Source organism: Vipera ursinii (assembly GCF_947247035.1).
Source record: "Vipera ursinii genome assembly, chromosome: 1".
NCBI lineage: Eukaryota > Metazoa > Chordata > Lepidosauria > Squamata > Viperidae > Vipera > Vipera ursinii.
Window position 1 is genome coordinate 196803559 of NC_139512.1, and position 72089 is coordinate 196875647.

A 72089-nucleotide genomic window follows, 5' to 3' on the forward strand; every position below is an offset into this window, starting at 1 on the left:
GGGTCTATTGGGACAATACTTAAGCCAAAGCAAATGTCCCCATATTGAGTTAGAATTATTTAATGCATTAATTATATAACTTTCTTATTTTAATTTTCAGTAATCTAAGTTTGTGGGAGTCCATTGTTGGCAAAAAAAAAAAAACACAGCATGCAGGAAGAAAAGCTTAAATCTTCCCTGCCTCTTACTCTATTCTATTTGAGGTTTCATTTCTCTTTTTCCTGTTTTTTATGACCCTACATAAGGGAGAGAAATCTACTAAACAAGTAGGTGCACTGGGAAGAGTTAAACTTTCTTTTAACTCTCAGAATCAATCATCTCTACACATAAACTGCCATAGTAAAAAAATAAGGGAGCCACAAATAATACATTTAGGGGATTCGTTTGAAAGTTTACCAATCTGAAAATTGTATGTTTCCCAAAGTCCGGGGGTTGGTGTGTGGGTGAGCAAATCTGGCCTAAATGTTTTGAAAAGTGGATTTTTTAAAAAAAGAGAGCCTACATCTTGCACGTGGACCATTTAAAATAAAACAACTATTTGTCGTCTTGAAAAACAATTTGCCTTGATTCATCATCAATTCTGGACTAGCCATTCCAGTACAGTTATGAATCCTCTACTGCTTCAAATAGACCTACCACACTCACAGATGACCAGATGAGCATACACTGTGAATTTGAATATGCATCAGTAATCACTGCATGCATAGATCTCACCCACTTAACTGTTACATTTCTAACTACAGTACTTGAAAAGCTTTTTTTTTTAAGAAGCAAAGCATCTTCTGAATTTCACCCTCTGAGTTGGTTGTCCGGCCAATTTCAGAGAGGTGTTATTTGTGTCACTTTGAATGGGAGCTGCCTTTCACACCAAAATGCAAAAGCATTAGGCCCTTGGCATGTGTTGGGAATGTCCAGATTACTTGAACAGTGATTGTGCTGGCTGGGCATTGTGGGAGTAGCAGTAACAACATATCTAGTGGGCATCAGGTTAGGCAAAGTTGTGCTACTCAGCAGTTGTATTTGCCTAAAATGAGTACCCATGGTTCATTAACACATAGTTTGCTAAACTAGCCTAGATGCCTAGGTTCCCTGGACACATTGAACTATAAACTGCATGCCAACTGAGTTCACAGAGCAAAAAGGTAGCTAGTTTGCAATTCAGTACATTTGTGAATATTCAATAGTCTCTTCTTTTTTGCAAGCAAAAAGAACACTGCTTTTCTCCACAAAAAAATGCCATATCTTGTGTTTGATTGACACATCTAGAGTGAAAATGCTGGTTTCTTAACTACAGGCAACATCTAACAGATTTAATGTAGACACAAGAAATGGACAAAGTCTTCTTTGCTTTTCCACTACAGGCTTTTAGTGGACTTTTAATATTTGTTACCACCTTTATGAGCACAACATACCTAGAAAAAGACAGAAAACAATAACAAAGCTTCCTAGGAAAAAAAGATAATCCTGTTCCCATCTATAAGCTCCCACGTGCCCAAAATTTAAAAAATAATTTGTGGACTTGGGAAAGTTATCCATCCTAGATGTAATGCTTATTATTGTGTTGGGAATAAGAAAGAGTTTGCTATACAACTAGCACTGATGATGATAGTACCTAGTTTGGGTAATGAAATGTCTGCAAGAAAACAACCAAGCCCAGAGAGCCTTTATTAATAGGGCCAATTTATTTAATTTAACATTCTAGTTAAACCAGTTTCTTTAATCAATTAATTGGTAAAATTGTTCAGGTTGCGTTCAAGAACTATGCTTCTAAAGAATATACCTAATTTGCGTTCATGCCGGCATGCACAAGCCAGAGCAAGTATCTTTTTTAAAAAACAAACAAACAAGTTTTATTGGTTTTCCAATTTAAAGTCTGTATATTTAGAAAGCATCATGGTAACTGGGTAATCAAAGATTCAGTAACAGAGTTTTCAGTACATAGTTCAGGTTACATTATCACAACATCCTTCTCTATTTCCCTTAACATTCAATACAACATGTTTAAGCTAATGAATTTCTAAAAATAGCATGGTCAGTTAAAAAAAATTGTCAGTCCAATTTCAGTGAAGTATATCCATGTCCTGTTATTAAATTTTACCTAATTTTGATTTTAATTATAGTGTTCAAATTTAACCTTTAACATCCCAAATAATATTTGCATCCCAAGTTTCCCTTATTTCATTACACCAAAAACTGCAACATCTAACATACACACAATAGTTGAGTGGCTAAACTAATAAACATTGTCTATTTCACATCCTAATAAATCACACATTACTGATAGAACAACCTATATTTATCAATCTACATCTACTTATACATAGCCAAAATTTTTACATCAAATGTAGGATCCATAAGCCAAATTTCCATTATATCTGTGTACAAATTATAATGTCTGAAATAAGCCTAATAAACATGTTCTAGTTCTGTCTCGTAAACATTTTCTATTTCAGATCCTAATAGGTCACTGGTTACTAATAGAGTAGCCTTTAAGGTTCTCTAAAAGCTCATTTTTTAAATCTAACTCTAAGCAAGTATCTTCTTTGATGAGACATTTCTACATCCATATGTAAGGAATTTACTATATCTGAATAAAGCCTCAGTTGCTTTTTTAAAAAATGTTGCTTCCAGCAGATCTTCTTTGTCTTTCTGAAAGTCTTACCTATTCCTTGTTGACAAACTTACTTTTAGCCAAAGCAGGCTGATAGCCTAGATCAATTCTTTCGTAAGAGGAAGAATTTAAAAAAAATGAAACCATCTGAGGTGATAAAGTTGATGATTCAGTCTGATAATGACCATGGATTTGTTTCTTTTAGTATGAAGACAGATTCCCAACTGGCAAAGTTAGCAGAAGTACCTTAACCACAAACCAAGCTGTAGCAATTTAAAGTACTTGAAGATGATAACATATTGCTATGTTTAAGATTTCAAATGTAGATTTGGCATGCCTAGGTGTACATTTAATTCAATGGTCTATTCCTAAACCTATGAAGTATTTATAATAATTTCTCACAGTATTACAAGAAATCAGTTGACTTTTAAAATTGGTGCATTTATAATCACCAACTGCATTACAATTATATTTAATATCTTATATTTAACCAATAATTCCTGATGTTAAAACATTAATTACTTAAAGGATGTAAAATGTACACAGACACTCCTACGTTCAGTCTGAGACCATTTTTTGGGAGCGAAAACATTTTGAAGCCAAGCTAATTCTAAACTAGCTTCCAAAAGAGAACAATAGAATATACATACAGTATGCAATTTACGACACTAAGCATAAAATAGCTGTGCCATCACCTAACAACATAGTCTAAAACAACAGTAACTTATTTTTAGCAACATCCTCAGATTAGAAGAGTAGCTGCATATAATTGATCATGAAAAGTGGTTTCAAAACAAGAGGGTGGGTATTTTGCAAAATTCTCCAGCATTCCATGGAACCATTTGCAGATGAATTGGAATAGTCCTGCATAGATACATGGAGCCACCAGTGAATGGGCTCTGTTTTCATTTAGCATCCTGCCTTGGTTGAAAAGGTGGGGATTTATTTTTATTTCTAACAATTAAAAGACACATTGCCATCATCTGTGGTTTCAGCTGTTTTTCCAACCAAAAAAATTCCCTTTCTTATTTGAAATTGTATCTATTAATCCTCCTCAAACTATCACCTTTAAAAAATACCATAATATAATTTAGTGAATTTATAGTGTATTAATCAATTACAATGAGGCAGTTAATTGACTGGGACTCCTCGTTTGCGTAAGTCTTTGCATGGCTGTATTGTAATCATGTCCTTCCTCCCTTTTTGTTTTGGACACATCCTCATAGCAGATTTGTGAGAGCTTAATTACAATGGCCAGAGACTCCAATTCAATTATTGAATTCACTTAGCTTTCAAATTTTAGGAAACAGAGATCATGCTCCTTAACATTCCACATGTGTGTTATGTAAACATACCATTTTTAAAACATCCAGAACAAGAACACATGTATTCCACAATTTTTATATACTGCTAACTTTATAGTGGAACTGAACTTCCTTGTCTCTGAAACCATATCTAGATGAAGAGGAGGAAGTGTGTCCTCCAGACATTTCTGAACTTCACCTTCCAATGTTCCCCATAATTGTCCATACCACACATTCAATATATTTCTTCATAATTAACATCCACATCCTTATAAAGGCAGAGTTTAACCTTTTGTGTACTGCTAACCAAAAAGATGTACTTTTGTAACTGCACAACAGTCAGCTTTCCTCCTTTCTGGGAATAGTTTATGGTCAGGATTGCAGCAAAATATGAAAAATTAAAATCTGTTTGCTGAGATCCTGAAAATATCTGCATGTAAAATAGATATTTAAATAGATATTTAACATGATGTCTCAAATGGATTTTTAAAAAAATGCAAAGTGGAAAAAATGTGCTGCTTTTTTTTTTTACATTGGTTGAAACCAGGATGCAAACAGATGCTGAAAAACCCAAGTTAACTTGGTTAAGTCTTTGGTTGTAAGCTATCTTTGATTACTGCATATAGAGAAGCAGCTTCCTTTTGAGTAACCATTTCACAAAGTAGGCTTCTTATAGAATTCCAAATGCTGGTCAGCTACAGTTTCCAGTTTTTTAAAAAAAAACAGATAAACATTTCCCCTGTCCAGTCATGTCTTAGTCATTTCCTAATCAAGAGAGTCAAGCATTGTCTGAAGATGCTTCTACGGTCATGTGGCCAGCAGGACTATACACCAAGGTACATGGAATGTTCCCACCAATATGGCACCTATTTATCTACTTGTATTTGCCTGCTTTCAAACTGCTAGGTTGGCAGCAGCAGGGACAAGAATGGGAGACCGCCCCATCGTGCAACGTTGGGTCTTCAATTGCCAACCTTTTCAATATCACCAGTCACAAGGAATGCTAGGAGTTGTAGTCCCTGATTTAGCCCATCACATAAGTATAACATCTCTTTCAAAGAAGTTTATGAAGCTTCACTTTGCATGTATATTATTGAATTTATCTTCAGGGCAGCCTTTGGTAGTAGGTTATCCAAAGAGCTAATCAAGAATTTGGATCAAACCTTTCAAGCAGAAGTACAGCATTCTCTTTCAATGCAGTATTTTGGTTCTGCTTCTTCAGAGGAATGTTGGGGTCCTCTACAACAAATTGTCGAGATTTGTCCAGCACACAAGATGTGTGATTCAAAGGCCAATTGAACAGACACTAATACTGGGTATCTGAGTGCAAATTTATTCCATAAAGCAGGACCCTGTGTGTTTTGAACACCCGCTCAGTGTTATGAATAACAAGAATTGTTTAGCTTGTTCTGCCTTTGTGCTGGTTCCAGCTGGCAGTAGACAGAGGCTATGACACATGACACTCCAGCTGGATCCACATGTTCCTGGACTGCAGCATCCACTTAAATAATTTACTCTTTTTGATCAACAGTTGAACTGCTCAAGCAAGTGTCATTTACTTCTTAGATCACCCAGTAAACTCACAAAGTAAGTTCATCAAATTACACATGCAATGCATGCCTACTCCTTCTGCAACAATACTTATTTTGCTCTTTTCAATTTTAAAAAGAAAACAGAAAAAGCTTTTTCATTATTCTTTATAACTTGCAGTACTGCTGCAACTTCATTAAAACCAAAGCAGTAAAAAGCTACATTCCTAATTGAACAGGCCTATTGTTTTTCCACTGAATACACATAATTACAAGACAATCACTTAGTATTTAATCAAATGGGACATTAAAATAGTAAGTAACGATGACCTTTTTGCCACTGATACAGAACAGGAAACATGTATATTTTGAGCTTTATCTTCACACTAGTAAGATATCAGTATGTGGTCATTATATGTACAATGAAACTCATCTGGATAGTCTAAATGTTGGATTTTAATTTCCATCACCCAAGATGAACAGCAATGATAGTTGTAATCATTCTTGCTTGGGGAAGGACGCTGTAGTCCATTCCTATGGAAGTAATGTACCCTTGGGAATAAGTCTGATGCTATCAAAGTTTATTCTGAGATGTTTCCCATAATCCAGATGTAGACATTATTGAACTGAGTTGATCATATTCACATGAATAAGTGTAGGAACATAAGAAAAAACAGTTGGTTTCTCCACTGAGCTAAACTATGATTTATTTGACTATGTTTGATTGAACAAATCACATTTGGGTGGCTTCATACAACACAGATAACCATAAGTCATAGTATGTAAAACATGACTTATGGCTGTCTGTGTTGTATGAAGCCATCCAAATGTGATTAGTTCAATCAAACATAGTGACTGTGTTACTATACTATAGGAAGTCAAAACAAAGCAAAATATATGGCTTAGCATGTTTTGTTAATCATATTTTGGACAACCTAAGTTTGTAAATACTGATTGGCAATAACTCTCTTCAAGGAGACACCCTGCTTAGGAGACCTGCATTCAAAGAAAGCATATATTCTTCCACTTCCTCTTGGTGGAGAGCTATGACATACAGAAGTTGGACATCTGGAGCTCATCTTTCAAAATTTTGGTTCCCCAAACTTTCCAGCTTTGTGGATCAGCAGGGAGAGGGAGAAGGGATAGTTCCTCATGAGTGGCTGGCAAGCGTGGGTGCAGATGCAGCTCCATTTGCACAAGCAAAAGAGAATTGTACCCACCGTTTGCACAAATGGAAGGTGTCTGCATGTGCTCGCCTGCTGCTCACACAAGTGGGAATGAACATGTGTGCTCGCTCAGTGCTTCTGCGGCCCAGTACCAAATGGCTCATGACCCGATAGTGGGTCTGGGGGTTGGGGACCCCAGTTCTAGAGTATATTAAAAATTAAAGCCCTAAAAAGCTGCACAGTAGAACTGTAATATTTAAAACATAATAAGGTGAATGACAGCACAAAGGAAACTTGAGAAAATCAAGTACACAGATGTTACTCTGCTTCAGGAAGCTCCTTCACTACAACAAGTAGCAAAGATTTCCAACTTTGACATATTTAATCACAGGAACAGTTTCTCAACTCTTTCTCAAGAATTTCTGAAGTAACTCTGATACAGCTAGGATAGACATTTATGTAGGTGTCATGGACTCTAATCAGTAATTGATTTCACCTGCTGGGTCACCATTTTGCATCTGATTCCATTCATCATCCAGCTGTTATTTGCATTTATGTGATAAATTTTGGAAATTTTTTACTAGTAAAAAAACCCTAATAAAACATTGAAGTAGATTTAGACATATTTAGAGGAGCACATAATTTTTTTTCCTTGGTAGGAGTTATCTGACCATTTAAATTATAGGGAAAGGGAAAGAACACAGCACAATGCCTATATTTCCAGATCAGTTCCCCATTGACCTTATCTTCACAATAGATAACTTCCATGAGGCAAAATTCAGCTGAGCAGTGAGAAATAACTGATATCTTCCCACTGTGTTGCCTTGATATTTGGTGTCTCTGCTAGCAAGAATATTCAGAGGTTAATCTCAAATATGAGGGAAATGTACACTTCCTAATACCTTCATTTTATTTACTGATTGATCAGATTTATACACCACCCATCTCACTATGTAAGTGACTTACAAGTAAAAAGACCATTAAAATTCTTACAAAAAATATAGAAAGTTGAAAAGGTGACAGAATGTCCTCAAGTCACCAGCTGCCGCCAGGGCTGCACACCACTATTGGTCTACCCATCCTAGTTGGCAGAACCAGATCTTCATGTTCTTCTGGAAGGCCAGAGAGAGTGCAGGCCAGCCTTACCTACAGAGGCAAGATGTTCCATTGGACAGGAGCAACAGAAGAAAAGGGTCTCCTCTTAGGCCCCCATCAGTCCAAAATTCTTTAAAGAATGCTTTTCAAAGCTTTCCTTGGGTATTATATTCTTGGTCTGCAATTGTGACTTTAGGGTAGCATTGCTAGTGTAATTGTAACTAATTATGTGTCAAACTGAGAAGTGGCAAAGTCAAGCAACAAAACAGTCAGTGATGGTCCACTTGAAGATGCTTTCCATTAGTGAGACAGAATCCAGTACTGTCTCCATTCTCTCAAAATTCACCGTCTTACAATGAGTTCACTTGCTTACTAATGGATTTTACCCACAATTAGACTCACCAAAACTGATCTGCTACTCAGCCACTTGGTACTATTTATTTAATCATGTGTAACCACATCACATATATGATTATATGGTTACATATGATTTTGATTCCAGAGAGCTCAAGTTCACTTTAAATCAAAATGTTTTATGTTGATCTGGTCTTCTTACCATGCCAGATGGAAACCGTGGTCAATACAAATCAAATAACCCTTGGCATTCTCATCTATCAAGTTGTTTCAGATCTCTTCACTGGTTGCTAATTCATTTCCAATCTTAAATTCCACTTTTGCCTTTTAAAAAGTCCAAAATGTCTTGGAAGCTTACTTAACTAATATTTCTTCTCATATGAATTTCTGTAATATAAAAACACTGATATAAGCTCTGGTTAAGAGGACTGTGTTTCCACTGTGAAGATATAAGACTGGGTAGTATGAAAAGCAGAATTCTCCATTGGTTTTTTGAAACAGGTCTGGGAAACCTACAGCCCTCCAAATGTTGCTAATCAGTCACTTCCAGCAACTATAACCTAGTTGGCCAGGGATACAAAAAATAATGGAAGGCACCAATATTTCTGCTTCTGCTTTACTTCTCTTTATAATTACATATAGACAAGTCACCCTGGAGGGGAAAAAATTGACATTATTCACAATGGAAGAGTGGATGATAAAGATGATGGAGCTTGCAAGGATGGCTAAAGGAACAGCCTTAATTAGTGTAAAGGCACTAATTAAGTTTAATGCTGATTGGAAACTCCTTTTGGACTTATTGTATGAAACAGAAAAAAATGAAATTATATTCTATGGGTTTGATGACTAGAAATATAGTAGATAGAAAAAAATGAAAGTTATGTTGTAATCATAAGAGTATGAGTTTCAATTTATAGCTATAATGGTTATAAAAGATAATAATAATAATAATTAATAATAATAATAATAATAATAATAATAATAATAATAATAATAATAATAATAATAATAATAATAATAATAAAGTTGGAAGGGACCTTGGAGGTCATCTAGTCCAACCCCCTGCTCAGGCAAGAAACCCTACACCATTTCAGACAAATGGCTGTCCAGTCTCTTCTTAAAAACTTCCAGTGTTAGATCATTCACCACTTCTGGAGGCAGGTTGTTCCACTGATTAATTGTTCTAACTGTCAGGAAGTTCTAGGTTGCTTCTCTCCTTGATTAATTTCCATCTGTTGCTTCTTGTCCTGCCTTCAGGTGCTTTGGAGAATAGCTTGACTCCCTCTTCTTTGTGGCAGCCCCTGAGATATTGGAAGACTGCTATCATGTCCCCCCTCATCCTTCTCTTCATTATACTAGACATACCCAATTCCAGCAACCATTCCTTATATGTTTTAGCCTCTAATCATCTTTGTTGCTCTTCTCTGTACTCTTTCTAGAGTCCTGACATCTTTTTTACATCGTGGTGACCAAAACTGGATGCAGTATTCCAAGTGTGGCCTTACCAAGGCATTGTAAAGTGGTATTAATACTTAATGTGATCTCGATTCTATCCCTCTGTTAATGCAGCCTAGCACTGTGTTGGCTTTTTTGGCAGCTGCAGCACACTGCTGGCTCATATCTAAGTGATTGTCCACTAGGACTCCGAGATCCCTCTCGCAGTTACTACTATTGAGCAAGGTACCCCCTATATTATACCTGTACATTTGGTTTTTCTTGCCTAAGTGTAGAACCTTACTTTTGTTACCATTGAGTTTCATTTTGTTAGATAGCGCCCAGTGTTCCAGTTTGTTCAGGCCCTCCTGTATCTTAAGCCTGTCTTCTGGAGTGTTGGCTATTCCTGCCAGCTTGGCGTCATCTACAAATTTGATGAGTTCCCCATCTATTCCCTGGTCCAAATCGTTGATGAAGATGTTGAAGAGCACTGGGCCTAGAACAGAGCCCTGGGGCACCCCACTACACACTTCCTTCCATGTAGATGCAGTTCCATTGAGGACCACATGCTGAGTACGGTCAGTCAGCCAGCTATGAATCCATCTGGTGGTGATGCTGTCTAACCTTTACTATTTCTTCTCTATTTCTTTACATTTCTTCTGCACTTTAGTTCCTTTCCTTTCCTAAAATATCAGTTTCTGTTAGTTTTTATCTTTCTTGCTTAAAACTTTAATAAATTTATTATAAAACAAAACATCTCAAATCCATTGGGACTGATTTTTTGTAATGAACATAAGATTATGCAGATAGACTGCAAAAAAAATGGATGCTTACCAGAAAATAAATCTCACTACATTTAATGAGCTAACTTTTAGGTCGAAGTGTGTAAGACTGCATTGTGTATGTACATTTACCTATTTTATATGGCTGTAGCATTATTATTATTATCCTTCTTATCTTCCTTACTACCCCCTCTTATGGGTATTATTATTGTGATTATTATTACTCTGTTGCTTTGCATGTACACTGAGAGCTTCTGCACCAGAGACAAATTCCTTGTGTGTCTAATCACACTTGGCCAATAAACTCTTCTCTTCTCTTCTCTTCTCTTCTCTTCTCTTCTCTTCTCTTCTCTTCTCTTCTCTTCTCTTCTCTTCTCTTCTCTTTTCCTTCTCCTTCTCCTTCTCCTTCTCCTTCTCCTTCTCCTTCTCCTTTCCCTCTACTCTCTATTTCTATTATTTCTATTTCTATTCTGAAATGCTTCTGTTCTGTTGTATTTGCTCATTTTTATACTTGCTTACTGTTTTCCATTTAATCTTAAAATTCTTCAGCATTTTTGTAAATATATTTTTCTAAAACATGTAACCATGTCAACAAATATCAGAAACGAAGTGCAAAAAGGCATGGCATGAAAGCTAAACAGAATTCAATAAGGAGAAGATTGTTCTTGCATTGTACATTTTCACCTGAACAACAACAACAACAACAAAAATACAAACTGTCTTATGTCCCCTGCTCTGTTCTTTGCTGAAATTAGTAGTAGGTACATGCAAGTACATGATGTCAAAACAAAGACGCAGACAGTAGAGAACAAATCACTGATCAGTGGATGAGAATGAGGCTTCATTAAGCATCTGCCTCATTTATGATTGCCAAAATGGAACAAAGGGGCAAAAGGGCTCCCAGCACTACCGATGAAATCTTATTTTTAATTTTTAACTTTGTCAATCTCATTAGAAAGACAAAAAAGAAAAGAAAAACCTTTAGTACAAGTTTTACTAAAATAGAAAAGGGTGGGGGAAGTGTTCGCCCTTAGGGAAAAGAGTCTGTGTCGTTGTAGATGACATTTGACTGATAACCCTAATTGGCATCATTGGGAAGCACCCGGGTTCTTTAGAATACCAAAACATAATATATTCTTCTTGAGATAATTCCCTGTACCGAAAACCAGATCAGAGGTACTAGCCTAAAAGCAGGAGACCATGAGTTCTAGTCTCAGCTGGTGACTTTGAGCCAATCACTCTCTCTCAGCCCAACTCAACTCAAGCTTTTGTTGTGGTGGGGAAGCTAGGAGGAGGAAAGCATCCTGAGTTATTTATAGAAATAATAAGATGGCATGCAAATAAATAAATAAATTAGGCCTATGATATCCAAATGGCAAACATCTGGATAATTGGATGAAGGTAAAGAGTTAGATGTTTCTGTATGTCTCTGTTGTTGTCTTGTCATCAGCTGGATTTCTGCAACTCGGATATGATAGCCCCTATGGAAACCAATCAGACTATCCAAGCTGTACTGTGTATGCAATGTTTCCTGAATGAAAATATTTCCAGGCACTTTTTAATTGTTGTATTGTTGTTTTCATCCATTTTTTTATTTTAAAAAAGTGCAAAGAGCCTTGGTGGAGCAGTGGGCTAAAGCCTCCTTAAGTAACACCAGCTGCCTGCAATTAGTGCAGGTTCGCATCCCACCAGGCTCAGGGTTGACTCAGCCTTCCATCCTTCCCAGGTAGGTAAAATGAGGACCCAGATTGTTGGGGGCAATTAAGCTGACTTTGTAATAATGCCGCTTGGGGTGTGTGTGAAAGCCCTAATAAGCAGGCATATACATAGAATGAAGGCTACTGCTAAGCTTGTAAGCCGCCCTGAGTCTTCGGAGAAAGGCGGGATATAAATGGAATAAAAAAAAAAGTTCATTCAGAACAAATGCTGCTGATACCTTTTGGCTAATATTAAAATAATAAAACATTTTACACTTTTTCAACCAAATCTGTCATTACGAAGAACAGTTTTACAGCATTACAAAAGTTCATTATTTAAACAAAGAAGTACCTTTCATGTTTAAGTTTTAGACTCAATTTGCATATTTCATTTATCTCTTTTTCTATCTACTCACGCATGGTTTTTCTGAGCAAGAAAAGTTTTAAAATGTTTGGCTTTTTCCCATGATCTGGTCTCTTTCTACTAACACTCCGAGATTTGGAGTTTGGGATCATGTCTGTTGGCACAGATTCACACCTGTTTCCTAATGCTTGCAGTGGAACTAAGTGTTGGCTGGGCTTCAAAAGATGACTGGTCTCAAGGACTTCTGTTTCTCTTTTCTATATTAGGCTGTATCCATGAGTCAAAATATTAAATGAATATGAGATTGTTTTTTTTCAAGCTGGGTCAGCAACAGAAAAAGAAATTCTATCTGTAGTTGGCTTCACAATGCTTAGTGCCTTGACCTGGATGCTGTTGCATATGTTATCTGGAGTAGCTAAAATTAAATGAGATAAACTCCCTCTGAAAACAGCAACTTTGAAACTGGCGCCAACTAACGCTGTACTCCAAATTTGCTCCTGGACTTGCTTTATGGAAAAGAGATTGTCTGGGGAATCTAGTTTTTAATGTTTTATTCCTATTTTTGCAAAGTAACAAAACTCTTAAGTAAAGTTTTTACACTTAATTTGGTGTAAAAAAACAATGCGCGAAAACTTTACTCGGGAGTTTTGCTACTTTGCGAAAATGATGATGAAATACACTAAAAACTACCCTCCCCAAAAAATGCATAATTGTTTTTCCAATGGCTTTCATTCTCCATGACTTCCAGATTTCTTTCCTTTTCTCAAAGTTTTATTTAATTAGTTAAGACAGTCCATTTTCATACAAATACAGCAAAATAAAAATAAACTCACCCCTCAAAAGAAAGCAACACATAGAACCACAGAAAAAGACGGAAAAGCCTGCAGTTATGTGAATTGCAGTTCACCTGATTTTATAAATCTTTGAAGGAGCAGGCTAAGCTTTCTATATTCACCAGGTTGTTTGTTCAAGCATTCTTCTTTCCTAAGTAAAAGATAGTGTGACATTCGGCTTCTTATAATGTGACATTTCAATTAAATCCCAAGTAAAGATATTAGGGAAAATCCTTCCCATCTACCTTTTTCAGACCAGGAGATGTGAGCAAGAGGTTACGCTGCAGAAAGATGCAGCAGTGTGTCACAGCATCCTACCCTGCCTTTCACCAACGAGATAAGTTCACAAGCACCATGAAAATCAATTCTAAAGACTTTTGAAAGCACCGTGAGAATGAAATAGAAAAACAGAAGCCTCCTTTCCATAAGTGGAGAACTCACAGCATGCTCGAGACATAGTTTGGCCCAGTTTTAATTGCAGTTAACTGTTCTGCTCTATTTTGACAGGATTGAATGAACATGAACATTTGTTGGATTGTGGCCGTTGCATTCCAGCCACCAGTAACTCACAAACAAACTGGGTAAAAACCTAAAGCACACAGAAACATGCTGCATGCATTTACTTTTAGCAAGTCACTCTCAATGCCATAGTCCTTACATTTTGGCCATTTGCTAGAACTGATAAATAAAACATTTAGAAATTGAAATTTCAGATTCAGAATGTAAAGAAATCTTTCTGAGAAATAAACAGGTTGGACTCCCCTGGGGGAGAGCGTTCTCTGTGGGCGCGCCAGACCTATGGAACCGCTTGCCGGTTGAGCTCCGGATGGCCCCCGACCTTCGCTCCTTCCGGCGCGATCTAAAAACGTATCTATTTGAGCAGTCTGACCTGGTCTGATGGGTTAGGGTTGGGTTTTAAATACGTCTTAATTATTGTTTTAACCTTCAGCATTTATTTAATCGCTTTTAACTTTTGTATCCTGTTTTGTATTTATTGCCCTGTACACTGCCCTGAGTCCTTCGGGAGAAGGGTGGTATAAAAATATAATAAATAAATAAATAAATAAATAAATAAATAAATAAATAAATAAATAAATAAATAACATAATCATAATGCCGGTTATAATAACAAATTGGTTTACTCAGCCTTCCATCCTTCCGAGGTAGGTAAAATGAGGATCCAGATTGTTGGGGGCAATTAAGCTGACTTTGTAATAATGCCGCTTGGGGTGTGTGTGTGTGAAAGCCCTAATAAGCAGGCATATACATAGAATGAAGGCTACTGCTAAGCTTGTAAGCCGCCCTGAGTCTTCGGAGAAGGGCGGGATATAAATGGAATTTTTTTAAAAAAATCCATTTTGAGCTAGCAGTTCTGGCCTTCTTATTGTATCCTTTAGATTATTCACCGTTTTTGAAGGAAAAAAAAGAAAAAAAGAAGAGCATACTGACACTTGGCAAATCCATGATAAGACCCAGTAGGACCTGTTTATATATTCCAGGCTCACTTTGGTTGGATTTTAATTCTACACCGGGCTGCTTCTGGAATAAAAATAGGCGTATTCCTTGGCTTCTGCGTATTTGATTTTTTTTAATTAAATCTTTTCTGTCCGTGGTCTTTTCAAAAAGTTGAAATCAGAACCCCTTCCTTTCCCTTGGTGCCCGGCCCCTCTTTCATCAATTTCACAAGCCGGTTTTCTTAGACAACCATATTTTATTCTTTCTAATTAGGTTTCTAATATCTGTAGTGAATTTCCAGAGGTGGTTCTCCCACTTCCCATCCGTAGCAAACATCTTCCCCAACAGCATCCCAGAAGTAACGCTGATAATTCTACAACTTTGTAATACATTGTACTTGGCAGCACCAAAAGAGCCATCAAAAAAGCAGTCAAGGAAAGAAAAAGGAATATAGAGGGAAAACAATGATGGTCGGACGGGTTTGAGCAGGCTTTGTATATTGCGTGAGTGAGGCAATCAGGAGACGGACGGTACAGATCTGTACTGCTTGTACAGATCTACCTTTTGTTCTTACGAAGGAGTAGGAGGATTAAGATACCTGCACTTACTATTCTTATAAAAATATGTACGTTTTATTTCCTGGTAGCTAGGCCATTTTTCCTTTGCTGCTGCTGATTAAATACAGTGGAATGAAAAGCGGGGGGGGGAAGCTTTCCTTGATAACAAATACATAAGTAATGGGTGGGATTTTCTGGCTCGGCACCTCATGCTTCACAAAAGTTTCCATAACTAGATTATAATGCTCAGAGTGCTAATAATGTCTGCTAGGCAGCCTTCCCTACTGTTCAGAAAATTTCGCTCCTGCAGTGCTTTGGCTTGTAGGAAGAAATCGCTGTTGAGGTTATGGAGCTTTTTTCTTTTCTTTTTTTCCCGGTCCGCTGGTATTTTAACTGTGGTCAGACAGTTATAAAGAAAGGTTAGTTCTCCAAAGGATATTCTTTCTGCTTAGCCAATTCTCTTCCCCTGGCTGGAATCAAATTGGCTTGCAATGCAAGTTTTTTTTTAACATATCTTAAAGAAAATAGGGCCCTTTAATTGAAAAAGAGCTACTTAAAACAATGCTGGGATTTTGTTCCAGAGAAATATTTGGGCACTTTCACTGAGAAAAAGAGGTTAAAAGGTTGTCACTGCTTTCTCCAGGGGCTGAGTCTGACAGTGAACATGTGTTTCCTCCCTTTAATCGGCTCGCCAGTAGCCAGAAAGCTGCTTGTTTTCTGCAGAGGTTGTCAAAAATGATTTCAGTTTGGAGACGATGAATGATAAAAGAGGTTTTCAAACACAGTTTTGCACCGTAGCATTCACAGTCCCAGAGAGGATGGATTGTATTACAATCGCAGTGTAAAGGGCCATGTTCTTGCAGTAGGAAAACAGTCCCTCCCTCAACCTGTTTGATCCTTCCACTTATCTTTCTCCCAAATTGTAACCGAAAAGGAAAAGCTGGGGCATAAGAAGCAGAGGGCTGGCTTCAGATGAGAGTACAAGATCTGCTCATTCTTGGAAGAGGTGCCCACTCCCCCACCCCACCCCCCACTCCAATCTTTATAAGGAAGTCTGTAGAACTTTAATACAGCGAGATGCAGTTCAGAGGCAGATGCTTAATATCAAAGTAAAGAAGTACCATCAAGGCATTTGATAGCCACTGAAAGACATGTACCAGCTCTATTTCTGGCTGGTAGACTATCAGTCATGACCTCATCTCCCTATGGAACAGCTATGATGGTTGATATCATCATATTTCCTATTCCTTCACTGTAGCCTTCCCTAATCCTTGGTGCCTTCCAGAAGTGCAAATTTCATTTCTCAGAATTATCCGTTGCCTAACTCATGAGGAACAAAATTAAGTGGAGGAAGGGAAGGTAGCTTTGTGTATATACAAGTTCTAATAAGACACAAAACAAACTAATCAATGCAAACAACAACAAATGACCTTTTAGAGCATTTTAGTGTCAGACTGCCAGCCCGCGGGCCAGATGTGTCATCCGGAAGCTGCGCCCACCCCATTGCCGGCAATGGTAAAACAGTCCCAATACGTCTTGTGATGTCACGTGACGTCGCAGGTTTGACATGTCTGTTTTAGAGGAAGATGACCAGATTGGGAAGAAAAGGGAAATAGAGCCTGGAGTAAACACTGGATTGAAGAACAAGGATTGGTTAGATGCATATGAACAGAAAATGTGCAGCAAGCCCTCATGTAAGACTTGAGATCTTTCCCCAAAAACATTGTGTCTGGCCAGCCCATGTGAAACTGTTCCTTGTGATTCTAAACAAAACCAGTTGTTCCATTCTTTTCGCCCCTACCCTGTTGTTCTCCATCGGTACAAAAGAGAAAAATTAACATCCTTCCAGAAGTATGGTCAGCTTTTCCGCAGCCATCCAAAGCTCAGAGAGCAACAAAATCATCCATCAGCTACCTGACATGTACCAAGATTGTGGTACACCCCAACTTTCTAGTCAAGGAACCTGAATGGAGAAGCGGATTCCACCTCCCCCCCATCTGATTCTAATTACCGTTTAAACTATAGCATGATCCTTCAACATGTGTGACCAACAAAGAAATGTTCTCTTCTGAATGCCAAAGAAAGCTTTTCTATAAGCGTACAGAGCATGTGACAATATCTTTCACACAGCTTTTCCCCCAACCCTCGCTATAAATAAAGCCCACGGACCTAAAATTTCATGAGCCTAGGCAGATTTTGAGAAGAACTGCGATTTTTGCTTTTCTGACACTTCATATTCAGAAAGCTAACCACAACAACAAACATTTAAAAATCAAAGCACACAGATTCAACAGAGCTGAAATCTTCCCCTGTTCTTCCTGCTGTCTGAAATATTTAGCTAGTATCACAGAGATTTGGCTAAGTGGGGTCAATCAGCTGTTCGATCTATTAGAGTTCGTGATCTGTATTCAAGATACTGCAGCCTAATGAATGTGGTAATGGAATCCTTGTGTATGTATTTCCATAGCAGGGCACAGATTTGCATAAATGTCATCTTCTGTTGGCTTGCTTGCTACAGGAGCTGAAGTACTGAATTCTTTTTTTTCCCATCCAGTCAAGAAGAAAAAAAGAAACCTAATAAAATGAGGATGGAATACACAGAAACATTGACACAAGTTTTAGAATATTTAATAGGTCTCATCTGGTAGGGCATCATAGCACATAGCTGGATTTGGCTCTAAAAGAGGAAGTTAACTATAACTGCATAGTAATGAAAATCCAAAAGAATTAGGTTTCATCGCAGGCACGACTGACTAAAAAATAAAAATGCTGTCATCACAATACAGGGAGTGCAGAATTATTAGGCAAGTTGTATTTTTGAGGATTAATTTTATTATTGAACAACAACCATGTTCTCAATGAACCCAAAAAACTCATTAATATCAAAGCTGAATATTTTTGGAAGTAGTTTTTAGTTTGTTTTTAGTTATAGCTATTTTAGGGGGATATCTGTGTGTGCAGGTGACTATTACTGTGCATAATTATTAGGCAACTTAACAAAAAACAAATATATACCCATTTCAATTATTTATTTTTACCAGTGAAACCAATATAACATCTCAACATTCACAAATATACATTTCTGACATTCAAAAACATAACAAAAACAAATCAGTGACCAATATAGCCACCTTTCTTTGCAAGGACACTCAAAAGCCTGCCATCCATGGATTCTGTCAGTGTTTTGATCTGTTCACCATCAACATTGCGTGCAGCAGCAACCACAGCCTCCCAGACACTGTTCAGAGAGGTGTACTGTTTTCCCTCCTTGTAAATCTCACATTTGATGATGGACCACAGGTTCTCAATGGGGTTCAGATCAGGTGAACAAGGAGGCCATGTCATTAGATTTCCTGCTTTTATACCCTTTCTTGCCAGCCACGCTGTGGAGTACTTGGACACGTGTGATGGAGCATTGTCCTGCATGAAAATCATGTTTTTCTTGAAGGATGCAGACTTCTTCCTGTACCACTGCTTGAAGAAGGTGTCTTCCAGAAACTGGCAGTAGGACTGGGAGTTGAGCTTGACTCCATCCTCAACCCGAAAAGGCCCCACAAGCTCATCTTTGATGATACCAGCCCAAACCAGTACTCCACCTCCACCTTGCTGGCGTCTGAGTCGGACTGGAGCTCTCTGCCCTTTACCAATCCAGCCACGGGCCCATCCATCTGGCCCATCAAGACTCACTCTCATTTCATCAGTCCATAAAACCTTAGAAAAATCAGTCTTGAGATATTTCTTGGCCCAGTCTTGACGTTTCAGCTTGTGTGTCTTGTTCAGTGGTGGTCGTCTTTCAGCCTTTCTTACCTTGGCCATGTCTCTGAGTATTGCACACCTTGTGCTTTTGGGCACTCCAGTGATGTTGCAGCTCTGAAATATGGCCAAACTGGTGGCAAGTGGCATCTTGGCAGCTGCACGCTTGACTTTTCTCAGTTCATGGGCAGTTATTTTGCGCCTTGGTTTCTCCACACGCTTCTTGCGACCCTGTTGACTATTTTGAATGAAACGCTTGATTGTTCGATGATCACGCTTCAGAAGCTTTGCAATTTTAAGAGTGCTGCATCCCTCTGCAAGATATCTCACTATTTTTGACTTTTCTGAGCCTGTCAAGTCCTTCTTTTGACCCATTTTGCCAAAGGAAAGGAAGTTGCCTAATAATTATGCACACCTGATACAGGGTGTTGATGTCATTAGACCACACCCCTTCTCATTACAGAGATGCACATCACCTAATATGCTTAATTGGTAGTAGGCTTTCGAGCCTATACAGCTTGGAGTAAGACAACATGCATAAAGAGGATGATGTGGTCAAAATACTCATTTGCCTAATAATTCTGCACTCCCTGTACTGTAAAGTAGTTTGAAGAATGATACCCTACAGATTTCTGTAGTTTTGCCCATTCATTATCCTGCTCTTCCATGCTCAGCTTACATTTCAACAGAGAGAATGAGATTTCAATTTTAAAGAATGACACACAGAAAAAAATGTAAATAAAAATAACTCTGGCTGCACAAGACCAAATCTTAAGAACAAGCCAGAGCTGAGAAGAAAGCAACAGACAGCAAATGCTGCCTTTGCAAAAAAGCTGAAGAAACACTGGACTGCCTAGTTAGTTGCTGCAAGAAGATTGCACCGTCAATGACATGACAAAGGAGCAACAATGATGCATTGGAATATCTGCAAGAAATACCATTTGCCTGCACGCAAGGACTGCTGGGACCATAAAATACAGAAAATAATAGAAAATGAAGAAGCTAAAGTGCTCTGGGACTTTAGAATTCAAATAGGCAAGCACCTGCCACAGACTTAATAATTGTTAATAAAAAAGACAAAAAAGTTTGGATATTGTATGTTCCAGGTCCTGGAAACAGGAAAAGAGAAGAGAAAGAATTGGAAGAAAAGAAGAAAATAGAAATAGAATGATTGTCACAACAGAAAGCAAAGATAATCCAATAGCAATAGGCACCATGGTACAATTCAAAAACATCTGGAACACCCCTTAACACCTTCGGCATTGACAAAAAAAACACCATCAGTCAATTGCAAAAAGCAGCTTTACTTGGAACACCTTACATCCTGCAACAATACTTTTAATAATAAGAACAACAACAACAACAACTCTATTGCCACTTTGAATGTACAGCAATCGTCATACATCAAAATGAAATTTCATTGCATACAGCTCTCAAAGGGTCACCACCTCCGATATACACGCCTTGTTTGTGGCCAGCTCAAGTTTCAGATCATCCATTTTAGTCTCTAGAGAGCAAACGATGGCAAACAGGACAGATGGAAATGGGGATCCATGTGGATTAGCCCTCAAATTAGCTTGTATTCCTGCATGACAACCTCGCCTCCTTTCCTTCTTCTGATCCTGTCTCTTCCACCTTTTCCTTAAAGGGGCCTTGTTCCATTTCTCACCTGGAGAATGCTGCCACCACCACCAACTCCTCCAAAAGCCTGTCTTCCATCCTCGGGGCCTGCCTTTGCCATCCAATTCTGAATTGTCTTCACAAAGACGAGAGGAGACCATAGGCAAAGTTCAACGATTTATTCGGTTCAGCTCCGGGCAGCTGACTGTCAACACAAACCCGGCTTTTATAGAAAAACTGTCAAACGTTATAACCAATCAACAACCAGTGTTTTTCCCGCCGCTAGGGCGGCGACCAATCAACGGGCGGCCATCTGACAGCTCGGCGGCTGCTAGGGGATTTCCCTCAGCTGAGCGATGGGCTCGGCTGGAGGACCAGATTGAGGACCGCCGTTTTGACAGCTCCGGCGGCTGTCAAACCCGGCGCGTGCGCAATAGTCGTTCTTTTGACAGCTGTCAACTTTAATGGCTGCCGATGGGCTTGCGCGCCTGCGTTGTTTCTTCCGGCAGCCTTTTGACAGCTGTCAACTGTCAACGGCTGCCGGGTCGGGCCTTCCTTTGGATGTTTGAAGGCTCCGGGGGTTTTAGTATATATCAAGTTCCTTTGCTCCATAAGCCCTGAGACCTCTCCTCCTCTGCCTCCTTTGGAAACAGCCCTGATTGCAATAGAATCCATCACTGGGCCAGCAGTCAGATCTTGCTGCCAGCAGAATAATTTCAAACAGCCCCAATGTCAAGTTTCCAGCGTATGGGCTTTTCAATGTCAATGCTGCTAACATCGAATGTTATTGCTTGACATCCAACAACTTTTAATGGTCTTACCAACAGTTCCAAAACAGCTAGAAACTCACCATGCCAGCAAAGATTGGTCATATGTCATATGTTACCTTAGTTCCACAACGTTGCTCAAACACATTAAAACCTTCCTGATCAGGTGGCCTATATTCCTTATATCCCTTCCAAAACCTTTCACCTTCCACAGCCAATTCAGCCACAGCAGATGCAGGCGCCGCCATCTTAGAACTCCCATCAAATACCATCAAATGACAATACTATATCTATCTATCTGTGTCCTTGGGAAGGACTTGATAAATGGATAAAAATTTCCAATCCAGCCTAAACATCTTTCTTACTATGTGGCCAACCACAATCATAATTATTATTACTTAAGAACAGAACAAAATAACTTATGTGGTGCATCCTGGTTTGGCTGATAAAGCAGAGAGTAAGGGAAGCATGGGATTCCTTCATTTTTTTAGCAGAACTTCATGAACAAAGTATAAGACCACAAAACAAGAACCTAGGAAAAGTTAATGTAGATCTCAGAATCCATATTATGATCCTGTGAATTGAACTTTAGGTATGAGAGCAATTTGTCTTTAATTACTGTACTCAGGTGCTTTATAAGGTTGGAGACAAATCCTAATGAATTCCTTTAGGCACACAGAGAAAAGATACCACTTGTGATTAATCTCAGAATGTACTATTTGATTATGAAAATGCGAGTCTGAGAAAAATGCCTACTTCTTAACTGTGTTTTGGTGTGGCTAATCAAAGAAGGCTTTTTCGACACACAGCACTGGCTGAGAACAATGTATCTTTATGCTTTTCCTCACAGTAGCAAGGTAATGGTACAAGCATTTTAATCACTCCACAATAAGTGCAATCTCTAGATCATGTTTTAATCTGCTTCTCTTTACTGTATTAAATGAAATTATTAGAGTGATAGTGTTTGCCAAGTTGCAAAAAAAAAAAAACAATCAGACCAGATATTGGAATTGTACAAGAACTGATAACCTAATTTTCCCTCTTGAACCCAACATTTCAATGTCCTAATGCCAACTATTACAGGTAATCAGAACTAAATCAAGTCCAATACTGTTGGGCTGATTCTGGATTACATTTTATGGTGCATAATTTGACATTTAACTGTAATAGAAACAATTGTTCACATAGATTCTTTCCATATGGGACAATTATTTGCATGACAAAGCCATGGAGCTTGAATTACTTTTAACAGTGAAACCCTGTTATATAGAGTCCCACTAACGATGGAGGTCAGATCCACCTTAATTATAAGCCCCCATCAATTTGCCATATAGTCAGGCTTCTAAATAATCTCTAGTGACAACAAACATTTGCAATATTTATAATACCTGAACCTGAACGTTTCCAAAGGAAACTCTGATTTCTATATGGCACATTGTCTTTCGCTGTTGTGAGATCTTAAGTGCAGTTAGTTGGAAAGAACAGTGCAACCAAGCTATAATATATGTACATATTATGATTTCATGGGACCTAGGAACTTGCAATCAGATAAAATTGCTATGGCTTTTTAAAGAAAACAACAAATATTCTCCACCTTGAAAGTGTGTGTCTGTGTTTGTAGAAAGTGTTTTGGTAATATCTAGGGGTTGCACTTAATTTGGAAGGGTGGGCACTTGGCCCCAGTGAGTCCAGTGAAAATACAAAGTAAGTATAGGTAGAACTAGGATTATCCTCTCTTCACTTCTCCTGGTTCTTTTTGTGGTGGTGTTTCTTTGTAACCTAGAAGATATTTAGGGCTCTGCAAAAATTCAAAAGGGTGATCCAGTGACGCTTCTGAAACCTCCTCTGTCCACCCCAATAGTACAAGGGAGGTTTGATGCAAATCCTGCTCCTTCCCTGTGGCTTTTCTTGACCTTTCCCATTGCTGTCTGTAGCTCTGAAGCAACACAATGTGTCTTAGTGAGTCAGGGGCATTGTTGACTCTGCTCCTCAATAGAGAAACCATATCATCTCCCCAACGCAAAGCATTTTATAGTGCAAACAGCCTAAAACAAGCCAAATGATATTTTACCATTTATACTCCAAATGATATTTCCTACCTTTAAATGTTGTCAGGACTTAACCACCACCACCGCCACCGCCATGAAGTTTAAGAATTAGGAATGATGTTTTGGACACACACACAGGAAGAGAGAGAAAGAGAGAGGTCTCATGGGTCTTGGGACAGGCTAACGTTTTTGCTTTAAACCATCCTTGTACTTTCAGTTCAAATCAATGCAACATTCTAATAAAGAAGTTGAATATTATAGCACCAGGCCCATCTTGTCCACATATCCCACATTTTAATGAAAACAAAACTTCCTAGCAGCTCTAGAGAACACATTACTCCCCCCTCTCCAAATCTCTTTAAAACTCTGCAGCATTGAAATACCATTAAGTTCAAACATCCCTTTAAAGTATCATTTCCTAATTCTTAGCATATAGCAAGAGCAACTGGGTGGCAAGCATGTTTGAGACTCTGAGGAAAAGGGCTGTTCAGTTGACCTTGGTAACTTAACTGAAACAGTATATGTGTAAATCCATCACAAATCCCAGGCCTTTTACAACTTTCGTCCCTATGGAAATCAGATCACAAGACTGTTTACAAGAGACTACAATTCATTGGGCTAAAGAGCCATGATAGCAGAGCCTTTGGTATCATTTGGAATTGCAGTAACTTAATCTTATACAAATAGGCTGAAAGAAAAAGAGTGAGGATTAGGCAATTGTTGCAAACAAATCAGTTTTAATATTACACATTTTTTTTAAAAGGACACCCTTTCCACTGTAAATGTCATATTTTGGCGCTTTGGCTATCCATTGCAATTTTTAAGTAGTTTTCCAAAATGTCAACTTTTCCACCCTTATTCGCCTTTCAGATTCTAAGATCCTAAACTGCACTCTTTTAAACCATGGGAAATAGATTCATAAAAAGATTTTATTGCACAGCCTAATATATAAAGCTACTCCAAAAATGGTCAGGGTGGGCCAGCCTATTTTGGAAAGAAAATGGAGGGATTTTCAATGACATCCTGTATTCAGAAATAATCTACCTCTTCCAACTGGAGCAGCAGTAGATTCCTTACAATTCTAGTACTAAAGGCCCACATTCTTGGCACAGAGAACAAATACATTTTGATCAGCACTTCGATTAATCTTCCCCAGATAATCATATATAGTCATATGCTAGGGAACAGCATTGACAATGGGCACATTATATCTTTTTTTTTCAGCCAGAAGCTTCTTAGAAATATTTACTACAAACAGATGGAAGTAAAATATTGGCCTGAAGGATTTGTCTTAAAAATTCTTGTCTTCTTAAAATACCAACATTTTACTACTTACAATAACTATTATCTAGTTGTTGCACTCTGTAAAGTATAGGGCATTTTTAAAATTAAAACAATAACACCAAGAAAATCCTAAATTACTCAAATCTTCCAGATTCTTTGAATTTAGCATTTATAGTTTAACTTCATGCCAATTTGCAAAGCTTTGTTTAGAACAAGGAGGGTTGTGTTTTGTATTTAATTTTTTGCCTTTTGTGTGTAATAGCACATGACTTCCAAGATATTTGAAATGTAAAAACTGGTTATTTGATTTTTTTTCCCTCAGAAATGTAGCCTTGATGCAGTAACAACAACAACAACAAAACTTGTGGCAATGCTAACAGAACTGATATAAGCTATTTTTATACAGTACAGCTGACTTCCTACTTTGCATATACATGAACCACATTATACATTTATAATATATGTGACAGGGAAAAATAAAGTCAAAAACAAATGCAGTGCTGAAAGGGCAGACAATGATAGTGATTAAGGCTATGCAATACACTTTCACATAGCATCTGTCTGCAACTCTTACAAAAAAAGGAGGGGATGCACTTGATTTAAGGAATTGGAGACTGGTGTCCTTGCATGCTTCTTTTGGCCTTCAAATCTGAAGCATTACTCAGTCCTAATACTGACATTATTAATAACCACCAGTGAAAAAATATGATGGGAGATAACCCAATTGTTTTGTAATGGTGAGCTCTACAAATTTCAATCTGAAAGAGCAGTAGTACAGTTCAACAAGAGATCTCCCGTGGTCTAAAAGGCAACAAAGATATTTTAGCACACTCCACACATTAATCAACTCACAAGTGCTGCCAACCTCTAAGAATGAACAGCCCTGAACAGGAGCTTTGCAACCATCTTTGCAGCTGGTTAGAAAAGAGGAGAAGTTTGGCAGAAAAAGCAGAAGAAAAATCCTTTTCTCTCAACCTGCCAGAAAAAAAATGCTATTATCTACTGTATGTTTCAGAGCTATTCCTGGCCTCTTCTGCACTGCATATTTTGGGAGTTGGAGTTTTCTTGTGACAGGAAAGAGGAAAATGTGTTTTTCCCCATTCTATCTTTTTTTTTAATGTCCCTGGCAGGGAAGGGGGAAAAAATCAACAACAATCTCACAGCATGTATTTCATTCATTCTTCCAATTTTGAGGCCCTTCTTAAATTCTAATATAATTGGGCTTGGGGTTGAGTGAAAGTTCATAATCCATACGTTTGCAGGAAAGCTTGGCAGTGTCTGATTTGGACTATTGCTTTCACTGTGCTCGTGATAGAACATAATAATATTTAGCTCCAGTACAGCATGATCTCTCTGCAAAATAAGGCAGTCCCACTATCATATGGCTTCACCTTACCTGAAACACTTTAAGGAAGCAATTGCTCCTAACCAGCCAACTTTCTCCTCTATTCTTCCAGACTAATGTCCTGCTTTTCTCCAAATTGACTGTGTGGCCTGCATGTGAAGGAAGAAAACAATCACATTGTGTTTTTTCCCTATTTCTCATTCTCATAACTTTTACTTATACAGTACGTCTATGTCAGGCATAAGCTACGTGTACTATAATGGTATGTGGAAATGACCTTGAGAGACAGTCTCCTTTTTAAAGCCTACAGTGATAGAGCACCCACAACTTCTGAAGGCAAGCTGTTTCATTGGTTTATTAGGAAATTTCTCCTTAGTTCTAGGTTGCTTCTCCCCTTGATTAGTTTCCATCCATTCCTTCTTATCTTGCCTTCGGGTGCTTTGGAGAATAGCTTGACTCCCTCTTCTTTGTGGGGCAGCCCCTCAAATATTGGAACACTGCTATCATGTCACTCCTAGTCCTCCTTTTCACTAGACTAGACATACCCAATTCCAGCAACTGTTCTTCGAAAGATAAAGAAGGTGTGGAAGCATTTCAGAAGGGACCCTCCCTAATTTTCTGAGAGTAAAAGGAATGGGGGGGGGAGTCTTGCAACATTCTGTTAATAAAACATTACAGCAAAGGTAGAGTTAGTACCCATGATTGTGTGCACTACTTTGAAGGGCTAAATTACATCAATGTTGCTCCTAAATGGAATGTCTCTCCTGGTGATATTAATGGGAAGCCTGGTGATTTTATGGAAAGCCCATGTTGTTTGCTTAACAATAGTATGGCACTATCATGGCCTTCTTTTAGAATGCTTTGTCAACCTTCCACTCTAGCCTACAACCTATTACATTTCATACTTTCACTTATAGTTCAATTAAAGCCATTGGGCTACTTGGATAGTATTTCCCAATTCTCTTATTAAGAATAGCAACATTTGAAGAAGAAAGCTTTGTGCTGAACTTTTCCTATATTTGCTTCCTACCAGCTCTGATTCCCACTTGTGGGCCATTAGATGTACAGCTGGCCAAATTGTCCTTCCCTCACAGATTAAATTTGGGTCTTTTCAACTAAAACATTAACATTCCATAGATTAACTGTGCTCTCATGGCTAATAAGTGCTGGAAGATCACAGGTTCTTGTTGTATTTTAGTGGCTTTTAATTTTCATTTTATTTATCAGTGGAAGATTCTTCTGCAGTTAGGGGATCTCAGAGTCGACCAACCTTATGAAATTATTTTGAGATAATCCTGTTTCATACCTGAGCTGAGAGATGCAAAATGACTCTAATTCAACACTAATTGAAATGACAGATTTCTGAGTATTGTAAATAAGTGGAAAATTTCTAGCGGGATGTATTTGTTGTCCATTGCAATTTAATGCTCTCCTTTGTGTTGTTACCCCTCATATATGTTCCATGGATAAATTATTGCATGTGAAAAGAAACAGTATGACTTCATGAGCATTTATGTATCTGTGGGCAGGACCAAACCAAGGCTTTGTCATAAGGACTAAGTGAAAAGCCTCTAAAGCAGACATGTCAAACACAAGGCCCGGGGGCCGGATCCGGCCCGCGAAATGGTTTCATGTGGCCCGCGAAGCCATCCTGGAAACAGTGAGGGAACGGCCCCCACTGCCTTGGCCCTGGCCCAGAGACCCTCCTTCTGCCAGAGACCCTCAGATCTGTCCCACTCCTGCCCAGGCCCCCATAGGCACCCTTGATGTGAACGATGTAGAGCTGGCCACGCCCACCCAGTAGGCCATACGCACTCTAGCCATGCCCACCCAGTAGGCCACGCCCACCCAGGCCATACCCACCCGGCCCCTTGAGGGCAACCGCAATACTGATGCGGCCCTCAATGAAATTGAGTTTGACACCCCTGCTCTAAAGAGTGAAAAAGAATTGAAGGAGGAATCATTCAAACAGATGGTTATGGTTTATTTAGATAGATCAAGATCCTAACTTGAAAGTTGCAGGACATCTCTCCAAATATTAACATGTGCTACAGACTACCACTTCAGTGGAAGAGACAAAAAAAACAACAACAGTGCTGTGAAATCAGAATTTGATTTCTATGATAGTCTTTTTCTAAGCTGTTGTCTGACCACTCACTCCATTCAAAACAAAAGGAAAGCTTCTTTATGCCATTCCACTGATAGATTTTCTAATAATCTAAATTAATGTCTATGGAGATTCTCTCAGTTATCCGGGTCATGGTTGTCCCAAAGGTGCTTTTTCCAGAGGCAACTGGACTTTCTTGGGGTTTTTTTTTCCCCTTGGGAATGTTTCACTTCTTCAGAACAGAACTTCAGGAAGTTCTGAAGAAGCTTCTTGGATGAGAAGTGAAATGTTTTCAAGGGGAAAAAACACCCAAGAAATCCAGGTTGCCTTTTGAAAAGCCCCTTTGAAATAAAATATAGAAGTTTAGATTCCAGTTTAGAGAGTTGTACAGTACATTAGTTGAAAACTTGAGTGATGGGCAAATATTTGTACTTGCAAGAAGCATGATCTATAATGGCAATCGCTCCATTTCTTGGTTGCTCAAAGAACATGGAATAGGTCATATTCAGGAAGAAGGGTTTGGACCATCCAATAAATCTCCACTCTCACATCTGCAGTCAAGATGCTTCGCTTCTCATCCAAGAAGCTTCTTCAGCTTTGACTGAAGAAATCCTTCCATTCCCCAACATCCAGTCCAGGGGTATCGAAGTTGCAACATCACATGACGTGTCACGACGTATGGCGACTTTTTTTTTTTTGCATTGCCGGCAATGGGGTGGGCGCAGTTTCGCTATGATGCATCCAGCCCATGGGCTGGCAGTTTGACACCCCTGATCCAGTCAGAGCTGGAGAAGCTTCTTGGATGAGAAGTGAAACATCTTCCAAAAAAAAAAGTCCAGTCTAAACAAATGTTTGCATCACTGAGGAAGTTTTACATTTTTCTCCAGAGGGGCAAGGTTTTTTTCAGATGCACTGAAGATCAAGAAATAAATGGCTTGGGAATTGTGCCTGAACCCACCCACCCCTGGGACACCTTTAATTACCCCCAGTATTCCTGCAGAGGTACTTTAAACTTCAATCATTCACATCTCACCAAATTTGGGCCTTTGTAAAAGACAACGTCGTATTTGTAGATTTCCATTCCAACGAAGGGTGCAGGAACAAGTTCTTTATATTCATCACTTACTGTCTGGGGTTTTGGATGGGTGCAGTGTTGTTAACAACAAGAAACCAGAAACCCAAATTCTGTTCTGCTAGCATCAACAGTACATGTTTAATGAACATTTGTTTTAGTTTGAGTACATAGTGTATAGGCTAAGCATTTTGGCAGAATGCCCCATGCCTGTAAAAAAAAAAATCTGTTTCTGTAACTCCATTACAATTTACAGTTTAATTTTGTAAATGGTCGGTTTAGTGTACCCTTCAGCAGGAGTGATTGCCAGTGTTTTCAATCACTAGACCAATCATGAGGCTGGATCTTCTCTTCCACATTTTTATAAATATTTACCATTCAGGAGCTTGGCCCTTAAACTGGACACAATTATTAAGCGGCATTGTCACGTTCCTGGAGAGAAGCTGAACTCCTCCTGGTTGCGGAGCAACATTTTACAGACACACTTTTCTCTCTTGTTCTTCTCAGGCTGTTCTTAGCCTCCGATTATAAACCCATTCCCCAAACTAGAAATCCTGCCAATTAATAGAATTTGAAGTATATGCACTAATGTTAGAAAATGCATATTCCAAGAAACCAATACGCATGAAGGCACAGAGTGCATAGGGAACTATAGGTTAATTGCTAGATATGTTCCTACCACTGAATGATTTGTGCTTAACGAGTAACAGTTTAGTGTTAAATTATCACTACAAACCATAATTCACTGCTGTTTCTCTTGGGATGCTTGAAAGGGACACTGAAAGAGACTGAGAATTGCAAAGTAACTCATTTTGCCTTCTTAAATAGAAAAAGTTGGTTTCTGAGGCTGCTTTCTGACTGTTGCCAATTCTTCCTTTTGTAGTAAAGGTAAAGGTAAAGGTTCCCCCGCACATGCGTGCTAGTCGTTTCCAACTCTAGGGGCCAGTGCTCATCTCCGTTTCAAAGCCGAAGAGCCAGCGCTTGTCCGAGGATGTCTCCGTGGTCATGTGGGCGGCATGACTAGACACCAAAGGCGCACGGAACACTGTTACCTTCCCACCGTAGTGGTCCCTATTTTTCTACTTGCATTTTTATGTGCTTTCCAACTGCTAGGTTGGCAGAAGCTGGGATGAGTAACAGGCGCTCACTCTGTTTTTTTTTTTTTTATTGAAAAGTTTTATAAAATACAATTTTCCTTTAAAAAAAAAAACCCCCTTCCCCCTCCCTCCTCCCCTCCCTACCTCCCCCCTATCTCCCCCCCTCCCCCTCCCCCTCCTCCCTCCCCTACCTCCCCCCCTCCACTTCCCCTCCTCCCCCCTCCCCCCCCCCCGACTTCCCAGAGCAAAATACAAGGTATATATCTAAAAGGCAATCATAAACAATCATATACTAACAATTATAAACTCTAAAATCCATCACTCTCTAGCTTGTATATAGTAAACCAATCCTTAATAATACTAAATATATATAAAAAACTAAAATAAAAAAAAACTAGCATCATTCCCATCTATGTTCTTCCACAATTCACTATTACCTTAACATATTCTCATTTGCACATTAATAAATAGTTCTTACACAAATTAACCCACATTAACCCACAGAACTTTCTTCCTCTTCCTCTGTAGTAAGTTGTCCATTAATTCCAAATTAAAAAAAAAAAATCTATTACCATACATAGCATCCCAAAACTTTTTTTTTTTTAAAAAAAACACAACTACCACTTAACTATAAATATTTTGTGGAAGTTCCATAGATTTCTACTGGTCTTATTTTTTTTTCTTTTTTGAGCGTTTTAAGGCAGCACGCGTCACCCTCTGTTCTCTAAGATCATCCAAAAGAGTTGCAGCTTGAACTCCTCCTGTACCCTTCTCGTCTATCTGTGCATCTTCATCCTCTTGATGTTCTCCTTCTCCAGATCCCTCTGCAGCTTCCAGAAGTGTTGATGGGGTTACTTCCAAGACATTATTATAAAAATCATGCGCTTGCTTCACATTACTCAAACAGTATCTTTTGCCATCATACATGAAGCTCAACCCAGCTGGGATCTCCCATCTGAACCTTATATCTCTTTGCTTGAGCTCTTGCACAAGAAATATAAAATCCTTCCTTCTCTTTAAAATCTTTGGAGGAATTTCTTTTAAAACCAAAACTTGTTGACCAGCAATCACAACTTTGGTATCGTAGGCAGCTTGTATAACTTCATCTCTAATTTCCCTTTTTACAAAATAAACCACCACATCTCTAGGCAACTTTCTCTGTTTAGCAATCCACGAATTCACACGGAACACTTTGTCCATACCTTGTTTTAATTCAGATGCTGGATGGTTCAATACTCCCTCAAAAGCCTCAGAAACCAGCTGCTTTAAATCTTCCTTAATATTCTCTTTTAGGCCTCTAATTCTCACAGCAAACTGCATCTGGTAAAATTGGGCCAAGCTCTGTTCACTGTCAATTTTGTCTTTTAAATCTTCAATTTCCAATACTTTTGCTTCTAATAAAGCATTCTTTTGAATCAAGTCTTGCACTTGATCATCCAGCACCTCCACACATTTAGCAACTTTTTGCACTGAGGACAAAATGTCTACCTTCATTTCTCTAAGTTTCTGTTCCATCCTTTCTTCCATTCTCTGCTCCAATTTCTCCAATTTCTCCTCCATCTGTAGAAATTTAACACCCATTGACTCCAAAATTAACTGGGTATGTTTTTCAAGATCCTTCGATGTCAATACATCAGGAGAATGCAACGCCTGCAGCAATGATTGTTGTTGCACCGGAGAATTTCCAGCACTCCGAAAAGTTCTAGGGGGAGGTTTCGCCGCCATCTTTTACTTACAATTGTGACGCACTTTCACTTTAAGTTTTAAGCAAAGTCCATCAAGCTTGAGAGTAAAATAAAATCTTCATCATCTCTTCATCTTTCCCTCTTGTACTGCTCTGCCTGCTCTTTCCCTTTCATAGTCTCTCCTTCAAGCAGGGATGGTCGCAGACGCCTGGCTCTGCTCCATAAAGTCCGGAGCAGAGACGCTGGTCAGCTGGGAGCAGCCCAGGCTACGGGGGAGTTCAATCCTTCGGCCGCCCAAGCTCCAAGCTCAGGCGGCCCCGGCGAACTCAACCCCCACCTGGGGGCTCACCCCCTCCTCTTCTCCCGAGGAGGGGGCTTCAGATTCGCCCGAACAGCTGATCGGCGCTGTTTCGGGCGAAAAAACACCAGCTGAGCCGCGGGCAGCCCGGGAAGGCTCCCTCCGTCGCCGCGGAGCCACCGGAAGTCCCCAGGCGCTCACTCTGTTATGCAGCACTTGGGATTCGACCCGCCAAACTGCTGACCTTCTGATTGACAAGCTCAGCGTCCTAACCCACTGAGCCACCGTGTCCCTTCCTTTTGTAGACACAACAGCAATAGCACTTAGACTTATATACCGCTTCACAGTGCTTTACAGCGCTCTCTACGAGGTTTACAGAGTCAGCATATTGCCCACAATAATCTGGGACCTCATTTTAGAGCCTCGGAAGTATGGATGGCTGAGTTAACCTTGAGCCCTATCAGGATTGAATTCCTGACAAAATATAAACTAAAATGTAAAATTTCCGGCCCTTATAACATTTAATTATTTTTATTTGCAACTATCTGCCAAAACTTGTTTTCTCTGTGTGTCAGCCAATAATCGTTTTCTTCTTCTCATCAGTTGATAGGAGGTCATGCACCAGTCAGGGCACTGCAGCTTCAGTATGTCTGAAATGATTGTGCAATTCTATCATTTTATAGAGCCTTGGTGGAGCAGTGGGCTAATGCCTCCTTAAGTAACACCAGCTGCCTGCAATTAGTGCAGGTTCGCATCCCACCAAGCTCAAGGTTGACTCAGCCTTCCATCCTTCCGAGGTAGGTAAAATGAGGACCCAGATTGTTGGGGGCAATAAGCTGACTTTGTAATAATGCCGCTTGGGGGGTGTATGAAAGCCCTAATAAGCAGGCATATACATAGAATGAAGGCTACTGCTAAGCTTGTAAGCCGCCCTGAGTCTTCGGAGAAGGGCAGGATATAAATGGAATTAAAATAAAAAAAATAAAAAATAAAAATTTTAAGATCCCACCTTGGAATCTCTGGGGTGTTTCGTCCGCTCCTCCTCGAACAACCCATTTGACTCTCTGCAAGTTTTAAATAACACTCAAGGAAAAAAATAGAATATGGATCTCAATTATAAACATCTACCTGTATCTACAAAAAAATTAACCAAGCAAGGCCAAGCAGATTTTAAAATGAGCAGAAAAAGTTAATGCACCGAAAGAGACACCAGGCATAAGTAACTCCAGAGATGATAGAAACATACCCTGTTATGAATATAGAGCTAGCCAGGTCTGGATAATTAAAATAAACAAATACAGGGAAACTGCTAAATAATTTACAAAGAACTAGCCTGAAATCCCTCATTCTGTTCAGAATACTGTACAGAGTAAACATGAAGCTGCGAAACCTAAGGGTAAGGAATACCCACTCATATCAAATGTGCCTTTTTCCCTTCCCTATGTAAAATAGTGGAGGCAGGACCTCTTTATCTGTACTTGCTAGGAAGTTTGGTGAGAAGTTGGTGTCAGAACTAGGTGGGGACTATGGCTAATACCTAGGAAAGAAACTCAGGAAATGGAGTGCTAACTGAGAGGATAAATACTGAGGGAGAAATACTGGAGATCCCTGATCCTGGCCAAAAGCCTACACCTCCCAAGCTTCCAACCCCACAAAACATGTGGCTAGTCATTTCCAGACGTGTCACTTCATCTTCCTTTCAAGATCGTGGGATGTAAAATGTAAAATACACATTGGACTTTGGTGGAATAGTGGCAGCTTAAGGGGAATACGTTTGGTACACAAAATACTACCCTAAAAATACATCAAGGACTATGAACAAAATGTTGCCATCAAGAGGAAAGTTTGGGTTCTCGGGGTATTATGGTTGGTTTATAAATTGCAAACTGAGATTGGGACTGAGTTCTCTTTTGGAAGTTAGTTTCGTTTAGTCTTAGTTTAGAACACTAGGTAAGTCATTGTTCTTCTTCCCAATTTACAATAAAAGTGGCAATGACAATGTGATGGGTGTGAAGCACTTCTGAAATTTCTGCTGGACTAAACTAACATTGCTAGAAAAGAGTGGAACAAATATATTCATAGATCCATGTAAGGAAAAGTAATTTCAACAGTGGACGTTTTTAAGAGGAGATTGGACAATCATTTGCCTGAAATGGTATAGGGCAGGGGTAGGCAACCTTGGCTCTTTTATGACTCGTGGACTTCAACTCCCAGAATTCCTGAGCCAGCCGGCTGCTTGAAATCCACAAGTCATAAAAGAGACAAGGTTGCCTACCCCTGGTAAAGGGTTTCCTGCTTGAGCAGAGGGGTTGGATTAGAAGATCTCCAAGGTCCCTTCCCACTCTGTTATTCTGTTATAATGAATGAATGAATGAATGAATGAATGAATGAATGAATGAATGAATGAATGAATGCTCTTCAAGCAAAAACCTTTCAAGTAGAAATTCAGACCGGAGCCCAGTGTGGTTGGAAAAGTTTAGCAGAGTTTATTGAAGTTGCTGCTGGCACTGCTGCCAACCTTTTCAGCTGTAAAAGAGAGAGAGTGAAAACATCTCTTGTCTTTCTTCTCTCTCTCTTTTCTGCCCTTAGCTCTGTCATTACAAGCTGAAAATTATGAGACCAATTAGCAGTTTGTTTGCTGAAACACCTGCCTAGAGATTTCCAGTTCAACATTAAACCAGTTTATTAATAGAACATAGTCTCTATGATTTGACCATGTTATAAAGTGGGTGAATCAAGAAACAGGGGCTTATGCCCCTAGAAATGAGGAAAATGTATGAACTATGGCAGGGATCTCCAACCCCCGATCCATGGCATGCCAGCAACTGGTCAGGGCAAACAAGCGAAGCCCCATCTGCAGGGTGCAGGCAGCATGTGAAACCATGCTCCTTCTGGTCCATGGAAATATCTGGTGCCCAAAAGGTTGGGGGCTGCTGAACTATGGTATATATGGCAGGCCTGATCATCAGCCTGAGGATATCAATGGCACCTGCCCATGATCAATACTTGACAGAGACACTGGCACAGATAATAAGATGTTGAACTAATAAAGACTAAGGAAAATCTAGGTTTATATACAGTATCCAGCTCTACTATGGTATATTATTTCCTGCTAGATATTTTCCTGCCCTTGGAATAATACTTTTTTTTTTCCAAAGTAGAATCTTTATGATAGATCCTCAAAGAATCAAGTGGGCATTCCTATGGCTGTTCTGAAATTTCCACAAGATTATTCTCAGAAAATGCTTAGGAAATTGTATTGTGAGGGAAAAGATCTAGAGATCTTCATAAGGTCCAGGCTAAGGAGCTTATGGATGAGTTCAACTGAGGCTTCCCTGAGAATGTGTTTGGTTCTCCAATGTGTATTGGTCCAATGATATTTTGTAGAATCTCTTTTTGACTTTTCAGAAAGAGGATTTTATGGATAGGGCTGGTTCTAACAACACTCTTCCAAATGCATGGCATTATTTTTTTCTTCTAGGCATGTAAGGTAAAGGTAAATGTTCCCCCGCACATGTGTTGGTAGTCATTTCTGACTCTAGGGGCCGGTGCTCATCACCGTTTCAAAGCCGAAGAGCCAGCGCTTGTCCGAGGACGTCTCCATGGTCATGTGGCCAGCATGACTAGATGCCAAAGGCGCATGGAACGCTGTTACCTTCCCACTGTAGTGGTCCCTATTTTTGTACTTGCATTTTTATGTGCTTTCGAATTGCTAGGTTGGCAGAAGCTGGGACGAGTAACAGGTGCTCACTCTGTTACGTGGCACTCGGGATTCGACCCGCCAAACTGCCAACCTTCTGATCGACAAGCTCAGCGTCCTAACCCACTGAGCCACCATGTCCCTTCGTAGGCATGTAGTATTCCATATTATGAAACGCATTGTTAAAGGAAAAAATATTTTTTAAAAAAATTAGATATAGATATCACCTATCTTCTGTACTGTAGAAATTATCTTCCTTTCCTCTGCCAACCCCAAGATGCTCAAACAAGTGGATACATAATTTTTCTTCAATAATTTGAATAGAGATCTCTGGACCGTGACTATTTAGCATTTTCACTTCCATAATATTACAGAAATAATAGGAATGCTTTCAACATGCTTATTACACAATGCACATTTTCACTAAACTATATGTGTGTGAAAGTGTTGCAGGAATATCAAAAAAGAAATTATTCTAGTTTTGCATTCTCCTCTTTGAAGCTCAAGCAAATTACAATTATCTTCAGAGATAAAAGATGTGAGCAGTAAATCCTTTCCCCATATTTCCATTGTTGTGGTTACTTTGACCTCACTTAATATTTATTTGTGTTGAGTCCTATGCAGAATGTGGCCATAAGCATCCATTGGGGGCAGGTAGTGGGGGAGGGGGGCAAATAGCATAACATATGTCAATGCTCCGTAATGTAATTTACATATTTAAATTATGAAAAACCCTCAGAAGCAGAAAAGATCCAAACTGCAAAATCCTGTTGGCCAATAGATGACAATTTAGAATTACAGATTTCTGTTTTTAATACTGCAAAGTAACGGTCATCTGGAATTTTGTACCCCTAAGAAAGTACTATCATTGCGATTTTTTACATTATTTTTTTGTCATTAGAAAGCTCTTTCCCTGTGCTTCCCCAGATAGGAAAACTGTGTTTATAAATGTATTTTGCATTCTATTTTTTTAAATCCACTTCTGAATTCCAATGAAGTAATTATAAGTTTCCCAGGTAGCACTTTTCCCACATGAACTTGTGCAAAAGATAGCCCAAGGATAAATAAAACATGCTATTTAGAGAACATTTCCAAGTGCATATAGTACATTTCTTTCCGGCTATATCCCTAGACTTTCGTGACAGGTTTAACTTTATGCATGAAAGATCTGAAGGCACACCAATTCTTCAGAGGTGGAACTTGTGGGTATATCTGACCAGTGGGGCTTGAGAGAATGGGATGCACTTAGCACAACTGATTTCTACAAGCCACACAGACACACAGAGACAAGACAAGCACACTGAGTTTAGGCCACACTGATGTTAACTCTGCCTGCTTAGCAGATGAAAATCCAAGCAGGCCCAGAGCAAGAAACTCCAGGAAAATCACTAAGATTCAATCTATGTGTTTAAAAACAACACACAGTATAGCCGTCCTGGGACTACTGTTTCGGTCTGGCAATGGAGAAAAGCATGACTGAACACTCCACATCTGGGGAAAATTGGTTGCTGTGGCTCACCGCTGAGGCGAAATCATAATCTCGTCTTATTTCAAAGTACTAGTTTCTGAGAAGTGAGTGAGTGAAGGAGTTAATAGAGGAGGATACTTTTTTTTCTCCTTCTGCAAGCTGCTACCTTTTATAATTTTACTTTTCAAGTATTTTTATTAGTCTTTCAAAATATGAAACACAGAAATAAGAAAGAAAAAGGAAGACAATGAGAAAATAGGGGAGGAAATGGGGAAGAGGAAAAAGTGTAGGCGAAAGGGGAAAAGAAAAAGAAAAGCATTGACATCTGTTTCCCTTTGGCGCAGTAGAATAAGGCAATAACATACAACCTCAACTTGCTATTTTTACATAATAATATACACTAGCCATTTCTATAACCAGAAACCTATCTAGCAATGCCACATAGACTTGTACACTGCTTTACAGCCCTCTCTAAGTGGTTTACAGAGTCAGCCTATTGCCCCCAACAATCTGAGTCCTCATTTTACCCATCTCAGAAAGATGGAAAGCTGAATCAACCTTGAGCTGGTGAGAATCGAACTGCTGGCAATCAGCAGAATTAGCCTGCAATATTCCGTTCTAACCACTGCGCCACCACTGCTCTAATCAACAAAAGCCAAAATCAAAGTTTCTTTTTCTTTTTTTTACCTCAAGCACAAAGTCCAAAAGTAGTTTCCAAGTAGAAATAAAATTTCTACAAAATTAAGTATATTATTTTCTTTAATCAAAGCAGTCTGCTAATTCCATCAATTTTTGCAGTCATTCATCCATTGTGGGAATCAATGTGTCCTTCCATTTTATATTTTCAAAGCTATTGCAATTTTTTTTCTTAAAATAGAAATAATTTAAACTAAGATATGCTAAAACCACAACTAATAATTTAAAAAAGGAAGAGTAGAGAAGGGGAGCTTGCAGTCCCACAAACATGTCACATGTGAAGTAGAACTTCATGCCTGATTCTGAAGTAAACCCATCATCCTTACTTTTCCTAGAGCTACAGCAAACACTATTGGAAGGAAGGAAGCAACTTCAGTTTGGTGAGTTTTTGGAGATAATCCCAGTGTTATTACTAAGTAAGTATTTAATGGTGGCAAGAAAATTCATCAAGTTAGATCTGTTTAAGAAGAGAATGGATTCAAGATTTCTTGGGATTAGGCACCATTGCACGTTGCAGAAAAGCAAATTTAAGTGTACAAATAGAAGCGGAAGGTTAGTCCTCAAAAGCCAAAACCAAAATAAAAGTAATTACAATGCTTATCTGTTTTCTTGACAAAATATTATACACAGGGTTTTTCTATTTATTTGTTTAATTGGACACACCACACACGTACACACAAATTAGGCTTCAAATGGATCACAGTGCCTTCAAGAACAATTTACTGCAAATGTACAAACTATATTCAAACAAGATAAATAGATGATTATCCAAAATAATGGATCAAGACAAGCAGTAGAAGATTAAGACTCTTAATGTCAATAGATTAAATGCATGTACTTATATAATCCATTGCATCACACTGACATGCTTAGGGATTGAATCTGCAGTCTTATACACACTTAACAGAACATTTCATACAAGACAAATTTTGAAATAAATAAATAATGCACACATGCATATCTGGAAGTGCTGCTGAACACAATGGGTTTTACCTTTTAGTAGATAGGATTGCACTACTGTTACTTATTCAGACAATATTTGGGGGGGGGACTGAAAATCACCTCCCACACAACTTGAATCCAAAAGCTTGAGCATCATCCCAAGAGTAATTTCATACTTTTTCTTTAGGCACAGGGTCTTGATATCAAATTGCAAACCACTAGTCCAATTTCCCTTAGTTTCAGAAGGAACATGCCATGAGGTATGGAGAGATATTAGGCAAAAGAAAGTCATATACATTCATTAATTCAGACTTTCCAAATTTGATGCCCTCCGGTTGCACTTAATTCAACTTCCATCACTCCTAGCCCAAGTTCAACACATCTGGAGGGCAGCAGTTTGAAAATGGCTGCTCCACCGCAGGGTTCAGGAACCCCCATCATGCAGATCTCACAATACTATTGTGTGGCTTGCAGATCCACCTCCCCTAGCTACTTCGAAAATTTGGCAGCAAATTGCCATTTTAATAATTACCATTTTAAGTATGTCTGGCTGTATGCATTAAGCTTGGAGGGGATAACATTGAGTGCTTTGGTTTAGAGCTTTCTGCATTTTATTTTTAATTTTCCTTCCTGGCTTCATTATTCTTTTTTTCACTCCCTGTTTTTTTTAATTCTATCCCCCTCCCTTTTTTCCGCTTTATATTTGCCATTCAAAATCAAACTGCCGTCCTCACCATTTACGGAGATTCTCAGTCATCCAGGTCATGGCTGTCTTAAAGGTGCTATTCTGCAAAGCACCTGAAAGCAGGACAAGAAGCAACAGATGGAAACTAGTCAAGGAGAGAAGCAACCTAGAACTAAGGAGAAACTTCCTGACAGTTAGAACAATTAACCAGTGGAACAACCTGCCTCCAGAGGTGGTGAATGCTCCAACACTGGAGGTTTTTAAGAAGAGACTGGACAGCCATTTGCCTGAAATGGTATAGGGTTTCCTGCCTGAGCAGGGGGTTGGACTAGATGACCTCCAAGGTCCCTTCCAACTTCTTCTTCTTCTTCTTCTTCTTCTTCTTCTTCTTCTTCTTCTTCTTCTTCTTCTTCTTCTTCTTCTTCTTCTTCTTCTTCTTCTTCTTCTTTCTCTTCTTCTTCTTCTTTCTCTTCTTCTTCTTCTTGGCTGTCATGGCTGTGTTAAAGGTGCTTTTCTTTTTCAAAAAAGAAAAGAAAAGAATTTTTTGGACTATGTTTTTTTCTTAAGGAAGATTTTTTTTTCTCCTTGAAAAAGATGTTTCACTTCTCATCCAAGAAGCTTCATCAGTTCTGACAGGATGGGGGGTGGAATGGAAGGATCATATTTCTTTGCAGTCATCTGATCATTAGCACTCTTTCTAAGAGACATTGAGGCCCCTTGGGGGGTTTATCTGTGCCCTCAGGGTGACCTGAATCAAAGTGCAAATGGGTGTGGAATCTTCTTGGAACTGCTAAAAGGACTGTGTGGTAGACAGGAAATAAGTGTGTCTTATCCCTCCCCCTCTGTTGAGAGACATCTGCTCAGTTTTAACATAGATGGCCTCTTTTGCCCCTTTTTCAAACCAATGTTTCTCGACCTATCCAGAGTGTGGACTTTGCAGTCTTCAAAAGAGTGATCTTTGTCTTTCAAAGGCAGATGGACCACTGAATCTTGTCCTAATGTCCTATGTTGTACCCTGCACTTGTGAAGTGTTTGATTTGTTTCTCCAATAAACAGATCTGCACATGTCTCTCAACTGGTTTGCAACATGCACAGTCTATAGCAGAAGCCAGATTAATTTAACAAGTCATGGTTTGTTTAATGACACAATTATTTGCTGATTGACCTTGATAAAAATGGTCATAAAATTGGGTCCAGTCACAGAATGACTCACTTAAAACAACATACTTTAGTGACTGAACTTCTGGTCCCAGTTATGATCATAAGTGAAGGACTATCTGTAATGTAAAGAACGTATTCCATACCCCCGTCTGTGGTCTTACCGTCTACCAGTGATCTGGTCTGTATCTAACTGACTCCATGTCCAAAAAAAAAATTAAAAGGACAAGAATGGGGAAAGTTTCATTTTGGGACAGAAATACATTCTTCCATAGGTGAAAAAAAAAACAATTCTTGACTTTTAAACATTGCTATATTGCATTGCCAGTTCTAGCTCTAAGAATCTAAATCTGAGTTTGGTATCTGAAAAAGAAATCTACCTTAACATTCTTAAACTTAAAGGAATAAGATTCTCTCTTTTTTTTCTTTTAAAGCAATGCTACATTTCACTGTCAGTTCCAATTAGTATGAAAATCTCAATTTGGTACCTGCAAGAGACATCTATTTTCACGCAAGCACTGCTGTCATTTCTTTTTACTTTTCTTTTTGCTGCTCTTCATTCACAGTCAGCTGCAATGCCCACCTCAGTTTTAGCTAATAATAGCTGAATCAAAACACTGGCCTCCACGCCCTCCATAGCATCCCTGTATGCAGGGCCAACATTATTTGAAATGGATGGGCCTCATCTTTTGCTCCCTTCAGCTGGTTTGGGATCAAACTCATGGCACAAAAGGAAACAGTAACTTCTAAATGGGCATTTCTAGCAATGAAACTTCATTTTTAAGTAGACAAGGTATAAGGGTATCACTGTAACTGTAGGAGCCAATGTGGGAAGCTTGTATCCAAGGCTGTGCTTGACAGGAAGTTTTATAAAGAAAGCAACCACACTTCCTGAGGTTTCAGATTTGTATCATATGATCCAAAATGACACAATGGAGTAAGATCCTTGGCACTGAGTTCCACCTCTGTGAACAGTTTGTGGAAATGCTTGAAATGCTTCTTTCAACAGCTAAAAAGCTATGGTAGATAGCAACTGATGATAATGAAAATATATGAAATAATTACTTTTACTATTGGGGTTTGCCTGTCTAATGATGTTTTCCAATGTAGTGAATCATGCTCACCTGCTTCTTTTAATCATGGTGTAATAATGATTTAAAATGTTGCCTCCGGGATCCTAAAGAGCCACTTCTCATGCACTACTCAAGAACAGCCCCACTAGTTCTTGATTTGCACAACCCGATTCATCTACATTATGGAGATTAACAGAGGAAGACATGAAATCCTGTTTATGTAATCCTATCTTCTCTGGGGAGAAAAAGGTCTTTAGAGCTTTAATCTAAAATTCAAATTAGAAATTGGATTGTTTCAATCTATTCTGTTCAAGTGCATGGTTCAATGGTAACACCATAACTTCATTAAAAATCTATCTAAGCCAGACATGTCAAACTCCCGATGTCACGTGACATCGCACGACATATTGGAGCTTTTTCCCCATTGCCGGCAATGGGTTGGGCATGGTTTCCCCGTGATGCATCTGGCCCGTGGGCCAGCAGTTTGACACCCGTGATCTAAGCTAACACCAACACTGTGTCAAATTGTTGTTGTTGTTAGTTGCGAAGTCGTGTCCGACCCATCGCAACCCTATGGACAACGTTCCTCCAGGCCTTCCTGTCCTCTACCATCTTCTGGAGTCCATTTAAGCTCACGCCTACTGCTTCAGTGACTCCATCCAGCCACCTCATTCTCTGTCGTCCCCTTCTTCTATTGCCCTCAATCTTTCCCAGCGTTAGGCTCTTCTCCAGTGAGTCCTTCCTTCTCGTTAGGTGGCCAAAGTATTTGAGTTTTAGCTTCAGAATCTGGCCTTCTAAAGAACAGTCAGGGTTGATCTCCTCTACGACTGACCAGTTTGATCGCCTTGCAGTCCAAGGGACTCGCAGGAGTCTTCTCCAGCACCACAGTTCAAAGGGCTCAATTCTTTGGCGCTCAGCCTTTTTTATGGTCCACCTTTCACTGCCATACATTGCAACTGGGAAGACCATAGCCTTGACTATACGCACTTTTGTTGACAGGGTGATGTCTCTGCTTTTTAGTGTGCTGTCTAGATTTGCCATGGCTTTCCTCCCGAGGAGCAGGCGTCTTTTAATTTCTTGGCTACAGTCCCCATCTGCAGTGATCTTGGAGCCCAGGAAAATAAAATCTGTCACTACCTCCATTTCTTCCCCATCTATTTGCCAGGAATTGAGAGGGCCAGATGCCATGATCTTGGTTTTCTCAATGTTTAGTTTCAACCCAACTTTTGCAGTCTCCTTCTTCACTCACAACAAGAGACTCTTCAGTTCCTCTTCACTTTCTGCCATTAGAGTGGTATCATCTGTCAAATTCCACCCCCCCAAACCTTATGAAATTATTAAGTTCATTATTAAAATTATTATTGTGAGTAAAAAAAAATCATACCAATAACTAAGAACGTATCAATGGTAAATAAGTAACCCTCACTTACTGTGTGCAACTGGGACCAGCAACTTTGTAGCTAAGCATTATGGGCATAAAATGAAATGTCATGTGACCACACCAACTTATAACATCAGTTCTGGCTGATTGTTGAACAAATCATTTGTGGTCATTAAGAAAGATATGTGACTGCAACTTGCAAATTTCTGCTGGCTTCTCCATTGACTTTGTTCATCAGAAATCGGCAGTGGACATTGCAAATGACAACCATGTGACCATGGGATGATGCAACCATCATAAATTTCCAGAATTGGCCATATATCTCCATTTTCAGGTCTATCAAAGCTTTGTCCAGAATACAACACTTCGACTAGTTATAGGCACAGCTGATTATATCCATATCATACCACTATTCCATGAGCTGCACTGACTCCCAATGAGTTTTTTGGTATGATTCATTATGTTACTTATCACCTTTGAACTTCTACAAATCATAGGATTAGTTTACTTGTGGGTCTGCCTTCTCCCAAGAACTGTCCCGTGTGCTTCCAGTTCCTTCTTTTAAACATTGCTGCCTTATGGGATCTAGAAAGCAGGACTTCTCAGTGGCTGCCTCTATCCCTGGAACAATCTCTTCCCTCCTGATATACAATAGACCCTAACTCTGCCTGTCTTTAATGAAGCCATAAAGACCTGGCTTCTCTTCCATGCATTTGGGTCCAGTTGATCCCAGTCCTTTTTGGTTGTTTGGCGGTCATTTTCCATTTTATATACATTTTTTTAATGTTGAATGGTCATCTTGTTTGTTGACAGGTAGTGCTCGATCCACAGTTATTCAGTCAAGTTACAAGGGTGCTGAACACATAGCGATGTCAATCCTCCTGGGTGAACCAGCCAAGAAACATGACTGGGTGATCTTAATTTACTTTATTATAAGACTACATGAACAGACTCATGCAAGGATAAAATTACAAATTTCCTGCTGCCATTATTAACCATTTGATTAATTAGGGTGGGTCCTTCCTAAGCTTGTTTCTATGATGATTAAGTCCTTGTGGGCTCCTCCCTCTCTTGTCTGATTATTTCCTAGGCAGTATATCTTTCTTCCTCCAAGATCATCCACACTTCCCATTACAGATGGTTGTGACCAGTCCTTGGAGTTTCAGCTATCTCCGTACCACTAAGGTCAAGTGACCATGATCTGGATGTTTGGCAACCTATTCACACTTATGAACAGTTGCAACCTTCTCTGCTGGCTTCCCCAGAAAGACAATGGGGTTGCTGGGATGTCTCCCTTATCTGCACACCCTCTACCAGCTCCTCTGTGCTCATGCTGTGCCAGCCACTCACACACTCTTTCACACACACCCTCACCCCACACACCCCCTCCTACTCTTACATCCTCATGAACCCTCCCCAACCTTGCCCTGTTCCCTCTCCTTCTCCCATCTGGTAGCAACCACTTAGCTGCCTGTGAGCTTATGACTTGCACCCTCCTGCTAACCATGATGGGATTCAGTTAATGACAACACCCTGAGATTGCAAGGATTGCCGTTACTAAGCGATGCAGTAATGTTTTGCAAAATCATTTACTGATTAAAATTCCAGTCATAATTGTTGTCATAAATTGAGGACTATCCATATTGTTTTTTGTGTACACCATTCAGACTCTCATTGTTTTAGTTTAGTGGCCCTGTAAATCCATTAAATAAACAAACAAATAACAGGTACAATTTTCATATGGGAGATTGTAATATCTCCTGGTTGGTGCTCTGATGATTAATATAGCAATAGGGGGCAGAGGAAAAAGCCTTTTATATGGGGAGTGCATGATTTTGAGAGAAAAAATAGTAAGAAATAATTCTAGGAAGGGAGAATGATTCTATTAGAATAAAATGGGAACATTTAGCCCTATTTACCTGAATGTTTTAGCTCCCATATCCTCTGCTTAAATTTTGCTATGATTTTATTGGAGCTTAGAATACTGTAAGTAAAGCTGCTTTTAACAATCCAGAATATATCAGATCTTGGTCAATTTATCTTCACAGAATGGATTCAGATCAGTAAGATGGACCAAAGAAGTCTCCCAAAGGCTTTGCTTTTTCCCAAGATTTTGGACAGCATAATTTTGCATGAGGTGCAATCTAATTCTAATTGTATTAGAGCAATAAAAATCAAATTGGAGGCGTATATTGTATTGTTTTCAGAAATTTAGACTGTGTGGAGTCCAAACTGCCAGATGCACAACTTAATTCCATATAACGTACCAAGAACAATGCACTAAAACAATCACAAGAATTCTATCTCAGATTAGACAATTACAAACTGTACATGTCTGTGTGTGAATTTGCTACCTCTGACTTGGCCAGGGACAGGTTATGGTTCATTTTAGTGGGAAAGACAATCATCCACATGCTTTTTCAGGTTGCAGTTGATGAACATTTTCAAAGCTTGTTTGTTCCCCTCTTCTCTGGTTCTTCAGTTTTAAATGTAGACTTGGACTGAAAAGCTCTTAAAATGCAAGTTTGTTTTCAGACAGTTATCATTTCCCTTGATTAGAGTATTGTAGTGCACTCTACAGGGGGTTGTCCTTAAAGGCCCTTTAGAAACTATTAGTCCAAAATGCAGCTGTGAACTGGAAGTGAGCGGTTTCGGTTGCTCCTATTTTAAGGCTGGTTAATGGCTAATGGTTCTTTCTGAGCTCAATTCAAGATGGTTTGGGATCAAAGTCCATAAACAACAACCCCAGTCTCCATGAATTTATCAGATTCTTAAGAATTGCTACAGAGGCTCCACTTTAAATTATCCTTCTTCTAAAGTGAAACTAGTGGTCTCAAGGAACTTAGGGAGGATCCCTCCTGAGCCTCTTGCTCCTCCTACTGTGTAGTTTCAGCCTAGGTTGTCTCTGAGAATTCTGAGTCTAGACCAGGGGTAGGCAACCTTGGCTCTTTTATAACTTGTGGACTTCAACTCCTAGAATTCCTGAGCCAGCCATGCTGAGGGGAAAGGGAGAGGTTTCCAAGCTGAGCCATGCTGGCTCAGGAATTCTGGGAACTGAAGTCCATGAGTCATAAAAGAGCCAAGGTTACCTACCCTTGGTCTAAGCAGTATTTCTTCACCCATCTCCAGAAGTTCTTCCCACATACCATTATAGGAGGAGAAAAAGCTGCATTGTTTTGATTGTCAGAGATATGTTTTTGGAACACAAAAAAAGTATTTTTGGTAATTGCTCCCAGCTTTTGAATTCTCTGTCAAGGCAAATGTAGGGGAAGGAGAGGAAGAACTTGGGGGCAAAGAGGGATCAGCCTATAATCTCTATGTAGCTTGAATTCTGTTGACCCTTATCTAACTCCTAGCAGGTGCTAACTGTTAGTTGAGAATATTCCTCTGCATAGGCATGAATACCAATAAATCAGTTTAATTGGACCTTCAAGTGCACACCAGATCTTTTGCACCTGATAACGAGTCAAGCTACCCCTCTTGTTATTCTTCTACAAGCAGGCAACAAATATTTTCATTCTGGCAGTTCTTTATTAGATACGCTTGGTGGTTGCTGCTGCAGAGAGGTCACTCTGGGTTGAGTCTGATCACTTTACTGATAACAGTTCAGGAAATGCTTGCAACACTGTTGAAAGTATGCTTTGGGTTGTCTTTAAATAATTCAGGATTTGTGGTGGTGGTGGTGGTATTCTAGGCTACTATTTACAGTTAGCCATCTTGGGCACCATCTTTTTATGGAAAGATGAGTAATGAATTTGCCAAATAAATAGTAAATACACAACACCATTTACAACAGCTGCGACTGCTACCTATTAAGTGACCTTCTGGCAGTGCAAATGTACCACTCTCCTTTCTTGAAGCTTGGTTCCTGTGGAACAGGGGTCTTCAAACTTGGCCCTTTTATGACTTGTGGACTTCAATTCCCAGAATTGTTGGCTGAGGAATTTGAAGACCCCTGCTGTGGAGGAATCAAATGTTCAGAATTTAAAAGCTAAAGCCCAGTGGAGATGAACAAATGCCTATCAAAAGCATTAAGCTCTTGCCCTGTAATGTATTTGATTTCACATGGACTGATAATATTGCCCCTGAATGGATTACAGCAGGGGGCTGCCATTGTCACATTCAACCACCCAGGTGAAAGAATACTTTTGAGTCCAAAGCTGCTCTAGGAGCATGTTGACTAACAGATGAAACAAATACTCAACTTTTCTCTGCAAGTTACATCAAAGAAATACAGGACAAGATCTGATTTACAGTGCAAAGTTCATTTATGCAGAGAGGAGCATTCGGTTCTCTCCTTGCACTTGCTTTTTGCAATATAGAATGGTGCTTCTGACTTTCAAAAATAAGGAATTGCTGCTTTTGACTCTAGCACAATTTAACAGTTGTTGGCATGGCTCTTCTCCAAGACTAGGCTGAACCTTTGTAAACTTATGATTCTTTTCTGGGGAGAAAAGTGAACTAAAAGACAACTCTTTAGCAGAAAATTAAATAGTATTAACAGTTAAGCCTATTTATCTGATTCTGCTTATTTCTAAACAGTTATTTAAAATCAAATATCCACAGATTTTCAAAGAATGATGCTGAAAAACATTATTTTAAAAATGTCCTTCCTATGTTCCTATGGTATTCTTTGAATTTGAATTTCTCTTCTTGATTGTCCAATTACATTATGTTGTAAAACCATATCTTCTTCTAACTTTTGCACTTGTCTACTTTACTTCAGAATCATTATACATTTGCATGTGCGCGCACACACACACATGTATATTCAGTATATTGTTATTTTGTCCCATCTTTAAATCCATTAAGCCAAAATAGATTAACACAATGGAATACTGGTACTGTTCTGAAACAACCTCTTTCTGCTTCAAAATAAATTAAGGCCAGCATTACTGCTCATAAATGTATAGCAGCTTTTCCATGATGCTGTTGACTAGATGGTTTCGGATAATGGAAGAGTTGAAATAACATTTGTGTTCATGATCTAACATGATGTAGAAATGTGACTCCAAATGTTTCCATAAACAGATATTTTAGTACCCATTCATGGGGTGACCTCCAGAAATTATGAACAGTTTTTAAAATAAACCTTAGATGCTGATGGTCAGTCAAATTCTCACAAAAGCTTTTGAAAAAAAGACAATACAATCACAAAATACTCTGTCAGCAACAGCAATAGTTTTATTTTGAGTACCTTACTACTAGCAGTGAAGTCAACTATTGAGACAATGTATTTTAGATCAAAATGCAAATAATTAAAGCAATTAATGAAAGAGGCTTACTACTGGAGAGTTTCTATTTTAGGTGACAGATTATTGGACCCTAAGCTTGAGTGTGAAATCCCTCCACAACCACCTTCGGCCTTCAATCTTCATATACATGACCTCTACATATTTTCACAGTCAAGGAATTCTGAAAAATGGCTGATTACATCCAGAAATGTATCCACAGTAATTCCTCAAGCTATGCTTTATTCTTCATTCAAAAACTAATAATTCCAGATTCCTAAACAGAGAGCTACAAGCAATTATAGACAGCAGCTACCTGGAGCACATAACTAAAAGTAATCCAAGCACTCTTCCACACAATTGGAAAAGAGCCTTGGTGGAACAGTGGGCTAATGCCTCCTTAGGTAACACCAGCTGCCTGCAATTAGTGCAGGTTCGAGTCCCACCAGGCTCAAGGTTGACTCAGCCTTCCATCCTTCCGAGGTAGGTAAAATGAGGACCCAGACTGTTGGGGGCAATTAAGCTGACTTTGTAATAATGCCGCTTGGGGGGGAAGCCCTAATAAGCAGGCATATACATAGAATGAAGGCTATTGCTAAGCACATTGATTTGTGCTTCTTAGATTGTAAGCCGCCCTGAGTCTTCAGAGAAGGGCGGGATATAAATGGGATTTTTTAAAAAAATTGATAAAAAATAAGAAATTGAGTTTTGGTGCAAATGAATTTTCAAATCCAGCAGATGATATATACCTGCCTCCAGAAGTGGTGAATGCTCCAACACTGGAAGTTTTTAAGAAGAGGTTGGACAACCTTTTGTCTGAAATGGTATAGGGTTTCCTGCCTGAGCAGGGGATTGGACTAGAAGACCTCCAAGTTCCCTTCCAATTCTGTTTATTCTATTCTATTTTGTTCTGTTCTGTTCTGTTCTGTTCTGTTCTATTCTATTCATCATATTTACCCCTAAAGAAAAGTCCATCAAGCCTTTGATCAAATTCCAAACAATATTCTTCCAGTCTATGAATTAGCTATTTAATTAATCTTTTCAAATCTCACTTCTTTAACAGGCAACCTTAAATAAAACCCTGTTTATTTAATTTGGGCCACTAACTGCATTTATATGATGTGGCTGAGATGCAGTGCTTCAGATTCAGTCTGAAAAATGGGCTTCTGAACAGGTGGAAGCCCAAACACAGTGCCTGTCTAAAGCAGAAGCATCTCATTTCAGCTTTGTGTGACTACAGCTAGAGCCTCCCCAGAGCAGCCATACAGGTCTGGAAGAGACAATGGAGCTTTAATTAGCAAACAACAATTTCTGTCTTTCAAAGCATATTTTTCACAAAGCATCACTAGCCTTAACATACGATGGATAACAATGCCCTTGTTGGGAAGATTCTTGAAAAGGTTTGCTAAAATGAAAGATATGATGCTTCCTGGGAAAATCAAATATAGTAATTTTAAGTTTGGTAACGATAGCAGAAGTGCATATTTCCCAGACATCCAAACTATGGATCAAGGTTTGAACTGATTAAATAGAGGGAGGCTTTTCAGTGTATCAAAACATATGTCTTAAAATCTAATCCCCAAACTTTTTCAATAGTTGGGCTTTCCCAAAATAAAGATGCATTGTTTTTAAAGGACAAAAAAAAGATTATATAATTGAAGCAGCAAAACTCTGTTGGAGAATTCTTTCCTTAACTTCTCAAAGTTTTAAACATCGCCCTTGGATAAATGTTCGATTCCATTATAGTTAGGATTTTCTCCCGAAACACATGCTTTTTCTGGCCCTGCTAGCAAGTGTGTAGCTCTCTCTTTTGGAATGGACTGTAGGTCACCTTGAAATGTGCTGCAGCACAGGGCAAGCTTTATCATTTAAAGGCTTTTGTAGTGCCCCTTTGTCTTAAAAAGCCTATCTCAGTGAGAAGTTGAAAACTCTTTTCTCTCTCTTTTAAATCACTATGGAAAAGGTTAAGGAAGTGGCAAAGCTTTGCAGGTTGCCTAGCCCACCTCCAGCCCCACTTCAGCTTCAGAGGCCAAGAAGAATATTGGAACTCATCAGAGGCCTGGTTGGAATAGAGAGTGTTAATTCTTCCATATCTAAGCCTCTTTGTAGAAATTCCCTTTGTCTCTTGCCCCAAGTCATTAAGCGCTAATCCCATCACTCTTCCTAATCCGTTGCAGTGCAGCCAGAGTTCAGTTTCCGAAAGTGTCTTTGTTGCATCCCTAATAGACAGCTTGCTCTGGATTTCAGTGGATTCACTCACGTTACAGCTTCCTTTTGCTGCTCTTTAATGAAGTGCCATTAATGAATCTTTTCCTCCTTCACGCGGTGCGGTGTCCGGGGGGGCATCACTTGGTTTCGCATTAAAGAGGGGTAGGTGCCTAGTCCTCTTAGCAGCCATTTAGCCCAAGAAGGTGGGGGAGAGGAGGGAGAGGAAAGGACCGTCAAAGGCAAAACCTAGGCAACAGGCCCATTGAAGGCCGATGCCACTGAAGTAGTCGTTTAATTACAGCAGATTTACAAAAGAAAATCTCTCTTTTGTGACTGACAAAAGACAACAAACTAAGAAGTGATAGCGAAGGGTTCTCCAACAAATCACAGAAGAGGAAACGTGGCTGAGGAAAGCCATCTCCAATAATGTTGTAAACTCTTTATAATTTGATGTGAGGGGTAGCGTTCTAAATATTAAGTAAGCACTCAATTGTTGAAATACCTAATTTTTGGTATTGGCAAGTGAGATAAGCAAGGCAGCTGCTTCTGAGGAAAGTCAAACCCACCTTCAGGGAAAGTAATATAAGAGGTAGTGTGCAATGCAAAATTACTTACTAGCTATTAAATATCTTCTGCCTAAAATGTTGTTTTTTGGGGTGGGAGTAAATTTACCTTTGCTTTAATGTAATTGCCTGCAGGCAGTTTTTTTTCTTATTCACTTTGTTTCAGGGAATACTGACGAGTATTTCATTCATCTGATCTCAATCAGATCGGAAACATTGACAGACCTAGATTCAAGTAATAGATAAAAAAGTATTGAAATATGTTAATTGAGACACTTTCAGCACCATCTTCTTGGTTTGCTGAAAGTAGAAACATGACATTGTTAAACCCAGAAAGTGACTATGTTCCTAATTTATGCTGTGGTTTGGTTTATACTATGTTGTCCAATTCCCCCCCCCAAAAAAAATATTATTTCAAGGTTAGATGGAAGACAGTCAACCACTATCTATAACTATGATTTATTCTTTGCAACCAACATTGATTGTGGCATGGTATGATATCCAATCCTAGAATGTTAGCTTATGTTAAGCCTCATTAGACCTCCAGGAAATTAATGTCAAGTACAATCATTTCTGCAGTTGTATCTCTATTATTCTATTTTAGTCTTTCTTCTCCTGTGGGTGCATCAAAGTTTTGTTCTGTAAATAAGGGCCAAGAGGAATGATTAGCCTTTGACCACTCTGTGCACAATAATTCTGACACTGATCTCACAAGGGAGGGCTTTCCTTTGTTACAGTTTTTTAAAATTAACCAGCACAAGTGCCAGATAGTACAAAAGAGGCTGGGATATGAACTTGAAAGGAATGGGGCTGGCAAAACACGGCCCACTATATCACTTGTTGTTGTTGTTGTTGTTTGTCCACTTCCACCACCACTACCCCACATACACACTTTAAAAAAATAAGATTTAAAATTCCAGTGAGGTAAACTGGGTTCCATTATCGGAGATTAATTGGTTAACAAATAAAAACAATGGGAAGAAATTAACAGCAGCAGAGTTAATTTCTGATATAAAAGCTAATTTAAAAATCAATTAAACTAATTCCATAAGAGCAGCAACAAAAGGCCTGTAAGTAGCAATTGCTACTTTTTCCTGTGCGGAATCTTGAGGTGAAACAACTGCAGTGATGAGTCATGTCCTACCCTTTATCTTCTAATTAACACATAATATAATATATGCTTCAGAAATGATATCATATAATATAATAAAAGGTAAAGGTTCCCCTGCACATGCGTGCTAGTCGTTTCCAACTCTAGGGGCCGGTGCTCATCTCCGTTTCAAAGCCGAAGAGCCAGCGCTTGTCCGAGGACGTCTCCGTGGTCATGTGGCCGGCATGACTAGACGCCAAAGGCGCACGGAACGCTGTTACCTTCCCACCGTAGTGGTCCCTATTTTTCTACTTGCATTTTTACGTGCTTTCGAACTGCTAGGTTGGCATATAATATAATGTAATATGATAATATAATATAATATAATATAATATAATAATATAATATAATATAATATAATATAATATAATATAATATAATATAATATAATATAATATAATATAATAATATAATAATATAATATAATATAATATAATATAATAATATAATACAATATAATAATATAATATAATATAATATAATATAATATAATATAATATAATATAATATAATATAATATAATATAATATAATATAATATAATATAATATAATATAATATAATATAATATAATAATATAATATAATATAATATAATATAATATAATATAATATAATAATATAATATAATATAATATAATATAATATAATATAATATAATATAATATAATTAATATAATTAATATAATATAATATAATATAATATAATATAATATAATATAATATAATATAATATAATAAATAATATATATAATATAATACATAACATAACCTTCAAAGCCACCTTCTACTTAGATTACAGGTGGTGGGGTACAAAGTCACAGAAAGATTATACAATAAACCATAGCAAAACAATAATAATCCTTTATTCAATTTATATGCCTCCTGGCTTCCAGCAACTCTGGGCAGTAACATTGAAAATGGCAGTATTAAATGGTAAAACCAAGGGGAAACCATTGCCAACCATCAGATAAATGGAATTTTGAAGGCTCTTGAAAATCCACAATTCTTTGCCTGGGATTTAGACAGCTGATGGTTGCCCAAAAAAAGCCTCTCTGGGAAAAGCCTTTCCTATATTGTACGTCTTCAGTTGATAGAATGACATGAAGAAGTAAGTATCTGTGATGATTCACATAACATTCCATCAGGATTTGGATGAAAATAAAGCATTCTCAATGGACATTTGCTAATAGTGGTAGAAATGTATGAGGAAGAGGACTGAAGGGTGGTATTTTTTATGTGCTGCTAAATGAAGTAATTGTCAGCTTATAAATCTCATTTATATTTTTAATTTACTTTTGGGCAAGCAAGACAAAGTTCAACATTATGAATAAGGATCTAATAAATAATCATTACCACAGTGAGTTTCTATTTTTTTTCACCAGCCCTCCTAATAATGGTTTATTAAAACTGCCACTTTATATATGTATTTTATTGTACAATGCAAATATTTTAATGCAAGCTGGTTAAACATTGCTTATAGTGAAAAGCAATATATAAAATCCATAAATAATCAATACATGTGATCACTTACAACAGGATGGGCATCTGATGATCTACAAACTGTATATTCTATAACATTTTGGGAAAGTCTCAAGCCCATTGCCCCCCCTCCCCCGCACCGTTACTGCCATCAAAGAACTGCGAACTAACTTGGTTTGGATGGCAAGCAGCTGTTTCTGGTTTGATACTGAATCTTTGCTTTTAACTATTGGGGCAAAAATAAGCTACTTATTATCCAAGGAAAAGAATAAAACCTTATTAAAATTAAATCACTAAACAGAATCTCTGTTTCAGTAAAATAACTCAGAGAACAATAGCAAAATAATATCTTAATACCAGCACAACTGTACAATTCTTGATGCAATTTCCCTTCTTGGATTGAACGATGATGTACCAGCAAATCATTTTCAATTCCTAATTTCATTTTCTCCATGATGATCTGTCCTATAACTCAGATACCAGTTTTGATACAATTTCCCTTCTAATCTTCCTTAATTCTGTCTGTACAAACAGATACCAATAAACTGTTATGACATATGGCATATGGCAAATGAACATCCAGTTTAATTTTCATTAAGCATTTTACTCTAGTTTTCATTCCTTTCCCTTCCCATTCAACTGTATCTCTTGCCTGAATTAAAATCTTTCAACCTTCCAATGAAAATAAAAAGGAGTTCCATTTACAAATTGAATGTAGCAGAACAAAGCAACTCATTTCCAAATTGAAGGGACAATTCTTTGTTGTTGTTGTTGTTGTTGTTGTTGTTGTTTTTAAAAAAAGCAGCCCTGCCATTTGGCAGCTATGGTTCCTTACAAATTTGTATGCAGATTCACATCTGTGATGCCTGCAAATTGTTTTAAAAATGCTTACAACCTTTGTTCTTCTATTTCTTTTGCAGCTAACTTTTGTTACATCTTTCTTTGGGGATCTGAAAAGCTTTCAAATGCAATAAGAATGTCTTTAAAAGACCTCTTGTAAAGAACACATACTCCAGCACTACCACCCAAAAAAAACCCACTTCTGTTTTAAAGGCACCATGCCCATGCTCTAAGATCCACTTGTCCTTGTCTATGGGTCCTCCTGCCTTAAGTGAAGCAAGTGGCAGCTCAAATATGGCATGCCTTCTTTTCACTGATGGTTTTGCTTGCATTCCTTTCTTGTAGGATAAATCCTTGAACAGAACAGATTTATCTGCATTTGAAGGTGGGTGGAGAGGATATCCACTGATGGAGAACAGCTAGAGTTGCTATTTCATATAGCTAGAAGGAGGAGTCACTTCATTCATTCATTTATTCATTCATTCACTCACTCACTTATTCAATCGTTTGTTCAATCATTCAGACTTATTGCAGTAGGAAATAAGGCATAATTGTAGATCTATGTCTGGTCCAGAATCCTGGGAGTTACGTGTTCAGCCCAGGCACATCTCCCCCTGGGTGGTCAAGAAAAGCAAGATAACGACGACTTGGAATTGAAGTCCTGCCCTTTTTTTTAATTTGTCATACTTCCATCATAGGATTGTGGCCATCTTCTTGACTTTATTGGACACTCCTGGAGATCGTGACATCACTCCATCTGTTGATCCATGATCCCTACATTTCTCCTTTCCCTCTGTACTCCACTAGCTGCTTACTGTCAGTGGAACACTGGTGGCAAGGATTTCAGAGTGTATCTGTTATCTCTTTGAACAATGCCACTTCTGACTTCTAGCTAAAATTGGGCTGAATCCTTATTGGTTTGGACATTTCATGCTACATGTTCTTCTTTTGTGAGATACTTAGTCAAAAATGAAAATTGACTATAGAAACTGTTTCATTGTTCTCTAATCCCATTGCATTTTTTATGATTGGCCAGAGAAGAAACACAACGAGGTTTCTTAAATCTGTGCCAGATGATATTCCATTTAGTACAGGAATTTTGAGATTATGAACACGGTTCTGTGAAATAGCAAAGAAAGGGAGCAGGGAACTGAGCAAAAACCCTGGCCCCAGATGTTTAAAGGATATTGTTCTAAATATGAATTCCGAAAGCACCAGTGTGAATGTTACAATGATTTTGAACAAACTTAAAAAAAACTTATGAATTTACCTACGGCAACACCTGTGGCCGGCGTCAACTTCCCTCTGTCCAATGCGCTCCCACAGAGAGGGCCTCCTCAGGGTGCCTCCGATCAAAGAATGCTGATTGGTGGCCCCCAGGCGGAGAGCGTTCTCTGTGGGCGTGCCAGACCTATGGAACCGCTTACCGGTCGAGCTCCGGATGGCCCCCGACCTTCGCTCCTTCCGGCGCGATCTCAAAACCTTCTTTTTTGAACAAGCTGGCCTGGTCTGACGGGATGGGGTTGAGTTTTTTATAATTAGTTTTAATTTTTAATATGTATCAATTACTACGGGCATAGTTGTTTAATCACTTTTTAATTTTTGTATCCTGTTTTTTATTATGTATTGCCCTGTTCACCGCCCTGAGTCCTTCGGGAGAAGGGCAGTATACAAATTAAATTATTACATTATTAAATTAAATTAAACACAAAAGAAAAAAAGGGTAAAAAATGATGGTCTTAATCCAAATAGTGTATTTTTCCAACATAGTTTTAAAATGGTTATCTAGCACTCTAGATATGAATTGGTTGTTGTTGTCTTTTATTTAGCTCTAACAGCTCCCATTGTGATTCTTAGACTCTCTTGCCATAAAGCAGTTCATTTCTGTCCCTAGTGGAAGCTGTTATAATTCTGGGCATTCTAATGGCGATGCTCAATATGTTGCTACGTGTCTGTTTATGAACTGTCTCTCTGTTCTGGAATCAGTGCCTATGATATATAACTTTGTGCATCATTAATATTAGAAGTCCAGCACCAAGCATCATAATAAGGGTGGCAAACATCCATTAGATAAGCCCCAAAGATTGATTTTCAGCTCTGCATGTTAATTCCAAATACAGGTAACCTTGACTTACAATAGTTTCTTTAGTGACAGTTCGAAGTTACGGTGACACTGAAAAAAGTGAACATTACGAAAAAATTTCACACTTACAACCATTCATACTATAACCAAGAGCCCTGGTGATGCAGTGGTTAGAATGCAGTACTGCGGGCTATTTCTGCTGATTGCCAACTACCAGCAGTTTGGCAGTTCGAGTCTCAAGGTTGACTCAACCTTCCATCCTTCCGAGGTTGGTAAAATGAGGACTCAGATTGTTGGGGACAATGGGCTGACTCATGGGCTGACTCTCAATATAAATATTTTATATAAAAGTGATAATGATATTACTATGATATTGGTACTTCTGAGAATTTATGGAGTTACAGATAATCCTCCATTTACAACCATTTGTTTAATGACCGAAGTTGCAACAGTACTGAAAAAAGTGACATGATTATTTTTCACATTTACAACCATTGAGGAATTCCCATGGTGACATAAATTCAGACCCCTGGCAAAAGTCATAAAATGCAGCAAAACTCTATTAACAGATGTCTCACTTAAGCAAAAGAAATTTTGGGTTCAATCATGGTCATAAGTCAAGGACTACCTGTAATTATCTTATTGAGTTAAACTGGAATTATTTCCAGTTATGTGTATACCACAGCTTCAATATTTTACAGTAATGAACTTAAATTGTATTTGTTACCTCAAAAAGATTTAGCAAGAACTTAATCTTTACCAATGTATTTTTCTTTCCCCCATTCTCCCATTATTATTTTTTTCAGTCACACTGTCTCCTACTTATAAAATATAGTATGTACATATGTGAGCACCTGCATAAATGCCTGAAGTTTCCAAGGGAATTCACAAAACTTGAGTTTAATTACTTAAGATCCTGACATATTTCTTTGGAAATAAAGTTGAAGATTTGCGATTAAATTTGTCACAGAAGAACAGTTCCTTAAGTTTGGCTTTTCTGAAGATTGTAAAAGCAACACGATTTAAAAAGAAATATTAAATATTATGATGTATGAAAAGATAGGCATTTGCACCTGTGTGAGTAGAGATCTATTAGGGACTATAAATCTTTGCCATGGCAGATTTTCTTATGTTGGTTCAACTGTACGAATAATTTCTTAAGATGGTAATTCAGTTAAGTTCATGTCTACAGTAGTGTGGGAAAATATGATAGAATTTTGGAGATGAGACAGTCTTCCACAAATATTTCCTGTAAAAAAATAGTCCTAAATTGTTTCCCTATGTATATATGCTGACACCCATGAAGAATGGTCTTTTTGGAGATGGGGAGGAAGGCAATTCTGCACACATGCCAGAGATAATTGAAGATTTACTAAATCTATCTAGCTTCTGGATGTTTAAAAACATATAGATGAAAGTATGAAGAATGCCCATTGGATGATTTAAGACACAAATACAACAAACTATTATTCTGATTTTGCTGCATGCACATTAAGACAAATACACACAAAAAGGTTTTGCATAATGTTGGAGAGGGTGATTCCTTCACATTCCTGTTCAAAATTTTGCCTGCTTTCTGATGCAACTTGTTGCCCAACATCTGGACTCCACTCAGCATCCCAGAAATAGCTGCATTTCATTGGTGAGATGATTCTGGTATGTACACTGTGGCTCTTGGAGAATCAATTGAATGTAACTTGTCAGGAATGTTCTGAACTGTCGGAGGAAAAAAAATATGGTTTTATTAAATTGCTAACTGTTTTCTGCAGAATCCTATTGAAATGAATTTTTCATTGTCTATGTTATAACGATAAATTTCCTGTATTCTGCACAGTTAAATTCTTGGAAAGAAGATATCAGAATCCAGGTAAATAGAGAATTCAAACAAGTGTCTACAGTCTTTGTAAGTAAAACATCATCATTAACATAAGTAAGTCAAGTTTATTAAGTAGATATTTCTAATGCAGGATCATAGTGGTCTAATGGAAACAGTCTAATGTCCTTTATGCCTGTGTGGTTCTAGTGAAAAGGGTTTGCAAATTCTTGGAGGACCAGAAAAACATCCATCATTGAGACAAAAATCCAATATCTGCCATAAATACATTTGTGTGCACAGTTGTGAATATGAAAAATATGAAAAGGTAGAGCTCATGTCGTGATGTCACGATGCACAATGCATCATTGCAATGACTACCTACTACCCCACTGGTGTGCAAAACTCTGCTGAGAATAATCACTGCAATTTATTCTAGTAGTATCAGAAATTCAGTATCATACATTGAATCAATAGTAGGGGGGTGTCTTGTCCACCTTGTGAAAATAGTTTGATCCTGTAGTGAAAAATCTCTTCCTGTGGGTCAGATCTCAATCATACTGTACATAAGACATTATATGGGCAGTAGTGGGATTCAGCCAGTTCACACAACTTTGGCAGAATTGGTAGCTAATTTTTTGTTGCCCAGGCCCAGAATGGCCTTCCGGAAGCAGCATCCACACAGAGAACTGGTTGTTCACATATTTGAATCCCACCACTGTATATGGGGTTGTGTTGTGTTACAGATTGAACAATATACACTGTTTCTCAGTCCCCACTTGAAGTGATTACTGAGGATCAGAGTGCGTGTTTCACAGCAAAATATTAATGTTACAGGCTTTTTTTACAGCACCTGATGAGCTTAATTTCTATTTCTTCAGTCTATCAAATAGTGAATGTCCAGACTTAGGAAAAGTCATGAGATGTTCTTTTGAAGACAGAACAGCTACTTCTTTAGTGCAAACTTGATGCTAAGGGTCTAGTGTTCCAAGAAAGTAAAATAAATAATACACAACAATTAGCAAGCTTTGATACCACCTACTAGTTTCAAAGTTCTGAGCCTTAATTTTCAATTTATTTCTACAGTATACCAGTATACAGTACAGTATGCATAATCTTACACAATTCAGAGCACAACTGGGAGAAGCTGAGGAAGTTGTTACATTCTCTGTGTTGGATTTCTTTTTTCTGTATTATGTGGAAAGGTGTGCATGCATGTTCCATATGTGGGGGGTTTTTGGAATTGACTTCAAAAAGTTCTAACAAGGTTTGCACACAGAAAAAAAAAACCAATGGGAAACACCTGCTTCAAAGCACTTTGCCAAAAAAATTTCAGAGGTCTTAGTCCACACAGATTCTGGACTGAGCTGTTAACAGGGAAACTCCCGACATAGCATGTATCTATCTAGGGATCTGCCTTAGCTCCCATTATTAAATGCAGCTACCAGTACAGTACATAATAGCATCCCTTGTCTTAAAAAAGCTGGTATTTAGTATTGTTTAATGATTTTTTTTTCTTTTCCAAGGGTCTCCTGACATCTAGATTATAATGCACATGCTTAAAAGCAAAAAAATGCAAACATTTTGAAGAATATGTTGTGATTCAGGGTCAGCCTGTGGGTTCGGCAGTTGGGTCGGATGACTCAGAGGAGGAGGGGGGTGTTGAAGACCTTGCTGAGGGGGTTGAAGATCTTGCTGATGATAGCCCTCAGCCAGGCCCCTCCCACTTGGTTACCACGGAGACCCAGCTGTGTGAGCCTGACAGTGTGGATGAAGATGACCCACAGCTGGCCCTGTTCAAGGACGCCCGACGCAGGAGGCAGTCAATCAGGAGTAAGCAGAGGAAGGCAATGGGGCTTCTCAGAAGGAGGCAGAGAGAAGCCACGCCCTGAACTCTATATAAGGGGAATGTGTGGGGAGGGCTGGTTTGCTGAAGGCAACCGCTCGGATAGTGTTTCAAAGCTCCTGTATCTTGGTTCGTGTCTTGTTTGTTTTTGTAGTAATAAATTTGGCAGGCGTATTCCAGCCTCTTGCCATTTGTAAAGGGGTTGCCTTTTCTGCAGGGCCGGTAGCAGGCTGGTACAGAACAGAATATAGGTGAAGAACGTATGGACTTCGACCGCTAGAATGAAAAATGAAAATGAAAATCCATCATCATAGGCATCCCTTGCGTACTTGTACCTGATCTGGCCAAGAATTTGAAAGTGATTTGCTCTGCAGAATTAGGACTCACTTAAAATGCAACATTGCCTAAAAGGATAGAAGAATGCCATCTTTAACTCCACAGAAGGCCGCTGTTTGAAAATTATGGGATCTCTGCCTTTGCCTAATCCCATGAGTAAAGTAAGAGCTGCTGGGGATTTTCAACATCCCAAACAAGCTGCTGAATCTAGCTCAAAACCCAGCTTTTCAATAGTGATTGACAATGCTTGCTCTCTCTGTTTCCTATTGGAAAGGAAAGATATGGCATGTGTTTCTAGAAGCCCTGTCTGCCCTCACTTTGCCTTTCTAAAGCTGGATGGAACAAAGCAAGAATAAAGCAGCTAGAAGAAAAGTTAGATTTTATTTCATTAAAGGCATAGGGGTGGAATTTATTCCATTCACATTTTAATGCAAACATATTTTATTCACACTCTGTAAACCCATACACAAGCTGGAACACAGTAGCATGCTAATACATACAGTTTACTAAATTTTGTAATGCAGCCCATAGCATTATATTATACATCATCTATATATACATATATTATTGTACATACATATAGTCAATCCACTCTTATTAGAAGCAGCTCGTATAAATATTACAGAAATAGGGATAAAAAATTATTTTGGGAGGTATATGCACGGAAATGTACATATTTTCATACTAATCTTTTAAATAAACAGAACTTAAAGCTGGAAAAATGAGAAACTGAATAGGATTTCCAATTCTTTAATGGAGGAAAAAAATGTGGGAAAATTATAAAAAATACTTTTAGAACTCCAAAGTTTAAATCAGAAGAAATGTGGTTTTGAGCTATACCTCAATAGCTTATGTCTGTTTGCTTCCTTGGTACTGATCTCTAGCTGGATTAGGCAAAGTATATCTGTGGTTTATAACAGCAGTACTGGATGACAGTACTGGAATAAAAAAATACCCTGAAATAAATTTAGTCTTTAGAGTGGCTTGTCAAAGAGTGTCTTCTTTCAGCACAGGGGTATTAAAAAGAGACTGTGTATAGCTTTTTGGATTCAGATCTATAGCATGTCTGTTCTCATATGGGTCTTTCGTTAATATAAGCAAAAGCTAACAAATGCTTGAACTATTTGAATTAATGAGATCATCTAACTATATTCATAAAGCTCTTTGGAGTAATTAGACTAAATTCTATGGAAGACTGATGCGCTATTATTACATCTTTAGTCTTACGCATAATCTTATGACTTGCGTGCGATACTAAATAAGTGACAGATTTGTCCAATCCTGATGAAGTTTAGAGGTTACGAAGATACATACATTTCCATCCAAGCCTATAAAATGCATGGACTGGTTATGGACTATAATATGATTCTTGTCTTGACTTATAAAAATATATGATATGCAATAATTCTCTGCAGTCTGTAAGAAGGAATATACTTGTACAATATACTGGTAGTGAAATCCTACTTTGTAAAAGAGGCTGATGTGGCAGACAAAGAGCGCTATCCAACTGGTGTGGTCCTGTTCAGTAAAACTAGTCGTTAAATGGTTGCACATACTACAACTAAGCCAAATTTCACATTTTTCCTGCTTATTCAGACAAAGCAGGAAGGAAAGTCTGGAGACAAATCAATCTTTCCATCCAGAGCCCTAACAAAAATCACATTCTAGGCTTTTTGAAAAGAAAAAAAAGAATTTATGTCTTAGTGATGATTGTACCGAAAACATTGGGACCTGAAGAGTTAGTGAAGGATTTAACTTCTACTGTTTTTTTAAAATAGAATTTAATGTAAGGTTGAAAGTTTCTCCTAAATGTATACAGGTAGTATGCGACCACAATTGAAGCCAAAATTTCTGTTGTTAAGTGAGACATTTGTTAAATGGGTTTTGCCTCCCAAATATGACGTCTCTGTCCACAGTTGTTAAGTGAATTATCACAGTTGATAAATTAGACACATGGTTGTTAAGTGAATCTGTCTATTGATTTTGCTTTTCAGAAGGTCGCTAAAGGCGATCAGATGACCTTGGGACACAGCAACTGTCATAAATATGAACCAGTTGCCAAGCATCTAAATTTGGATCAAATGATCATGGGGAGGCTACAAAGGTGAAAAATGGTCATAAGTCACGTTTTTTCACTGCCATTGTAACTTTGAATGGTTACTAAATGAACTGTTGTAAGTCAAGGACTACATTTATATATGTACAGGTGCCAGTTCAGTTCCATAGGAATATGGGCACAAAACTGGATTACATCAACTCAGTTCTAAACAGAAGTGTGGCCATTTTTTTTTAGGATTGCAACTTAACCAGCAATATTTTGAAACAATATTTTAAAACAGAAGGGAAAAAATCAGAAAGAAAATATCATTTAAGCACTTATATTGTCACTAGTAAAGGTAAAGATTCCCCCGCACATGCGTGCTAGTCGTTTCCAACTCTAGGGGCCGGTGCTCATCTCTGTTTCAAAGCCAAAGAGCCAGTGCTTGTCCGAGGACGACTCCGAGGTCATGTGGCCGGCATGACTAGACACCAAAGCCGCACGGAACGCTGTTACCTTCCCACCGTAGTGGTCCCTATTTTTCTACTTGCATTTTTATGTGCTTTCGAACTTCTAGATTGGCAGAAGCTGGGACGAGTAACAGGCGCTCACTCTGTTACGCGGCACTTGGGATTTGACCCGCCAAGCTGCTGACCATCTGATCAACAAGGCCAGCATCCTAACCCACTGAGCCACCACGTCCCTGAATATTTTCACTATCCACATTCAAAAATATTAAGCTTTTTCTCCTTATGTCTTCAATATTTAAGTTAAAAAAAAGAGGGCCAAGTTAAAAACAGGGTGCCAAATTCTTGAACTTTTTATTATCAAGAAATGCGTTTTGTTCCATTCTTTATACTGAAGATTTTTTTCCTGTCAATCTTACATTCCAAAATCTCAGCATTTCTCAAGAGTTTCAATATAACTACAGTTAAATTGTATTATTTAGATAGGACTCCTGAATTTATGATAAGAACATAAGGAAAAGAGTCACTCAATGTAATTTGGAATATTAGTGCTTCATAGCAGCCCAGAACCTGCCTGCAAATCCCTATCTTATGGGCATTGCTGCTTTATTTTTAGTTATTTCACTAGCTATATTTTACTTTTAGTTATTTCACTTGAAATAATACTGTTATGTACTGGGCTCATAGTAATACCACATGGGTTGCTGAAGCAGCTAACGGCTCTCCAGCAACCCAGACTACAAGTCTCCAGCGCTATAATTGGCTATCCCTAGGCGGCAATGGTTGCTTCAAAGCTATTGGCTGTCACCTAGGGGCTAGACTATATATTGCGGCTAGTTGCAGCCATTTGCCCAGTACAGATTCTGCATGAAATAAAATATGAGTTTCCCTGTACCCAGCTACCTCGTCTTCATTCCTGCGCCAAAGAACCTGCTATTTAACACTAGCGACGAGGGTGGGATCCTGCTTCACTAAAAAAAGAGTTGAAGTCTACGAGGGGAAGGCAGTGCATGCCGGAGAGAAAAGACATTTACCTCCCCCCTCTCAAGGTCGGCTAGCCAGCTATGCTAGCGACCTCATGCTCAGTAGACTCATTCCCTGAGCCTGGAAAGCAGGATTCGGAAAGAAATGCAGGAACCAGCAAAGAAAGAATGCCAAAGGTTGAAGAACTTCGAGAATTTGACGTGAAGCACCCGGAGGAATGGCCATCATATTTATCCCAGGTAGAGAACTACCTCAGGGCTAATCAGATCATGGAAGAAGGACTTTGATTTAGCCGAGATTGACTGACACCGATTGAAGCAGTCTCCTACGCAGACCTCAAAAAGAAGCTAACTGGACATTTCCAGCCCAAGATGTCTGAAATGGCTTGGCGGTTCAAGTTCGACCAAAGAGTGCAGCAACCTGGTGAATCAGCTTCCGAGTTCATAGCGAGCCTGAGGCAGGCCGCACACCTTTGCAAATTTTAAAATTTAGAAGAGCGACTACGAGACTGGCTCATCTGTGGCCTATGGAACTGAACACTTCAGCAGAGACTCTTTGCTAGACCAAACGTAACGTTTTCTGAAGCACAAGACGAAGTGATGGCCGACGAAGCTGCCGGGGGCACAGTTCAAACAGTACAGCCTGCCAAAACAGCAAAGTTTGAAGAAACTTATAAAGTGGGTTTGGAGGGAGGGCGAGTTGTCAGACAACACATTGATCAGCTCAGGAAATGGTTTCCAGAATGGCCACTAAGTGAGGACTGCGTCATAAGTCCCTCCCAAGGTCCTCAAACTTGTGGCCAAGCCAGTCCTCACATGGACTCTCAAGACTTTTCCTTCATAACTGAGGTGGAACCAGAGGGAGAAGTGGGGAGTCCTGGAATGAAACATGGATCCCCTGAAGGAGCAAGCCATCCGAACTTCAGCAACCGCTGTGCCTACTCTGCTGATCAGTCTGACTCTGGGGTGGGCCAACCTGGAGAGGCCAGCCAGAGAGCATCTAATCCCCCTGACTCAGGAGCACAAAGGGATACAAGTCTACCCAACCCACTGGGTAAGCTGGTAGACCACAAAGTGATTGGGACTCCAAGACGTTCCACTACGGCACACAAGCCTTCTTCATATCTTGCTGATTACGTTGTAAAATAAAGAGCTGTAATATTGTTGTACTGCTGTATGCCACTATACTACAGAAACTACTGCTATGTTGTAACTGTATAAGTGTGCTATCCTTGAAGCCTATTAATTCAGACGTTGTTTAATAACATTGTAACCTATATGGGGTTTTTTTTGTTCTATTACTTTTATTTTAGTGTGGTTGATAATGAGTCTTGATAATTGCATTGAGGCTAACTTGTGTTAATATTGTCTGATCTAAGAGGGGAGGGGTGTTATGTAATGGGCTTTTTAAGGGAATACCACGTGGGTTGCTGGAGCAGCTAACGGCTCTCCAGCAACCCAGACTACAAGTCTCCAGCGCTATAATTGGCTATCCCTAGGTGGCAATGGTTGCTTCAAACCTATTGGCTGCCGCCTAGGAGCTAGACTATATATTGTGGCTATTTGTAGCCATTTGCCCACTATAGATTCTGCATGAAATAAACTATAAGTTTCCCTGTACTCAGCTACCTCGTCTTCATTCCTGCGCCAAAGAACCCGCTATTTAACAAATACAGCTTTTAAAAGAATGGAAATTCTGATGGTTAACTACTTTGATGATTTACTAATAAGTTGAATTATTGTCAGAACCTAGTATTTCCTAATTTTGACAACATCTTTCTGGCAGACCAATTCTGTTTTGGTATGGGACATAGAATTATTTGCTGGTTTAAATTAACATTGCAAATTTTGATTTATGGTTTATATTTTTATATGGACCCTGACTTGATCATTGTTAAAATAATTAAATGAAGGGGGGAAATAAAGTTCTTTGTTTACACTTTTCAGGGCCATGTAATAATTAACAGACTTGCAGACTTTGCAGCTCAGTGTCTGTCAATCAAAGTCTCTCCTAAATCTCTGCAAGCAATGAGAGTGTATTGTCACATCACACTTTATAAAATTATGTTCTTTGTCAAATGGGTGACTTCTAAAGAAAAAGAAGAATTTCCCTGACTCACTTACACTGTTGGTGAAAATCACTGAGAAAAATTCTTAAAACTATGCAATTATAATAATAAATCAATTCTGTGTGTCATTTCTGCTTTTTGCTATTAATAAATTAACCATGTAACATTGTTCAAAATTATGTCAGTTACGCATATAATAATCTTTTAAATTAATGAAGTGATGAAGCAGTTTGATGACACCCATGATTTACAGGGCTGCTTTTAGCTAATGTTAAAAGCCTTTCATTTAATAAATTGTCCCCTTGAGAAATTACCAAAAATGAATATTTTGTATGCTAAATGTTTCAAGGTTTATACTTTTGCAATATATTAACAAATGACAAGGGAAAGCATTTTTCAAAATATATCTTCTTTTACATATATTTAATTGAAATTAATTAGTATACTACTTTAGAAGGAAATGATAAGTGAGAAGGATACAGGGTCATTTATGAGAATTTCTTATGGCAATAAAACACAATTTAGACAGTGGAATTAATCACGTCCTTTAAAACATTTTATGATAGATTAGGAATTATTTCAAGAGTTTTGATCAAACAGACATATCCAATGGTGTATATGTATATGGGTTTGTAGGAGAGAGAGAGGAGAGAAAACCCCTCCTAACTATTCTCCTGTAATTAATATTTCCCTCATTTAATTATGCTGGAATATGTTCCTACTGAATATTTACAAAGCTTAAAGCAAAATTGGAAGTGCAGCTGATTAGTCATTATGCTTTGGCTTCTGTGCAATGCTATATGTGACTACTTAATTTTTCTCTACTTTCTGTGTCTATAGTAATAAACTTTACTAGCTATTTCCTGGCCTCAAATAAGACCAATTGGGATTGAAGGTGTCATATATACACATTTATCACTTCTCTATTATACTATTCTTTTCCTATTTCAGTTCACTAGATAAATTCTATGCAGGATTGCTTGGAGAAAAATTGTACTTCTTTGTGAGAAGCACCTTGGTATCTCTCCGTCTCAAACAGCCAAATATGAGTATGAGTATTCTTCCTACCCTATACTCAGAAAATCTTTTAAGTGGATACTAGATGAAGCAAGTGCAGTGAGAAAGATTAAGAAATATCAACAATCTTAGAGGTGTATAATTATAGTGACCATACATCCTTTTTTTTGTAAAGGACATTCCATTATGTCAGAAAGCTGTCCTTTAAATTGATTTATTTTTCAAAGAACTCACTTTTGTATTTCCTTTTAGCCATTTAACTTTTACTGTACAAATGCACAAACTTTCACATTCAAGTGAAAAATAGGAAAATTGAGTAGTCTTTTTGAACTAAATCTATATACACAGTTGATTTTACATATTTTTATTAGAATATGTGTTTTTATAAAGCTTGTCTTGGCTTTGCTCTTTAATTTTCCTTTGTAAAGCAAAGTTATAAACATAAAAACATTAAGATATTTTATCCTTAAGACCTCTTCAGATCTGCTCCTTTTTCAGAGTTACTCTTTATTTTTTCCCAAGTAAGTATAATTTCCACATGTATAATGCATCCTAACCAGTTACCTCTTGCCCATTTATCTTTTTGAGAAGAATTTTTCAAACCTAACATCCAAAGGTAGATGTAATTTTGTTATGGGAATGTGAGTCCTTGTGAGTTTCTTATTAAATGCTTTCTTTATGATACTAGACTAGAAGGTGTTCTTGTGTCCCTATTATCAAAAGCTAGCATATAAAACACTGCCCATTTTGAATCCTTTCTTAAACTGAGTAAAATGAAGCTAATAGCTTGAATGAAACCAAGGGCCCATGTTTTTGTTATATTTTTGCTATGAGAGAAATAAATGGTTGTGATCAATGGGTGTTAGCATCTCATTCATTCCTTTTTAAGCAGGTGAATGATGAACAATCAATGTGCATTGTAAGTAAGTACCTCATGTAGTGGTTCATCAAAATGATAAATTTTCACAGCATTCCATTCATAGATAATTTTTGCTCCTTAAATGAAATCAATTTGTTAAAAAGGATGTCCTAAGAAGAAACAATTAAAGAATGAAAAATGAAAATAAATGGGACATACATTAAACTGGCTTGTGAGATTTCCACAGATATTTTCGAGAATGACACAGATAGATTAGGCATGAGAAAAATTATAGTCTAGTAACCCATGAAACATCATCTTTGCTTTATCAGTAATGTCTTTGTACAGTGCATCTCTGTTCTTATGCAGGTTTGTATTGCAGGCAATTTGTTGCTTTACAATTATTGCTATGTGAATTTTAATAAGTGCAACATCCACAACAAATCACCTGTGAGTATTTTAACAACTGGTCATCTAGTGTCAACCTTCACAAAGCAAAAATCAAAACAAAAAAAAACCTGCCGCTACTACCACCACAGAGGACAAGCATATATTTCTTTTCAATGTTCTGTTATACCTAAATACATGTGCCCCAAAACTGTGATCTTTGAGGACTTCAGGAGAAACAATAGCTATATCTTTCTGTGAAAGCAGACAGTATCTAGAAAAGAGGCTATTCGGATTACCATAAATGTAATAAGATAAAAATGTGTTTTCTTTTGTAGCTCACTCTCCATAAATCAATGTGTAGGGGGAAAGTTTCACATTTTGACAAATACTTAACCATATCAGAGAGCTTAATCTTTTTCTCCAGAGGAAAGGCCTTAAAAGTTAAATTCTGGTAAGGAAAAACACCCATTTGGTTTGATTTTCCCAACTTCCTATTGCCCTTGTTAATAATTCAGACATTATCCACAAGGTATCCAAGGCATGGCATTACTCCAAATGGCACCTTTGCTTCTTAGCTGAAGATGCAACTTTAAAATGCCCCAAATTTCACTGATCATTAAATATATCAGAAGATATGGGAACCTTTCATGATTTGGCCATTTATTTATTAATGGGAAGAGCGGGAACTGGCCCATTGCATAAGATTGCAGGATAGCATCTGAGATCTAAACATTTTACCTACCCCTTTATAAAGATAGAGCAAGTAGAATATTTCACAATACTTAGAATTATCTTCATGTTCTTTTTTGTAGGTGGTGGAGATGCTAGAACTTCCTGTACAAGTCCAGTCTAAAATATAGGACTCTACTAGGTTTTCTTCTGACATGCTCTGGATTTTCACTTGTTAAGTCCTTCCTCTACAAAAAGGATATATGTTGCCATGTCCAGACTAAAATCTACCTGAATCTACTTTCCAGACAGATTTTCCTATGACACAGATTTATATTAAACAAGTACTGTTAGAATCATCTAGAGGTATCTGATCAGTCATCCAAGGCATTGATTGCACAGACTGAAATTTCTCCAATACCCTTAAAAAAAAACCTGTTGGATCAGTCTGCTTATCTTCAAGAGGATGGTGGAGAGGAAAATAAAGATTAGTCAAGAAGTCCAAGTAGTTGCTCTGTAAGTATAATTAAATAATTAATTTCCTAATATGTTCAAATAGCCAAGTTTGATAAATTTGAATCAGTAATCTCTAGGTTTTGTTTTAATTTAAATTGCTGATGATTATTTTTTTACTCCTCTCTACTGGACTATTTTAACACCAAAAAATGATGTCCTTATCATCATGGGGTATTGGAATGCTTAAGTAGGAAGCCAAAAGATAACCGGAATAACAGGCAAGTTTGGCCTTGGAGTACAAAATGAAGCAGGGCACAGGCTGATAGAATTTTATCAAGAGAATACGATGGTCATAGCAAACACTCTTTTCCAACAACCCAAGAGACAGCTCTACACATGGACATCACCAGACGGTCAACGCAGAAATCAGATTGACTATGTGCAGCCAAAGATGGAGAAGCTCTATACAGTCAGTAAAAACAAGACCAGGAGCTGACTGTGGCTCAGACCAGGAGCTGACTGTGGCTCAGACCAGGAGCTTCTCATTGCAAACTTTAGGCTTAAACTGAAGAAATTAGGGAAAAGCACTAGGCCACTCAGGTATGAATTAAATCATATCCCTGTTGAATATACAGTAGAGGTGACAAATAGATTTAAGGAATTAGATCTGATAGACAGAGTGCCTGAAGAACTATGGACAGAGGTTCACAACATTGTACAACAGGTAGCAACCAAAACCATCCCAAAGAAAAAGAAATGCAAGAAAGCAAAATGGCTGTCTGAGGAAGCTTTGCAAATAGCTGAGAAAGGAGGGAAGCGAAAGGCAAGGGAGAAAAAGAAAGATATGCCCAATTGAATGCAGAATTCCAGAGAATAGCTAGAAGAGATAAGAATGCCTTCTTAAATGAACAGTGCAAAGAAATAGAAGAAAACAATAGAATAGGGAGGACCAGAGATCTTTTCAAGAAAATTGGAGAGATGAAGGGAACATTTAATGCTAAAATGGGCATGATAAAGGACCAAAATGGCAGGGACCTAACAGAGGCAGAAGAGATTAAAAAGAGGTGGCAAAATTACACAGAACTATACAAGAATGAGCTTAACATCCCTGATAATCACAATGAGGTGGTCACTGACCTCGAGCCAGACATCCTAGAATGTGAAGTGAAGTGGACCTTAGAAAAGCTGAGCAACAACAAAGCTAGTGGAGGTGACAGTATTCCAGCTGAGCTATTCAGAATCTTAAAAGACGATGCAGTAAAAGTGCTACACTCAATTTGCCAGCAAATTTGGAAAACTCAACAGTGGCCACAGGATTGGAAAAGATCAGTTTACATTCCAATTCCAAAGAAAGGCAGTGCCAAAGAATGTTCAAACTATCGCACCATTGCACTCATTTCACATGCTAGTAAAGTTATGCTTAAAATCCTACAAGCTAGACTCCAGCAGTATGTGGATCAAGAACTACCAGAAGGACAGGCAGGATTTCGAAGAGGCAGAGGAACTAGAGATCAAATTGCCAACATATGCTAGATCATGGAGAAAGCTAGGGAGTTCCAGAAAAACATCTACTTCTGCTTCATTGACTATGCTAAATCCTTTGATTGTGTGGATCATAACAAACTGTGGCAAGTTCTTAAAGAGATGGGCGTACCAGACCATCTTATTTGTCTCTTGAGAAACCGATATGTGGGCCAAGAAGCAACAGTGAGAACTAGACACGGAACCACTGATTGGTTCAAAATTGGGAAAGGAGTCCGGCAAGGCTGTATACTGTTGTCCTGCCTATTTAACTTATATGCAGAGCACATCATGAGAAAGGCAGGGCTAGATGAATCAAAAGCTGGAATTAAGATTGCCGGAAGAAATATCAACAACCTAAGATATGCAGATGATACCACTCTAATGGTAGAAAGTGAAGAAGAACTAAAGAGCTTCTAGTTGAGGGTGAAGAAGGAGAGTGCAAAACTTGGGTTGAAACTTAACATTAAGAAAACCAAGATCATGGCATCTGGTCCTCTCAATTCCTGGCAAATAGATGGGGAAGAAATGGAGGTAGTGACAGATTTTATTTTCCTGGGCTCCAAGATCACTGCAGATGGAGACTGTAGCCAAGAAATTAAAAGACGCTTGCTCCTCAGGAGGAAAGCCATGACAAATCTAGACAGCACACTAAAAAGCAGAGACATCACCCTGTCAATAAAAGTGCATATAGTCAAGGCTATTTTCTT